Raw genomic sequence first — 70,167 nt, forward strand, 5'->3', positions numbered from 1 at the left:
CTAGCCCCCACTGACCTGGCCCCATGGCAGGAATTCTGATAAAATTCTGAAAATCAGGGGTTAAGGTGCTACTGAGAAGCAGTTTTGACTCAACATGAACAAAGTGATGTAAAAAGAAGGTTTGGTGGAACCCCAGACCTGGTGGGGTTCTCTTAAGAGTCTGAAAAAACTCCCATATGGGACAGAAATGTACCAAACAGGTAATTTAAAACAAGGTAAGTGCTGATCTCTGGATACATCTCATGAGACTGCAGAGGTACTTCTCTGTTATTTCTCTTGTGTACCTGGCATGATGGAGATTTCCTGGTGCAGCAGAGGATCCTGGTGGTTTTGGAAGGTGGTCTGCAGTCCACAGAGGTGCCACAGCAGTCACTCCATTTGCCACACACTCTCCATCTCCTCCAAAGCTCAGGGGAGTGGCAGTGTGGAGATATCTGATCATGGCTGCATGGGCACATCTCCAGAGCCAGCCCTGGGGTAAGGACCTAACACCTGCCCTGAACCTCAACATCCCACACAGGCTCAGATCAGATGCAGAAGGAATTTTTACCTGGGTTTTCCCCTGCTAGCCTTGTACCTGAGCACATTGCTCAGAAAAAGCTCAGACTCTGATTTCCCATCCCCAAATCTTGTATTTTCAGAAAAATCTTCAACAAAGCTTGGAACTTTCTTGGGGGGGTTCTGCCTCTGAAGCCCTAAAGACCATCAAGGTTCATTTCATACCTCTTTGGGCAGGGCCAGCTGGGCAGATTTCTCTGTCAGAGCTGCCTCTCAAACCATCATCAGCATTTTAACCACAGTCACTCTCTGGTGTAAACTTTGCTTTTCAGACTTCAGGCTTGGCCATAGCTTTTTTCCTAGTCTTTCCTTCTCTCTCTTCCCTCTTTCACACCTCCAACTTTTACCCCTTCCTGCACCAGCTGCTTTCCACTTTCCTTAACATCACTTTTCTTGCTTCTCAAGTGTGACTGTCACTCCAGATCATCCTTCAGGAGGGAGAAAGCCCCAGGGACAGTGATAAAGTGCAGTGATATAACCTGGATGAACACAATTTGTTACATATGGGCATGATGGAAGAAATTACCTATAGGCAGAGGAATAAGGAAGAGCATGAGGACTGAGAGGCACAATAAGGAGAATTGATTTGAGAGCTGAAATGCCGGGTAGCTCATCTGGGATGTGGAACAGATTATGGGTTGTGCTGATTTTTTTCTCTTTCATAGAGTCTCAGACACATTCTGTGATGTGCCAGCACTCAGCATGGAGGGAGATGCTTGATTTATTCCTCACAATAGCCTCAGGAAGTGATCAGATCTACATCAGCCTGGCTGAAAGGGTCATGAATAACTCAGCAGGGTGTTAGTTTACTCTTAGGAGTGGTGAAATGACTGAAGATATGTCCTGCAGAGGGAATTCTTGTGAGTTCACTCATCTTCTTAAAAATAAAACACAATTGAAACACAGTCCAGTTTTGAGAGATACTATTATTAATGTGACTGTTGAATTTGGCAAGGCTAACAAAAGACTGTAATTAAGTAATTACTGGTAATGTAATTAATGGTAAGTAAGAATTAGGTCTTCTACAGCATGGGACAATCAAAATACCCTTGTTCCTCCAGCTGCTCTCAGCATCTTCACCAGTGGATAGGAGTCACAGGTATCTGGAAAAAGAATAGAAAGACATGAAGTTACTTGAAATACTGCAGGATAGAAGATATGGGGGGGAAAATATCTGCCTTAAAAACCCTTAAGTTATCCTTGCTCTCCGTAAGGAAACGTTGCAGTAAGACAACAAAGATGTCTGCTTGCCTATGTCTGCCTAAGCAAACAGCATCAGAAAGTCTATTAAAAATTGCTAAAAAACAGAAAGAAACAAAGGTTCATTTGTTTTAACAGCATGCCCACCAAGGAACAAGAAAGCACCACCACAGCAGCAGTGGTGTGTCCTCACTTCCTCCATACTTCATCAGAAACCTCATCAGTAATCATAACCCAGCCAGCTGCCAGAGCAGTAAAATCAAAAGGAAAGGTGGTGCAGCTGTGAGATGAGTGTTTGGGAGTGGATAAGGCCACATGGTGAGGCAGAGATGGACACCAGCCTGGGGGGCTGTCTCAGCCTCCTTCCCTTCAGCAGCTGCTGCTTCTCTGTGCTTTGAGCACAGTGAGAGAGGCTGTGCCTGGGTGTGCATCCCGTGTCACAGCTGCAGGGCTGGCTCTGCTCAGGCTGGTGACACAACACCTCCACCACAGACACAGTGCTGGGGTCGGCACCCAGCACCCCTGAATGCCTGTGGTTGGATTTCTTCACTTGTTGAGCTAAGGAGGAAAAAAAAAGGTACTAAAAAGAGCTGTAAACAAGCCAGAAAGCAAGCAGTGAACAGCTGGCATCACCTTCCCCATCTGATTTGAGAGGGATTTTTCTGAAAGCAAAACCACTTCCATAAAATCCCTGCATTTTAAGGGCAATTCCAAGGAAATGAGTCCATCTCCTTCTTTAGGCTGTGATATCCTCAGAGGGTGACATGGAATAACTGAGCAGGGAAGAGACATGCATCCCAAGAGTTTTCAAAAAATTTCACAGAACTCTGAGTGCTTGAACAGACACAAATGCCAGCAATGCCAGCTGCTGGCCATTCAGAGATGGTCCAAAACACAGACTTTCTATAAATCTGATGGGACCTGATGTTGTTTTGCAGGATACCACTCTACTATCATGGTGTTGATGTCACATCAGCTTCCCAGTTATCCTTCTGAGCATGACAGCATGGAGCAGGGATGGAACTCATGGGTGAAGAAACTCAAATTTGAGCACTAGACACAACACAGGTGAAAAAGGTGCCTTCCCAAGGGGTCCTGAGATCTCTGCCTCCTGAGCAGCACTGACATGAGCTACTGGGCCCAGGGAGCTCTGTGCATGCACAGATGTTGCCCCTGAAGGTGAGCCCAGGTGCTGCCTGAGAGAAACCCACAAGAGCTGAGCCTATTGTGCCCTGAGCTGGACCTGCAGGAAACTGCAGCACCAAAACCTCTACTGGTCTCTCAGAAGCAGGAAAAAGAGCCAGATCTTGCAGCTGAGAAGTCTCACGTTTCAGTGGTCACACACCACTTTGCCCAGGCTGAGTGACTCATTTCTCCAGACAGAAATGCAGTTTCCTGGTGTTGCAGCAGCATGGGGAGTGCAAAGCAAGACAGGGAGCAGTACTGGGGTGAAGCTGAGCAAGGCAGAGTGATTTGTTGTATTTTTTTTTAAGCACAGCAGTTGGCCATGCCCCCAGCACAAAAGGACATGATCTGGTGAACAGATGACCATGAAGATGTTCAGAGCTGGAGCATCTCTGCTATGGAGACCTGGGGATGCTCAGCTTGGCTCCAGGGAGACCTTCTAGCACCTTCCATCACCTAAAGAAGCTACACATATAGACTGATATAATACAGTCCCAAAAGAAACATTTTGAGGGAAAAAGCTAACCTAAATGCAAGAGGAATCACAGCCAATATATTTCTCACACATCATGATATTATTGATAACTGTGGTTCAGTTTGTGGAGCTTGAATTTATAATGCAGATGGTTTGGAAACATCTAGCACTTAGCTTTGGGGAAAACAACTTCATTTCAACTGTTTGTTAGGTCAGTGCTTGGAACACTGCTGGAAACTGTTTCATCCTTAATTCTAAGGAATCCCACTTCACTTTAAAGGTGTCTTTTAGATCTCCCCTCTCCCACACAAACACATTTTCAGTTTTCTCCACAGCTCTCACAGAGAAAAAACCCACAATGTACTACTTCTTTCACAATGCCCCCACTGAGAATCTAGTTTCATTTCAAACTTTCATATCTCAAGAACAGAAACAGCAGGGACCTGAGCAGGAAGGAAGGGTCTGTGACCTGAGGATCTGTGGTTTTGCCAGGTGCTGTTAAGTACCAATTCTGCAATGAAGCCCAAATGTGTGACAAGTGGCACCAGTGCATTGTGCAAGGTGGGCTCCCACAGGTGTTCAGGACTTGTGGATTTGTCAGTCACCTGTGGAAACTTTGATTTAGGATTTATGCCCCCACTCAGTATTCCACCCTGGAGCAGGAGTCACTGACAGCATACTCCTAGGAGCAAATCTGGGCAGGCAGTTTTCTGCAACCCTCTGAAATCAAAGCAGGATTTTCCTAAATTCAATGGGAATCAATGTCTAAACCTTCATTTTGCCAGGAAAAAAAACCCCAAAAACCAACCTAGTTGAAATAGCACTTCATTGCTTTAAACTGTAAATTAAGCTCTGAAAGGGAAATGAAAGACACTTAGTGCTTCTTTTCCAAGTCTGTCCCATAGATCTATGGCACTGCACTTATTAATAGTTTCCTGTTCACTGGGGGTTTTTGTGACTATTTTGTGCCACCTCTTTTAGGGTATAATCAAGAACTGTTAGAGCTGGTCAGGGTTAAAAAGATACCATGCTTGGCTGCTCAACACATTGCTCTGAGAGCAGAAGCAGGAGGGACACCAGCAGATCTGGCAGTGCTCTGACCTCCTCCCTCGGGCCATTTCCACCCCTGGATGTCCAGAACAACCAGCAGCTACAACATGTTGTGGTTAAAAAATGCTGCAGCTGGAAGAGCTCATCTGGCACCTCACTCGTGGCAAGTTGTAAATCACAGGAGAAGCTTGTGGGAAGAGAATACAAATCTGCCAGTCCTCACCTTGGTGCTTTCTCTTGGTAGATAAACACAGCCACCAAGCACTGTCAGCTTCTGTGGTGTGGGATGGCCAGGAGCTCCATGCTGAAAAAAGCCCTTAATTTAATTTAATTAAGCTGTAATAGTTCTCTGACTTGCTCAAACAACTGTTTCACACTGTGATCTGGTTCCACAGATAAATGGCACATTTGAGATGCAGCTCAAGGCATTGTATTGGGGTGATTTGTAGTGATTTTGGTTGAATGCCTCTCAATCTTTAAGGAAACTTGCTTGGAAAAGTTTTCAGGTCAGATGTGACAAGGACAGGGCTCATAAGCCAGCAGTGGGGTTAACTTGGCAGGTGTTGGTGCTCACTGAAACCACAGCCCAGCTCAGGGCACACGAGGTGCTTCAGTGGTTCTCCCTTCCTTTGGTGAGAACCTCCCACCCTGGAAACAACTTTTTGCTCACTGCACTCTGAGCTGTTCTGTTTCAGTTGTGGACTTTTTCAGGCAGACTGTGAACTAGGATCTGACCACAAATTATTCACGTACTGCAGCCAGTCATGAAACCAATGTATAAAAAGCCATAAAGGGGAAAACTATGAAATAGTGGCACTATTGTGCACATTCATGGCACCCTTCACAGGGCAGTGAGTGTGACAGTTGTGTTCAGAGATGAGTATCTGGGCTCCCCTGTGTTCATTGAATGAGCAATTCCTCTGCTTGCAGGCATTTCCTTTTATTCCTGCTCCCTCAGAAGGGTGCTCTTACCTCCCTCTAAATTTGGCTGCCCTTTATGCAGTTTCAGCAGATCTCTTTGCCTGTGGGGGAGAGCAGCAGACACAGGGACACAAGGATGTCCAAGGAATGGTAACCTTCAGGAGAAAGGGAGGGAAGTGGCAGCTGCAATCTGCTTCAGGGGCACAGCATGGACAGGAGAATCTGCCAGAATCCCTTTCTGCACCATTTGTAGCTGAAACAAGAGGCCTTGGAAGAGCTGCTTAATCCAGGTCAACTGGTGAACCAGGGACAGAGCCAAAAGTGAAATGCAAGAGTCTTCCATTTAAGCTCAATTTTAAAAAAGAGCTCTAAACTTAGTTTTGTGCTCTACATGTGCACAGTTTTTTACCTTGTCCTTTCTATACAGAGCAGTTCTTTCACAAAGCCAAGCAGCACACAAGTTCTCCAGACAAGGAACAGATCAAATTTAGTGCTGCTGGGGCTGCAGAGAGGAATGCTCACACCTGCCCTGGACACTGTGCTCTCCAAGGGGTGTCCAGGAAGATCTGAAAGATTTTCTGCTCAGATGTGACAAAGATCTGTGGCTGAATTAGGTTTCATTACTGACATTTGTCTCTAAGAAGTGAAAAAAGATGTATTTAAGTAAAGAATAAATAATATCAATCTCTGTGCTTAGTACTTTAAATGTAAAGAACTACTGGCACAAATGTGAAAGGCCAGGAACAAGGAAATCAGGGAACACATGACCAATAACCATTATTTATGACCTTAGTAAATTGATCATTGCTTACCTAAATTAAAGCTATAAGTCACTTCTGCTAGATGAGAATCTGCTATGTCTCATTTGCATCATTTACATCATAGATGCATCCTTTTTTAATGGAAATGTGACAAGAACACTTAATTTAGGATCTTATCTTTCATGTTTGACACCAAGAAGCTTAGTTTAGAACAGTTTCTGTAACCACTTTCCAGTGAGTGGGCAAGCAGAATACAGAGTTCATGTACACATTTGGGAATGATCACTGAACAAACCAAAACCATTGCCTTGCTCTGCCAAATTATACCTTTTCAATATTTTCAGATATGTTAATCTCCTCCTCCTGACTTCCAAAAGTGCAGCTCTTGTTTCAAAAATGAGTCAATTGGCACTTATTCCCCTTCAGTTAGTGTGTTCATGGTGTACAAGTAGAGTACTACATCATGGCCTTTCCATCTGCTGGGAAGTTTTCTAACTGTTTTTAGACTGAATTCCTAAGTAAAGGAGATCTATGTGAGCATAGGGAGCAGGGGTGCTCTAGTAATAAATCACACTGGCCAAATTTGCACAGCCCTCTGTGAGAGTGGCAGAAATCCAGAGGAAAAGCCAGATATGAGAGAGAAAAGAGAGCCACTGAAGAGAGCAGAGGCATTATCAGTCTCAAAAACTTGAAGAGTTTCAGAAAGGGGGCTGAAACAAGAACCCCACGTGCACTTTGGACTTAAAACTGAATCCTCATGGACCTTGGGTTGAGGTTCCTGGAACTTCTGACCAATGAATTGTTACATGTCCCTGCTCAGCTTTGCTTAGTTATCTGTCAGAGGATGAACTAAACTATGTGACAGCTCAGGTTCTGACTACTCAGATTTATCACTTAGCAGTAGCAGGAAAAACCAGAGCCAATATTGCAATCAACCACAAAATACAAATTCAAAAAGAAACCAGAAAGAAAAAGGAGACAACATTATTTTTCAGGGCTTTCCAACCTTCCTCTTTTACTCACAAAACTAAAACTAAGAGAAATCAGACAGAATTCAAGGTTTTGAGGGCCCTAGTCTCTACTCTATCCCACAGAACAACAGCCCTCAAGAGAAAGCATCAGTTGGGCAGATTTACTGAGCACAGCAGCTCAGCACAGGTGGCTCTTCAAAAGCCTCACCCTGGGGGAAGCACAGAGTGCTGCAAACCAACAGTGTGATGGCTTTCAGTCCCACATCAAGGTTACAGAAGCTTTCCTGTGACCTGAAAACAATGAGACACTCCACAGCGTCTTATGAAATTGGTTTTAAACTATCAGTTTTCAGAACTTCACTGCATTTACTCAGTCCAGCAGCTTTCAGAACAGTGTCACACAGGTCCTCTGCACTAGCCCTGCTCTGAACACCGCAGGCAGACTGTGCAATTCCCCTCCTTCTCTTGCCTCTCTGTGCCTACCCCAGCCCCTGCAGAAGCTGATGTTTCCAATGTCTGGGCTCATTGAAGGTCACACTCATGAGTCCTGGGAGCAGCACAAGAGCTTGAACACATTATGGAATTATAAAATCATAGAATAGTTTGGGTTGGAAGGGGCATTTATAGATCTTCTAGTCCAACCCCCTGCCCTAGATTAGTTTGCTCAAAGCCCAAATCCAGCCTGGTCTTGAGCACTTCCAGGGATGGAACACCCATGGCTTCTTTGGGCATCCTGTGCCAGGACCTCACCATCCAACAGAGAACAATTTCTTCCTGATACCCAATCCAAACTTGCCTTCTTGTTTAAAGCCATTCCCTCTTGTCCTGTCACTCCATGCCCTTGTCCAAAGTCCCTCTCCAGCTCTCTTGTAGCCCCTTGAAGCACTGGAAGGTGCTGGAAGGTCTCCCAGCCTGTCCCCACAGCAGAGGGGCTCCAGCCCTCAGAGCATCTCTGTGGCCTCCTCTGGACTTGCTCCAGCAGATCCATGTGCTTCTTATGCTGGGAAGCACAGAGCTGGATGCAGTATTAGAGGTGGGGTCTCACCAGGACAGAGCAGAGGCAGAATCCCCTCCCTCAGCCTGCCCACCCTGCTGGTGACACAGCCCAGGACAGGTTGTGTTCACCCTCTCATCCACCAGTATCTCCAAGTCTTTCTCAGCAGGACTATTCTCATTCCTTAAAAGTCAAGAATGTGTGAGGAAAATCTCCTAGATGATGTGTACATTACAACAATTTCCAAATTTAATGAACTGATTTTTCACTTAGAACTGGTAACCAAAAAAAGCAAAGCAAACCAAAACCCCAGTAGCAAACAGCATCTGGAATAATTTTGTTAAACTGTAGATAGGCCTATAGCAGTTTTCTACATTCCTGTTTTGGGGGATTCTAATACTGTTCTAAACAAATATTTAAAATCACACCAGTTCTACATCAGTCTTTTGTGGTTTTATTATTATTGTGTCTTCACTTGTAATTTTTTAATGGCCAGACTTGATGATCTTAGAAGTCTTTTCCAACCTTCACAACTTTATAAAATATTTTATCAAAACATTTAATATGAAAGCAATTTTGATATTTAGCCTAGTTCCACAGCACTGTCTAAGAAGTGCATCTGAAATCACCACAAAATCCATTCTGCAGTTAACAGTCAGCAGCCCTCTCCTGGGTAAATGGGAAAGTACAAGAGCTTCCATCCATCCCATAAATATCTTATGCCAAAAGTAAGATGAGTCCTGAGAGCAACATTATTGATGCAGACTTGGCACTTTTCAGGATTAAGATTGCCTTTGCCTTGTCAACTTGAGTTGATTCACACAAGAAAATGCAATGACTAAGTTCTGACCATCAGATGAAAGCCCTTCTTGTACCCAAAGTACATGAATTGCCAGTGTTTGTATCAGAAAAGGCATTTACAGAAGAAAATTGCAGTTTGCTCAAGTGTACTGAACTGTAAAAACAGCTACCCAGAGAAAGGTGGAAAAAACAATATTCTCCATTAAAATATCTCCCACCCAGTTAAAAAAGGCCAATTGAAGCTAGGCACAAATCTATGAAATGTTGCTGTCATGGACAGTATGCACTCTATTTCAATTTGCATAACTTCTCACTGGAAAACATATATTTGTTTCAAAGACTTCTTTATATGAATGAAAGACAGCACATTCTGTATATTTTCCTTGAATTAGCAGTGAGCTGCACAGCCTTCTTGGCAGACATCACCCAACCAAGTGCACACTACAAAAAAGCCCTAAAAACTTTATAATGTAAAATTTAAAATGAGGTTTAGTTCACCTTTTTCTTGCTGACCACTGTAGTGAAAAGATTGGATTGTGGAGACTAAAAGTCTGGTTGGCCCAGTAAAATCTATTGTGCCCCCTGGAGCCATCCTGAACCCTGCTGTGTCCTTGTCCTCAGTATTTTACAGTAGCTGATGAATTGCATGGAAATATATTCTAGGGACAGCTTCAAACACTATTCTTCTTTCTTATTACAAGATCAATTTTCATTCCTTGATGTTGTAAAAAGGCTGAAAGGACTTAAGGTTCTTTCTTCATTGTAAATTCATCACATTGTAGTTCTCTTATCATATTATTGTCTTTTCTCTTGCTTGTTAAGCCAATTTCTCACCTCTTAATGATAGTTCCTCTGTTTAGGCTCAATCTTTGTAAATACAAAATTATGCTGCTACAGCTGAGTCAGCAGTGATGAATGCAGAACTAAAATAACCTCTCACCTCAGTCTAACACTTGTAGTGCTGTTAAACCTAATAATTCATTTTCCCCAAGACAGAAACAACCTCAAAAATAAAGACACAGAATTCAAAACATTTGTTTCCATTTCTGAACCTTAAAGATTCACTCTGCTCAGGTTTTCTGCCTGGTCACAGGATGATGATGAACAGATTTGACATGAAACAGGCAGGGTTCCCAAGCAGTAACTTGGCTGGGGAAGGCAGAGCAGCCTGGCAGTGCCTTTGATGCAGCTCCTGGCACTGCCCTGCTGTTCCATTAGCACACGGCTCAGGAGCTCAGCTCCAGCTTTGCCAGTGTCACACAGCCAAGCACAGCACAGCCCCACCTGCTTCCCCAGCCCAAACAAGGCTGGACACCCTGATCCACAAACAGGGACAGCAGCTGCTGCTGAGCACGGCCGGGAGCACAGCAACTTCAGAAGTGCTGGGTAACCACTTTTAAAAACCCTGAACTGGTTTAATTTCAGCTTCAAACCACATGGGAAAAATGTACAAACATGCATAGCATTTTTCTTTTTATTTTCTGTGTAGTTACCAGATTTTTAGGCAAATATATGTTTGTGTATATATATGTAATGCTGGGCAGTGTTTTATACTGGTGTTCTGACAAACTGCATGAAGACAAGTTCAGGAATAAACTGATGTGTCTCTCACTTAAATCCCAACCAGGCTGTAAATAGCCTTGAGTTTGGTCTGGGACACTTCAGGCTCCTTCCCAAGGCCACCACACACATCCACAGCCACTAAATGACACATCCCTGCTCACCCCCAGAGAGGGGTCAGGAGCAAGTCTGCCCTTTCTCCTTCTAACTCTGCCTCAAGGCCATTTGCTACACACAAAATTGACAGAGCATGGGGAAATCTGTGCTCTCACTGCCTGTGTGCAACCAGTTCTACAGATATTAAGCCTGACTTGAGGATTTTAGCTTTCAGATTCACAAAACATATTTCCTGGTGACTAAGAAAACCTCCTTTAAAAGGTGACTTGACAGTTTGTAACCATGCCATCAGAAAATTTTGAGAGAATGAACCAAAAGCTGGGCCCTGAAGAACTGCCAGACTGACACTGCCATTTATATGCCTCCAAAATATTTAATGGTGCTGGTGGTGTGAATTTAGAGTGGATCAAATTTCTGACATTAAGAAATGATTCACTGCAGACCAGACCAACTACTGACTGTCACAAAGGTGCAGCTCTTCAATAAAAAGATATTGATAAAAATGTTTAAGAAATATAAGATTAGATTTTAGTTGTATTTTTTTAAAGTAAAAGATACAAGCATTTGTAACACATAATTTTCAGAAAATTTTCAGAAATTTTCAGTGTTGTTTTCCCTTTATTTTTAATCTGAACAATTTGTCAACATCCAAACATCAGAGGAAAAACCAGATTTCTGGGCTGGAGACATGAATCCAGCCCATACCTCCTATTTAGCAGGACCCAATGGCAATATTTTCTCATGTGATTCTTAGCAGGTCTTATGGTCTGTCCTTGCCACAGGATCCTCAGCTGTATTTTGGAACTTATGGCACTTGGCAGTGCCACAGACATGCTGCGAGAGTTCATGGCTTGTGAAGTCCACTGACATACCAGAGCTACAGAAAATATTAGCAGCAGTTTAAGTATCTAAAAGGATGCACAAGTGAAGCAGCAAACATAAGGAGTTTCTGGAAAATGAATTATTAATCTGATTATACTGAAATGCTAAGAAGAGCTTGGCAAGTGATTTTAGCACAGAATATTTAGACTCAGGTACTCATAAGATCCCATGAAAAGAATTGCAAAGATCCCTCATAGATTTAATTCCACATTCATGGGAAGTGTGGAGCACTCTAACAATTCCCCCTGGTTTTTGGGGTGAGAAATCCCACTGATCAGATTGGTACCTCTGCAGTTATGACCCTGTTTTCAGTTTCACAACTCACCATCTGCCTCACCTGTACCATTTGCTTTGCCCCATCATCCTTCCCAAGCACTACAGAAATACTTTTCAGAGGGAACTGGGCTGCAAAAAGTACCTGTCAAAGCTGATTAGACAGAATGGGGAATGAGTGTTCAGGCACCATCCAGGCATAAAGGGAAAATCCAGCAATAAAACTGGCAACATCTTCCTGTTCTGTCATACTTTTGTGCCTAGAAAGTAAATGTGAAATACAGCCTAGACTTCCATGAATGTACTATCTAGATATTTGTGCCAAGAGAAACAAAATATTACTGTTGTTGGGCTATCAAGGCCAAAGAAAGCAGACCCTGGAGACTACTGCTGCTCATTGTGACATGATTCTTGTCACTACCAACTCTCAGCAGCCAGACAGTATTTATTGTGGTTACTTTAGCCCTTATTATGAGTCAAAAATTTAAAATCTAGGACACAGAATTGGTGCCCAGAAGATTTTATCTATCAAAATGCCTGCAAAATGCTAAAAAAGCAAAACACATGCAAACAAAAGTCAGTCTGTATTCCTTCTTGGGTGTGTAACACTATTAATTTATAGTAGTCATTAGAGATACTTGGGCATTTTAATAAAGGGCTGCTTTACAATCAGACTTATATTCCAAATGTGCTCCAGAGGCTGTGGAGCCCTAACAGAGAAGAGAGACAGAGGTGGGAGGTGAGAAAGAAAAAGTCTGAAAAGTTAGTTTATGCCTCTGCACAGAGCCAGGGGACAAGACTTGGTCAACACCCTTAAATATACATTCTCACCTGTGGGTACTTTTGTATTTAGGCTTTAAGTTTGAAATCTCATTTTCACTTCTGTGCATCCCTGAATCCTGCAAAGGTAGCACAGGAGAAATGAGTTGCTGCAAAGGGAGGAGTTAAAACTTAATTCTTATGAATGTAACTTTGATGGACCTTTCAGTATAACCCTGAACAGCAAAACTGGGGTAAACAGCATCACTTAAAATGAATGTTTTCAGTTAGGATATGAACAACCTTTGTTTGAATTCACTGGTTTTATCAGAAAACAGGTGTTTCAAACCAAGTGCTTGACTCCTTTGAACAAACACAGAATATTTGCTGCATCACTGCTCCCTCTGAGTCAATGTTCACCTTAAGTTGCACTTGGACTTCTGCCTCACAATTTTACTTTTTACAAAACCATTTTGAGATAGAGGTTTGTAAGGTAATAATTTGACCCAAAAGTAATGTTTTAGTGAGTTGGTCTCAGTCTTACAAGTTCTCCAGCATAAGACAAGCTGTGGATCACTGAAAATTTATTAATTACCAAAAAACACTCAAACTTTACAAAGATTGGTGCATGAAGAATTTCCTAAACACATCCACTTTTGCTCTCATAAAAATGACTTAAAAATGTCATGAATAAATAGAAGGAAACTGTTATTAAAGCAGAATAAATAATGACAATAAACACATGCTTGAAACCCAGCATACTATTTATTGGTGTAATTTTCTGACTTGTGCATTCTGAGAGAAGACACAGCACCCAATACATCAGATGAGGTGAAATTAAAAGCAGTCTAATAGTGAATAACAGCGAAGACAGAGAAGAACTTAATTGTTTCAATATTCAGACAGAAATTATGGAGATTGAGAAGGCAAGGGGATCTTCAGGCTCCCTTAACCAAAAAATCTGAAGCCTTTTAAATAAATTAAAAGAATGTAAATAACTGAGGTGGATTTTGAAAACCTGAAACCAAACAAGTTGCCTAATAATAATGAATCAGATTCTTACTTTGTGAATTGAAAAATAATAATTGCTTACTGTTTCTCTATTATCCATTGTGATCTTAGAATCACATCCATCTTTTTTTAAAGGTTTTTTTTTTCCCCTCATTGTCACAGCAATTCCATGAAGCTACTAAAACCCTGATGTGAGAATGCTTAAGAACATTTTAACATTATTATACTTGCATATTTTACCTCTTGAGAGAAGTTTGAGAATGTCTTTCCAACTTCAAACCTTTGCTTTTTTCTTACTCTTGCTGCATTAATTGTAGAGGAATCTTTGTAGAATCCCATGTAGGAAAGGCAAGGAAAAGTGTTCCCTGGGGGCAATATAAACGTGGTAGGAAAAATAGTAACATAAATTAAAATATCAGAAACCAGGTAATTTAAAAAAATCTGTTCACCCCAGGATTTTCTACCACTTGATTAAAAAGGAAATGCTCCCAGCTTTAGCCTATTATTAACTTTTCTTTCCCAATTCTTCAGGGCAAAGAAGACAGAAAGCAGAATAATGGAGCAAAGAAAATGTCTAGGCTAGACAAACCCCTTAAGGCAAAGGCAAAAAGTTTCAAGTTCAAGGTACTAAACCCACAAAATGACAGGGCCAAATCGTACCTTCAAATGCCAACAGCAAACACAGCATTTTAATGAGAAGTAGGTGGAGATACATGAATTAAATCAGGTACAACAACTGCAGTTCCTCAAGAGCAAATACTGACTCACACCTCTGCTCAGTTCATGAGCCCTTCCCCAGGCACATCCCCACATGCTGTGGGGTTTCACAGCTCACAGGACCACCTGCCAGCCCCTCTGTAACCCTGCATGCTCCAGCAGCACAGAACAGGTTCATCTGCATCACGTGCACCTCATTAACCCACGATAATTGTTCCACTCTGCAAGCAGCAGAGGCAGGAGCTGTCTCAGCTGACTGCTTGCAGCTCTACATGATGCTAAAACTCTGTTGCTTGTGATCAGGACATCACATTCCTGCTCCATAAAGGGAGGAAAGATGAACAAGAACGTGGATGCTGAGAGTGTCAGGAGTCTCAAGCTGCAGGCAAAGAGCAGCACTGGAATCCAATCCCTTTTGGCTCAGGGGGCATGGTCAGTGCACAGGAGGAGTCAGACAGCAAACCTAGAAATGCACTCAGACATCCACAGAAATTCAACTTAGAAAGGGCAGGCAAAGGTAACAAACAGACTTTAAATCCCCCATGAAATACACTGGTGTTACAGCACTATATTCCAAATGAGGCAGAGAGGCTCAACCAGTGAGATTTCCATTTCTGCAGTTAGGTGAAAGACTTTTCTCCATGGAAACAATATTGTAAAATTTTCATTTTCTCAGTGAGTTTACTCACTGAATGTATTTTGAGTGATTTTCATTTTGTTTTCAAAGCTCAAGGAATGTAAAAAAGTGAAACACCAAACTGGTTTCTGCTTGGAAATGAATGCTGTTAATGCTGGCACTGCATGTTTCCATAATCTAGTTTCATCACTCAAACCTAAGAATTTTCCCCCACAGAATACTGTAATGAGTTAACTTACAAGCTTTCATATTCATCTTTGAACACTGAATTAGCATTAATTTGGCTACAACACATGACTAAGCCTGTCCTTGGCTTCCTCCTTCCTATCACACCCATGATGTGCCAGACTGTCAGTGCTGCAGCAGACTGAAATCAGCTATTCTGCTTTTATCAGAAAAAAAAATTTAAAAAGCTGCACGTTTTAAAAGTGCAAATAATTTTTACTGCAACAAACAGCTCAGGATTTCATATTTGATTTTTTGTTTCAGTATCTGTAAGCATGGTTTGATCCAGCTGTGCTTTACTTCTTGAAACACACCATCAAAACTCGACTGAGGTGCAGCAGAAAGCTGATTAAGTCTATGGTGAGTGGTTGATTCCTTCCCAAGAAGAATCCTTAGGATAACAGACTGTTTTCCATTTCCACACTGACATGTTTTAGTCCTCCTTGTGCCTGAAGAGCACAGGAAGAAATGCACCTCCCAATCCTCACTTTGCAGACTCTCTGGGGCAGGTTAAGACAAGGTGCTTGTCCTTCTGCCCAGCTCTTTTCTGACATAAAAGTGCTCCTGTATGATTGCAAGAGAGCAGTTTGACAATGTTATTTCCCAGCTTACTCTCAGTACTATTTAAGATGGGTTTGTGGAATACTGGATGAGAAAGATGATCAGTAAATTGGTACCAAAACTCTTTCTCCTCTCCAGTAAGTGAGTAAGATGTGCTGAAGAAGGGAGAGGGGGAAATTAGTAATTTATAACATATGAGAGCTATTTATTGAGTCTTGGAAAAGGATGAATGGCTTTAACTACAGATTGACTAAATTCCTACAGGTACCAAGGAGTTTTAGCTTGTTACTACTGAGTCAAAAAGAAACTCCTTGCAATAAATCAAAACAAAAAAACCCTAAAGGGAGCATGTGTGAGCTGTGTGATAAAATTATAAAGAATTGTGCCATTGAGTCTTTCCAGCTCTGCACTAAAAATAAGGGTATGAGCTACCTCTAAAACACTGAGGATTTAAAAGCCACGACCCTCAGACTCTTAAAACCCCTTGAAATTTCCAGGAGGTCTAAGTGTATCTGAAGTTGTTAATGTACCAAAGCAGATTTTGGAGTTCAGAAACATGACAATTCAATTTAGGAAATATGTGAGAAAATTGGAATTTAAACCTAAACATAGCAAGACCATATTTCAACTTTCCCCAAATATATTCCTTTGAAGAGCTTGCATTCTTTCCCCCAGAAAGCTGACTGCTTAAAATAGCTGTCAGCTTCCTAAAGGGAGTGATTAATTCCACTGGAGTTATTTCTGCTTACAAGAGTACTATTAAATTTAACTGACAATGGGGGAAGCTGCTGCTAATGGATGTCTCACATATTTTAAATAAAGCCCACATTTATGCATTGCTAAGTGTGTGGTTTTTTAGTTTTTTGACTTGATTTTCATTATACAACCTATCAGTCAATGCTTATAAACCACTGACCAAAGCTATTTAATGACTGCTAGTAATTAAATAGTAATTACCTTGTAATTGCCTCAGAGCTAGTAACACCTGTCTAGTATTTCCCAGTAACTACTAGAGCTAGTAAATGCCTAGTAACTGCTCAGTAACTGCAATAAGTGCCTCTCAGTAACTACTAGGAAGAGTTTAACAACATTGCAATAACTGCTTGGTAACTGCTAGTAACATCTTAGTGCCTAACAACTGCTAATAATGACTTTGTAGCTATCTAATATCTGCCTAACAATCACGAAATTACTAATTACTGCTTTAGAAATGCCTAGTAAATAATAGTTACAGCCCAGTGTCTGCCTAACAGCTCCTAATAGCTACTTAATAGCTGCCTAATAATTACTAGTAACTGCCATGTAACTGCCTAGTTAATACTAGATAATACCTTCCCTTCATGGCCCCACTGAGCCATCCCCCTTCAGGGCTGAATTCCCCTCAGCCCCCATTGTTTCCACCTCAAGGAGAAGGAGCAATTTCCCCCCAGTTTTCCCTGCTGTTGCCCCAAAAAGGGGCTTCATGCAGAGCACCCTGTGAGTGTCACATTGGATGGTTAAAGCTGCAGTGCAGTGGCAGGATGACTCTGGGGAGCTCCTGCTTGGCACAGAGATTTTTTCCTCCTGCTTTTTCCTTTTTTTCTCTCTAATTCATGACTTGTCTGAGCTCAAAGCTGCTCCCATTACATTTGATAAAATCGTGCTTTGGATGATTTTTAGAGGGCAGCAGAGGGTGCTGTTATTTCTCCTGTTGGGAGGATGGGGCCACTCACCCCTCCAGCCCAGAATCCATACAGACCCAAAGCACAGAATAATCTCCTGCTGAGGGCTGCTTTGCTCCATGCTCCAAAATTGGTGTTCTTCTCCAGCTGGCTCTGAAATTCAATGTTTTTTCTAGGAGCTCAAAGTAGGTTCACTGCTCTAAATATGGATTGAAAAAGAAGGAATACCTGAAAAGATAGATTCTTTGTTATAATTATATTATTTGTTATTCTATTCTATTCTATTCTATTCTATTCTATTCTATTCTATTCTATTCTATTCTATTCTATTCTATTCTATTCTATTCTATTCTATTCTATTCTATATTGTTTGTTATCTGGCAACCAGAAACAGTGCTTAGTGTGATTGATGGCTGTGTTCAATATAGCCACACTCCAAGCTGTGAGAGTTTGGGAGGAAAAAAACCAATCAGCACTGATTTTGAGGTGCTAAAGTCCTTCTGGCAGTCTCTAAAAGAAGCCTAGAGCCAAGGGAATAACCTCTGAATTACAGATGAGACCAGAATGTTCTGACATCACCTATCACACATGTAGAGCATTGCAGCTAAAACTGTAATTGCTTGTAGGAGTTAATTGCCTGCAGTGACTTTTCTGGGCTGCACTGGATGAACTGGGAGGTTTGTGCTGATGGCTCTAGGACAGCTCTGGCCCTCCTCAGGAGCAGTGGAGGTGTCTGGTTGTTATGGAATTACTGCTCATAACCACATGAACAGCCAGATCACCCTGAATTTATGGAGCTGTAGATTGATACTGTTTGTGCTTGGCACACACGGGCAGGCCATAAGACAGGGATTTGTTATGATACCAGACTTCATTTGCAGGCAAGGAGAACTGCCAGAGGCTTTCAGCAGAAGGTGCTGAGCAGTTCTGTCTCAAAGAGCCCAGTGATACTTCCCACTGCCTTGGAAATGTAAAGGATTTATTTTACTGCCACAGGATGTACAAGTTTTAGCCTCTTTATTTCTCTGCATCTCACTTTCCCCGCTAACCAGGCAGATTTTTCTGTGCAGCACAGAGAAGTGGGAAGAGGTTTGCAATCATTGTTATCTGCACAGTGCTTAGAGATAGATGGGGAAACAGCAGCAGGTTTCCTGGGGTGGAGGGTGAGATTAGCAGGAACCAGCCCAGGGAAGTGCTATTAAATGATAAGAAAGTGCTGAAGGGCAGTGTGGGCTGGGTTCAGTTTTCACAGAGAGGTTCTCTCTCCCACATGAAGGCCTTTCCTGTGCTCCCTGAGCTTGCACTGGTGCAGAGGGTAAAGCCAGGGCCTCGCTGCTCCTGAGTTTGGTCTCTGTGTTGGACCCTCCTTTGCCACTCAGGTGGCTCAGATTCTCTTCCACAGCTGAGCACTGGAGGTGGGGACAGCTCTCAGCTGCTGGTTCAAGGAGGTTTAGTGCATCCAAGATGGTGAGAGTGTCTGGGATGTCCTGCTTGCTGCCCCAGTCTGTGCTGAGCTGTTGGTGTCCTTCCAGCTCCTTCCACACTGCTCTGCACACACACTGCCACTGGCATTTGGGAAGTGAATTCCTCTTTTCCTGGTGGTGACAGGAGGCTGAGAATGTCAAGACACATGTTTCTCTGTTATCCCCTGCCTTTAAACATGCTGTCCATATCTTTGAGGGTAAAAATAAAGCTGCTTTGTTTGATTTCTAGAAAAAGCCAGAGAGTGCAGGGGTCAGAAATAGGCATCCCAGCCCTCCCCATCCCACTGTCTCAGCTGTTGCTTCCTGAGAGACAGAAGCATGTGGTGGCTAAAAATACCCTGCAAAGAGAATACTTTTCCTCTCCAGTGGGAGAGTATAAATTAAGCCAAGTTGTAATATATACAACTTCTTGTGGTTGGGAGAAACATTTCCCAACGTCACTTTTGGAGAGGGTTTTCCTAATGAAGCAGAAGCCCCAGCCCTGTCCCATCCCTGTGTAGTTTGGGTGATACTGTGAGAGGATCTCCAGTTCCTGCCTCTCCTGCTCCCACCCCCTGTCCCTCCTATGGAAATCCTTGTGGCCAGGGCTGGGGGCAGACTTTTATAAGCCTGGCCTCACAGAACATCCAAGCTGAGAGGAGTGACGGGAGGCTTGGCTTGCTCTGAGATACCTCCCTATCCCTGGGGTCCCTGGGATGACCAAAGGAGGAATGGAGTCAGTGGAAGTGTTCACAGCTGAAGGCAAAGGCAGGGGTTTGAAAGCCCAGAAGGAATTCTTGCCTGGGGATGTCATCTTTGCAGAGCCAGCCTACGCAGCCGTGGTTTTTGACAGGTAAGAGAAAAGCACTTGTAAAACTCAGACCAAAAGTAATCTCACTGCAAAATGTCATTGTGCTGGCTGCATGAAAGTTTGGAGTGTCTGGATGACAGCAGAGAAGGGATTGGAGGGAAATCAGAAGCACTTCTGGAAAGACACATTCACAGCTTGTAGTGCATGTCTATCCAGGGCTCAGATCAGCTTTTTCACTTTCAGTATGGTGCAGCTTGTTTCCAGGATGTGACCTTGCAAGGTGCTTGGTGTTGTAACCTTTCAGAAAAGCAGGGAAAGTTGCATGTATTCAGTGTCTCACAAAGCCAGCCCCATGCTACACTGCAGAGAACCTGACCAGGAGTCAGGGTAATTCAGGTACAGCAACCTCAGGCTGACTTTGCTGAGGTCTCTGATGGGTAATGTGTGATAAAAGTGAGTTCTGTCGTGCTCTGCTCACATGTGCTCTGCTCCCCAGCTGCACCTGCAGCTTCATCACCCGCTGCCCCGAGCGAGGAGCTGGTGGGGATCAGCGAGTGACACTGTTTCTGTTAAAGAGATTTAATATTTACAGCTGGCTGAGCTAACTGGAGACAAACGTCTGCTGTTGCTCTTTCATGAGACTGGTTTTAAATTTATGTTCACGCCGATGTAGCCAGGCTTCTGGTGCAAGGATATTTTTCTTTTCGGCTGCTTGTTTTAATCACAACATTCACTCAACCTGTGCTGCTGGTGTGGCTGGTGGCTGTTCACTTCTGCCCTTTGAATCAGTGGAAAATTCACTTAAAAAAATCTGGAAATGAAAAGAAGCAAAGAATGGATTTCTATGTTGATCTCCATTGGACTAAATCTAAATTAAAGCCTCTGACACAAATGAAATTTCTTCAGCCTTATAACATGATAACTAAGAACACAATGTGGCCCAAATTTTTAAACTGAGGACTTAGATGGCAGCTGAAGGTTTAATTCTGAGTTTAAGAAAGTTGTGAGTGTTCTTCAAGGGCACCATGGAGACTCCTGAGACTGAGTTTTTTGCCCTGAACAGCCAGTTCAGTAAATACCCTGCACCCTAAACAGGGCTGTGATTCTGCTTAGCTGAGTTTTGGCTGATTAAATTGGCTCTGCTAATAAAGTCTGGGGCACAAGTAGAGGTCGTGCTGCTGTGCTAACCCTGGTCATCTCATAGCTGAAGCTGATCAGGGCCCTTGTCTGCTCTGGCAGTAGCAGAGAATTGGATATTAAATGGGCAGAGGAAGAAATAAGTTTTTTGTGTGTCTTTCATTCACCATTTCTTTGTCCTTTAACTGTCAGTTGGTGAATATGATTATGAATCTTGCCATAGCAGGAATGACACCTTTAGTTTTTATTTTAATATGTCATTGCAAGAGCTCATATTAAAAATGTAATTTTTCACTTTAAAATGTTGAGTTCTTCAAGTCTTGACCCTGAGCTCAATTACAGGAGTTGGTGACAAAATCATTTCTCCTTGATGTGTCCTTTTAGCTCTTCAGTTAGCACTTCTGTTTCACTTGTGTCACTAGCTGGAATTTTGTGGTGATTTGCTTCAGAAGTGCCTATGAACAATTATTTTTCTCCTATGCCTTATTAAAAATACTTATTTTTTTAAACCACTGAAAACGTTTTGACTTTCAATGGTGGGTTAAAAATATTTTATCTTCTATGTGAAATGTTGCACCATGCATAGAGCAGAGCTGCCCATGTTCAAAAGTTGTGATTTTGCTGCATTTTTTAACTTGCGTCCTGTGAGATAAGGGCAGGAGCTGTCACTGCATCAGCTCTTAGACTGCAGGCTGTGTCTTGGGCCAACAGAAAACCTCAGAGGGGGAGAGATGTGTTTCCCTGCTGGGTTTGTTCAGCTCCCAGAGGGCAGGTCCAGAGGTTGAGCAGCAAGAAGTCAAGGTAAACACAGCCCTTCTTTGCAATAACATTGTTGTGCAATAACAATGGATTCTTACCCTCCTGTGACACATTTCACCTCAAAGCACTGAGTGTGGGTCAGTGGTGAAAATGAGTTACAAAATTTCTAAAATGCTTGTTGATTAGAGCTTGGCAGGATCTAGCCTGGGTGTGAGATACAATGGAAACACACATTTTTCTTGTGGAAAGTACCCTGATGCTTTCCTTACACACCCAGGACTTTGGTTTTAAAGGTAACTTCTATTGCTGTCCCAGGGTATTCATCTGCATCAAATTCCACTGAACATATTGCTCAAATCAACCCTCAAAGAAGGGTTGCCTGCATCCTCATATTCTTTATTCCTGTAAGAATAAATCCACACCTGGCCATGGTTTTACCCTGTAAGAACTGCTGCTGCCTCTGCACGGATGAAGAGCCCAGTGAAGAGGCAGGTGCTTTTCCTTGCCCACAAACACAGGTGTATAGATCCTAAAATTGCTGTTGAGTCTACACTATTAAAAAAGGGTCTCAGCCTGCACAGGGAAACCCAAAATCCAGAGTCCCTCATCCTAATTCTACTCAGTATCACCCATGCCTTGCTGAAAGAACTGTGTAGGTGTGCTATGGAAAAGGGACTCAAATTTGAATGATTGCTGGGTTTAAGTTTTTGGCTCAGGCCCTACCAAATAAGGGACCAGATTATCCAGAGATCTCAGCTTTCTTTGTGCATAAAGACCACAGAGATGCTCTAGAGTGCAGAGCTGGTCTCTACTCTGTAGTCCTTAGAAGAACCCAGTCCTTTGGGAAGTCTATTCCCAGTCTGTGGGTATTGAGACCTTGAAGTCCTTCCCCTGATTTGGCTGTTGAAAGGTATATGGAAGGCAGCTGTGGTGCAGAGGCCACACAGTGATCTTCTGTATGGCTGCAAAGGATGTGCAGGTGAAGCAAAGGTCTTTTTGAGATTAGTAGGGGCAGCTCTGCAGAGATACAACACAGCTTGAAATGGAAACCAGACTGGGATATCAGCCACAATTTACCTGGCCAATAACCCAATGGTCAAGTTTAAAATCAGTAACAAGTTACTGTGGGAGCTTTGACAAGCTGCCAGGCAAATAAATTCCTGTATTTACCCAGAAAGTCAGGGCTGTTATCTCTGCTGGGTGCCTCCTCCACTGCTGGGAGCTGTTTGGAGGAGCTCTCCCTATGGATCCAACCCAGGACAACTGGATATCATAGCACAGACTCCAGCCTGACTTATATATGTAGATAGAGACAGATACATGTGAAGAGCTGTCACAGTAATTTGGACCTGAGGCTGTCACCCAACTGCACTTTATTGATGTCTGTCTTTCAGTAGGAGGCTGAGTTTGAGGGAGTGTGGAGATTTTATTTTGCTAGGAAAAAGGAGAAATGTTTTCTTTGAGAAAACTCTATCATCAGGTGTCCCTGCAGAGCCTAACACTGGACTTCTGTGTCCAGACAAGTGAATCCAGTGCTAGATGCTGATATAATCAATGGTACTCCATAGATGCAGTGAACACAGACATCTACCTTTGAGCTGAATGGTTTTCCAGACCCCACTGAGGCTAGTGGTGGAATCTCTAGTCAGACACAGAGGGTACAGATGAGCACATCTAGGTGTCTAAATCTACAGGTTGCATCCCACCCTGGAAGCCCCTGAAGGTCACAGGGACCCTGAAATCCCCTAAAGTAATTAAGGTTGGTGAGGGCTTGTTCTCTTCAGCCCAATGATGGTCATCTGAGCAGCAGTTTTTTACACAGTGCCAGAGACTTTAAATCCAGAAGTACGTAAAACTCAAAGAAAAATGAGGTTCCTATAAACACCAGCCAGCTCCTAGTCAGAATTTAAGGCCAGAGTATGACTCACTAGGCTAACCCTGCCCATTGCAGGGGGGTTGGACTAGGACTAGATGACCTTTAAAGGTCCCTTCCAAACCTAAACCATTCTGATTTTATGATTCTGTAACTTAGTTGCTTAACACAGTGTATACTTAGCATTGATTCGTGTATCAAGCCTTTACTTCTACCTGAGTGAGAGCAGGCTGCTTAAAGAAATGGTGAATACTGATGGAAAAGGGGTGCAGAACTCTGTGTGATTCCCAGGATAAAGTGTAGGCACAGCCTGATCTCTGATTCAGCCTTGCTGTTGCCAGCTGAAATATCACTCAGAAAACATCACTCAGGCCTGCTTTGCCTTGATGTAGAAACAGAAAGCTGGAAATGAATCTTCTCAAGGGATTCTTTGCTTTTGCTGGGATAGTTTTTCAATTTTCAAAGGTCCTGAGCCTCTCACTGAAGCTTTCTCTAACCCTTCCTCCCTTTTGCTTTCTCCTGAAAGATTCCAGGTGTCCTTTCCTCCATCACCTCCCTGAGGATGGCATTCCCAGTGCCTGGCCTCAATGTACTGTATGTGACCTTCTCCTCTGACACATCAGCTGGCTCTCAAGCCTGTAAGAGTTTGCATTTCCTATAAGCAAGGGGATGTCTCATATGTCTCTGTCAGCCTTTCCCAAGAGAGGGTTTGCTCTTTAACCAGAAGGATTTGAGGGACAGTAGTCAAGGAAAACAATGTCATGTGGTGGAAAGCCAAGATCACCTGAAGATCTGCTTGATGAGTGATCTGCAAATCGATAAAAAGCTGAGATAATGAAATTTTTGCATGTCTTTTTGATGTATGAAAAAGTACAAAAACATTTTCCAAGGAAATGTGGTGAACTGTGTTATTGTTGTTAGGATGACCTAGAGATTTAAGAAATCCAAAATTTTCCATAACAGCGTGACTGAAAAGATTATGGGAACAAATTCTTGAGCTGATAACAATATAAACTGAGAGCTAATGTGATTGTATTCACATTTTTTAAAATGTTCTGAGGTTTGATTTTTTTTTTGTTACTATCTCATGTGTTTAAAAGCTTAATTAAAACCTGGGAGAAAACCTAGCTTTTTAAAGAAAACCTCACCCACACCTCTAAGAAGAGGCTGGGAAATCTTGTAATGAAAGACTAAAAATAAAATAGTCAAAAATTCATCTAAAATAAATCCTCCTCTCAAATCAGAAAAACTAGGGTATATCATCCCTGACATTTTAAAGATTAAACTACTAAGCTCTACCTCCTTTTAAGAGGAGCAAACCCATTCTTATGCTAATAATTCATCTTTAGGTAGCAGGTGCATTTTCTTAGGCTGTTGTCTTTAATGAAGAGTTACAGCCTCTGCTTTGAAAACCAAGGAGACTTTGACTACATCTTAAGCTGTTCTTATGCTGTTCTCTGGAGCAGACTGAGGAGAGAGGTGCCCTGCCAAACAATAATAAACACGATTTAGGTGTAAGTTGGGTCATCTCTGTGTGTGTCATCTGTGATGTACAGAATAGCATGGAGCCATGTTAAACAGTTTGTGAGCTACTCACTGTGTCTATCAGCTACTCAATAAAATCCTCCTCTGTTCTTTGCACTATTGCCATCTCACCTGGCTTTTCCAGGCCATTGAATGAGATATTTTATGTGCTGGATGGCAGATGTTTGGGCTGTGCATGTCTCGGAGATGAGGTTAATACATTTCCTGTGACAGTGCTCAGCCCTGGCAGGTCCAACAGACCTTAATCTGTCTGGATCCAATCCAAGCAGTCACAAGAGTTATTTGTTTCTTGTGCTTTCACTGGAAGCTGTGCTTGCAGGAGCCATGGTTTAGTTGTCAGTGCTGTGTTACCTCTTGCATTTGTTGGCTGGCACGTTGAATCACTGATTTGTCACTGTAGCTGTCACATTCAGGATTAGTTTAGTTGTGTGTCTCACCTAAGAACACCAGAGCACGTGAGCTCAGCTTGGTTGGTGCTGGGGTGGGAGGCCAAGGAAACATGAGGCTCCCCAGAAAGCCATTCAGTGAGTCAGTCAGTGGCATCTGCCCTCTAAGCCAGTCCTAAATCCCTGATCTGGCAAGCTTGTGATGGGCTGGAGGCACCACTGCACTAAAGAGGATGCTGCTTTTGGGCAGGGTGAGAACCAGTTGTCACTATGTGTGGAAGAGGGCAGTGATCACCTCAGAGGCTGTGCTGTGCACAGACAGGGCAGAAATCAGGTGTGGTGTCCCTGTGAGCAAGCAGGGGAAGATGGGCAGCAAGACCCAGAGGGTTCAAACCTCCAGGGCTCCTTGGTGGGTGCCCCAGCAGAAATCACCTCCCCAGGGTTCTCTCCAGGAATTTCAGTGCTGCCTGCCCATGCAGCACAGACTGCATTTGGGCTGCTCCCTGTACTGGAGGGGAGATCTGGGATACCTGGAACCATTTTGGGTTGTGCTAAACACTCTAGACCAGACAGAGGAGGTTTTATAGACCATTTCCACGGGCTGAGAGACCTGAATTTAGTCTCAGGCTGCTCCACTTGGAGAACCTTCCCATTGCAGAGGGGCTGAGAGAGGAGCTGTGAACCACTGCAAGCCTTTGGTGTCCTGGGTGCTGTGTGTCTCCAGGACAGCTGCTCCAGATCCCAAGGGACAGCCCCACTTTGTCATTCCCTGTTGGGACATCCAGCTCTGAGCTCCCCTGGCACAGCAGGAATTTGCACAACTGCCAAGGGGCACCTGGGGGATTTGGGTGCTTGCAGATGCTTAAGCAATGTTAGTTGAGGTTTTATGGAGTAGATCTCAAATACTTGTGTCTCCTGAATTTTTTTTTACTGTGTCAAGATTTGAGCACAGGCCTCTGGAGTCCTGATAACACAGAATATCAATAAATCTTCTAAAATAAGTCTTCTTTGAAACCATTTTGGGGCACAGAGGATCCCATGATGGTTTTGTAAGAGCTGCAGTATTTCTTACACTTGCCAGTCAGATTACCTGGGAGTAACTACCTCTGCAGTTTCAATGCCATATGAGCTGTTCCTTTCCTTTCTCAGAAAGTCTTGCATAACATTTTTGGTGCATTTCTGCATCTCCTCAGAAACAAGGGATTTCCAGAGCTGGTGGTAAGTTCTGCCAGCCAGGTTTGCTTTGGAAAATCTGCACTCCCCATGCAATAAACAACAAAATACAAAGTCAGCATTTCAGTTTTGGTTTTTTTTTTGTTCTCAGGGGGAAAACTGAGGGGAGAGAAGGAGAAGCACCTGTTGGAGGACTTTTTTTTCTTTTTCTTTTTCTTTTTCTTTTTCTTTTTCTTTTTCTTTTTCTTTTTCTTTTTCTTTTTCTTTTTCTTTTTCTTTTTCTTTTTCTTTTTCATTTTTGACTGCCCTTAAAACACCCAGGTGGCAGAAGGGACCCCCATTCCCCACGTGAGACACCTCCCTGTGCTTCCTGGCACGATGTAACCATGTGGGTTTTATCAGCCCTCTGTCTCTGCTCTGCCTTACAAGGAGAGCAATCTCTCTTGCACCTCTCTGCCCCCCTGACCTGACAGCTGACAGAGCACAGCCTCACATTTCCCATCAGCTCTTCCATTTGACACAGTGGAGCTGCCTGCACCACCCCTCCCAGACACATTTCCCCTGCCCCATCCCAGGTGCTTGCCTTGCATTGGGCTCCCTCCAGCACTGCTCACTTTCCTAAACCTCATTTTCCAAACTTCATTTTTGCACGTGGTTTTGTCTGATATGGGTCATCCTGCTTTTAAATCTGTGGCCCTTTTTAGCCAAGGAACAGGGTAGATTATATCAGCAGCTCACATAATATTTTCAGAGAAAAGAAAATGCATATTAAATGTACTGTGATATAGATATAAATATGCATATGTATGTGTGTACCTATATATAGCTATAGGTATAGTAGAGAGGAAGGACAATCTTTGGGCTGGATTCTCTGGGGCTGTGAGTCTGATTCCTGCCTGTGGCACATCCTCCTTAAAGGATCACCAATAATTTTTTTATTTCCCTGTGCCTCAGTTTCCCCACTCTGGGCTGTGCACAATTATAAATGCTCCTTTGATCATGAAGCCTCTGTGATCCCTGAGCTTTTTGCAGTGAGCAGATCCTCCCTTCTGGCACCAGCAGTGGCTGAGTGATGGGAATTTAAATTCTCCTGTACTGTCAAGCCTGGCTGGAGGCCCAGATAAAGTGGGCGGTTGCCTGGAGAGGCAGACAGCTGGAGACACCAAATCAGGCAGTGAAAAGCCTTCTCTAGCAGCAAGGGGAAAGTCCCAAAATTTTTTAGACAGGAGACCAAAGTGTCTCCCCCTGCTTCTCAGTGAATCAAGTTCTAGGAGCAAAAGCAGGACATATGAAAGGGCATATGGCTGAGGTCAGGCTTCTTCATCAGTATCCTCCCCCAGCCTTGGTTATAGTTACATGCATACAATTGTAGGATACTGCTTGGAAATCCTGTTTTGAATCCCCCAAAGATGAAATACCCCTTTTGAAGGGGTTCCAGTTATTCCATCACCATTTAACTTCCAGCAGCAGCACCAGGCAAGAACACAAGGATTAAGCTGGGTGAGATGTTTCTCCATCCTCCCCAAAAACCTTGAGGGGTTCATTTTTGAGGTGCAAAACTTTCAGGATCTTCACTGGGCAGAGCTGGCCCTCGCTGACCCAGGGTGTCCTTCTGTCCCTCCAGCCTGACCCACGTCATCTGTCACACGTGCTTCAAGAGGCAGGAGCGGCTGCACCGCTGCGGGCAGTGCAAGTTTGCCTATTACTGCGACAGGACCTGCCAGAGAGCAGCCTGGCTCAACCACAAAAATGAGTGCTCTGCCATCAAGAGGCATGGCAAGGCACCCACCGAGAACATCAGGTGAGAGCTGTGACCTGGGAGAGGACAGAGCATCCCGTGGCAAGGAAGAGCTGGGTGCTCTGATTTGGGCAAGGTGCTGTTGGGAGAAGGTTAGGGATAGGCCAGGAGCATCCCTGAGATAGGGAAGGTAGTGGTGCAAGAGATGTGCTCCTATTTTGTTTTTTTTTTTTTTTTTTTTTTTGGTGCTGGGTCCCAAAAACTCTGAATGTGGTGAGGTAAACTCACCCTGAATGGTTTAGGAGTGGGAAACTGGGGAGTAGGTGGAAAAGTGAAAGAGAAGATGGATTCTTCCCCAATCTGCCTATAGGATACATTAATTTGTCTTCACATTCTGGCTCCACCATAAAAAAAATGAGAGGAATCCTCAAGTAAGGGAGTAGCTGTGGAGGGCTGGGGGTGTGTAGCACTTCTGCAGATGAGAACACAGGACAAAACCCTGCGTGTCCCTTTCCTTCAAGGGCTGGGGACAGTGACCACCCCTCTGAGCCTGTCTCAGAGGGTCTGCCTGCACACATTCCCAGGAGATGAATTCTGTGCTGTTCTCTCTCCCGTGCCCCGGCTGTGTGCTGGCCAGGCTGGCTGCCCGCATCCTGTGGAAGATGGAGAGGGAGGGCAGCGGGCTGTCCGAGGGCTGCCTGGTGCCCATCGACGAGCTGCAGAACCACGTCGACAGCTTTGGGGACGAGGAGAGGAAGGAGCTGCGGGCTGATGTGGAGAGTTTCCTGGAGTTCTGGCCGCCCCACTGCCAGCAGTTCGGCATGCAGTTCATCTCCCACATATTCGGAGTGGTATGGAGGGTTAGAGGGGCGAGGGTTTGTAATGCCAGCTCTGGGGAGAAACTCTCCAGCTGGCCCGATGAGAGGATGGCTGACTTCATCCTGCACTGACACTGGGAAATCGTGGCATGGCAAAGGCAAGGGCTGAAACCTTTTGTCTGCCCAGATGTGCAGACAAGTGGTTTGCTCAATCACAGGTGCTGCATTTTCATCACAAGTCCCACTGGGCATCTCTCTGCACCTGGGAGAGCTGAGAAAATATATTTTTAGTAAATACACCTAGAATATATTTGAATATAGCAGATCTGTTTTAGTAGATACATTTATGTCTATTAATATTGTGTGCATTAGACTTTTTTACATTAACTTAATATATATAATAAAATCAATTAAAAATTGGAACTATAACAATATCCATTACTAAGTTGTTAGCTACAAATTTTTCTTCTCAGTGTAGCAGAGAGGGAAATTCCAGTTCAGGCTGAGCTGCTCTGCTTCCAGCCCTGGGTATCTCTGCAGTATCCCTCAGCTCCCAACACTGCCAAGAGGAGACACAGGCTCTGCTCACCCCTTTGCCAGTGGCTGCTGTGCAACTCAAGCTGGTCTTTGCCACTCCCAGTACAGGGAGAGGACACAGCATGCTTTGGTACCCACACCAGAAAGAAAATCCAGTCCACTGGACACAGGGAGACCCTATGTGCTAGTGACCAGCACAGCTTGTCTGTGGAGAAGCAAGAAAAACTACAGAATCAGGTCACAAAGGAAATAAAACTATTAACAGGGTAAAATAATCAGCAGCTGGGGTAATTATTTTATTTGGTTTATCTTATCTCATTTTCTCTTTGCAGATATTTCCATCATTTATGTTTGTGACTAAATACTGTTCTATTCATATGTGATAATAGTGTATCATATAGAAAAGTGGAAAAATTCATTCTTGGAATATATGTCATGCAAAAGTAGCCATTCTGAAAATTCACTGCAAAGAGTAGTAGCTGGTTTTTATGAGCTTTGAGGGCAGCCCAGCAAACATGACCAGGCTGAATGCAGCAGTCAGGGTTAATTTCTAACTGCTACCTGTTTTCATGAGTGTGAACTTTGCTTTCTGCTTGAATTGCCTCAAAATCATTTTCCTGTGACCTTTTGCTGAATTATTTTCAGGAACCAAATACAAGGAAATCAATGCATGGGCAAACCAAGTTTATCTTAGGCATCCCAAGTGAACACTGACAGCAAATACTCTGTAACATTGACTCAGCTCTGCCCTGGTCCCTCTGCACGAGTCCTGCATTGCTTCTCTTCTGATGTTTTATCCTGACTGGAGTGTTTCAGCTTTTTCTCCTTTGATGTTTCTTCCTGCCTGTGTTTTGGACAGATCAGCTGCAATGGCTTTACCCTCAGTGACCAAAGAGGACTGCAGGCTGTTGGTGTGGGAATCTTCCCCAACCTCTGCCAGGCCAACCATGACTGCTGGCCCAACTGCACTGTTGTCTTCAACAATGGCAAGTGAGTGGATTTCTGTCCTTTGGTGCAGCAGGGATGCATCCTGACAGCCAACTCAGCAGGCTCTGCCCCCCCCAGTGTCAGGTCCCTGCCCCAGAAAATCTATTCATTCTTATTTCATTCTCTAGCCCAGAAAAAAACCAAACAAACAGTGTTTTCTTGCTAAAGACAAACTGGTTTCTCTCACTGTTATTTAAAATATTCTCCTCTGATGCACTAACAAATACATAAGATTTGACCTCAAATCCAGCAACCAGGGAAGAATTTTTCCCTAGTTTCTTATGAGTTTGTAAACTAGACTCAAAATAGGTAGCTAAAATAGTTAGTAGCTGTTTAACTCAGCCCTTATATTGAAGCCTCATTTTAAAATAGTTAAGGAGTAATTCCATTCAGCAAATTATGAAGGATATGCTGAGTCCACAGCCCAAGAGTTTCTCCTAACCAAAGCTTGCAATCAGTTGTGAATCACTGTCTGCTGGTGTGTTTATAACCATTTCTAACACAACCCCCATCTGGTGAGGGTGTACCATCTCAATTAATCACTGATTCATCTTTAGCAAGGGGACCCCAGTGGCAGTTGTGATTGTTATCTGCAAGCAGAGTCACCTGAGAGTGCAGGATGCTCTCAGTCTCTGGGCATTCCCTATTCCCACTCAAGTCCTGTAAGAAAACCTCTGCAGGACGAGTGAGATGGAAAAAGATTCACTGGGAAATGTGGGAATGTTTCACCAGAGCTGGGAGTGGAGGCAGCCCACAGGAGGGATGCTCTGCCCTTCCCATTTTCCAAGCCATGACAGGTATAAAGTGCTGTTGACTCAGAAAGTTGCAGTGTGTGCAAAACATTAACTGGGAAATTGCTTGCCAAAAACTGCACAGCCACAGGATTTCCTCTGATCTTTCTGCTACTATTTTATAGCTACCTGTCTTCACTAAACTTTAGTGCTATAACTTAACCACCCCTCTTCCCCCCAGCCTCTCCTTTTTTTTAACTAACACATTGATTCTGCACTCCAGTTATCATTGCTGGTTTTCCCTGATAAAACTACACCAGCATGTATCAAGCAGCTGGTAAACGAGCCAAGAGAAAACAAAACTGGATTAGGATGATTACCTTGGTGGGAAATAGAGTCTGATCCAAACTCAGGTTAGAGTCTGTGCTATGATATCCAGTTGTCCTGGGCTGGATCCATAGTGGGGTGGTGGGAAAGCCCCTCCAAACAGCTCCCAGCAACCAGCAGTGATAACAGCCCTGACTTTCTGGGTAAGTACAGGACTGGCATTTATTTGCCTGGCAGCTTGTCAAAGCTCCCACATGTATCTGGTTACTGACTTTAAACTTGACCGTTGGGTTATTGGCCAGGTAAATTGTGGCTGAAATCCCACTCTGATTTCCTTTTCAAGCTGTGCTCCAGAGAGCACCACTGCTGATGTCAGTGGAGACCTTTCTGTGCAGGAGATCTGGTCCCCTCATTCCTGTCAAATGTCAGGAGCAGGTTTTGCACATTCCCTGACCTAGACCACTTCTAAAATCACAGTGCCAGGGCAGTTTTCCACCAAATCCTCTATGGCCCAGTGATGGGCAGTTTGGTCCTGCACATCCAAAGGGAAGCTCCCATGCAGGGCTCATGAGCCAGGCACAGGGAGCCCCCTTGTCTCCTGCTAGTACAATGTCCAGTGCTATGCATTGTACCCATTTTTTTTATGTTGTACTTGTACATGTGTAAACTGCAGATGTTTGTTTTGTCTTTCAGTCATGAGGCTGTAAGATCAATGTTCCACACACAGATGAGGTGGGTCAGTCTTGAAAGCATCATTCTCCTCCATTACCCTGTACCCCTCATGCCCTGTGTTTAATGGAAAAGATGCAAAGACCCCAAGGGGCTCCCTCTGTTTACACCAAATTCCACTTTTCCTGTTTTCTAAACTTCTCTTCCCCTGTGTAAAGCCCCACTAAACCCAAACCTCACTTAACTTTGCATTTTGTAGTAAATTAAAATGATAGTGATAATACTGTGACTGTCCTTCCCAGGGTGAATTCCCTCTCTGCCTTCCCACCCTGCCCTTTCGCTTCCTCCCTGTCAGTATTTCCCCTCTCCACTTCTCATTTCTCCTCCCCTGATCATAGCAAGAGCATGAAAGTCAGAACAAGGTCTTGCTAATCTTGTACAGCCCAAAATAAAACCTTGCATATTAGGAGATGAGAAATGACTGTGTTACTGACATACTAAATACTCCACGTTTCTCCTGCAACAAACTGTGCCCGAGGAATGTGTTGCCTACAGTAGCAGTACCATGAGATGTAGGTTTCAATTCCTTTTTATCATAATCCATGATTAATGTTCCACCTTTTAATGATGCCACTGTTACCTGATCCAAACGAAATAAATCACAAAAATATGTGCAAAAAAAAAAATCTTTGCTTAACTCACGGCATTTGGTATATTACAGTCAGTGTTCTTCAGGGGACACTGTTGTCTTTAAAATTTAATTTCAAGCAGGCATGAATTTTCCCCAAAGAAAACATGAAATACATTTGAAGTGCTCTTCTTCACCACTGAATCTCATTCAGTACATTATAGATAGGACCATAAAAAAGGGGGGGAAGAGTTTCACTTCTGATTAGAGTTGCTATTTGGGGCAATTTGAGTTCTGAGCTATCAGGCACTCTCTGTGCCTGTGCATGCAGCTATCCAAGTCCCTGCTGCTCGTGGCAGACACTGGGTGAAGAGCCCTTGACAAGCTCAGTTGTGTGCTCCTGGCTGCCAGTGTCTCTTTAACTGCAGTATTTAAAATATGCCATGTGTTTCCTGGCTTACCCCAAAGCCTATCAATCCCCTCCACACAAGGAATGCTGCTTAAAATACCCCTATGGTGCTTGGGCTATCAGGGGCATCATGAAAGTCAGAGGCTTGATTTTGCTTCTCTGGTTGCATGGCTCACTGTAACGAGCATCCTGTGAAGTGTGAACAGGAATGTTTATATGTGTAAATTTTTCAGATGGGAATTGCTCTTTTTTGTGCACTTCCTCCTGAAACAGCTGATTGCACCTTTCTCTGCCTGGCATTTTCCTGTGGTTGTGACATAACTAATACCTGCCCTTCGTGACAATGGAATGTTTGGTGATAAATTTTGTGTGAAATATGTTGCTGATATGGCAACACCCAGAGAAGATCAAGACCAGCCTTGGAGAAGAATTTTGACAGCAGCTTTAGCAGAGCTGGAAGACTCAGAGCTACGTCCTTGGTACTGAGAGCCTGTAACAGGAATTCCAGGGGAATTAGAAGGGAATTACAGGAGAATTACAATTTTTACAATTACAAATTTTACAATTACAATCCCTTTGCAAAGACATGATCACACAGAATAAGTCATGTCCTCCCCAAAAGGCTCACTTTTAAAGCACCTGGTGATACCTGTGAGTCCTCTGCCACCTCTGCCTTTAAGTTTGTTGGGTTCCACCTAGAGCACTTCATGTTCAGGTGGGAGCCAGCAGGTCCCCCCAGGCCCGTCTCAGGGGAGATGAGTACATTAAACACACTGTTGAGCTCACTAGTAGTTGAAAAACAAGGTGGATGCAAAAGAACCACCTCACAGTTGGTATTTGATGGATTTTTTTCCCCATTCTGACCAAACTGTCTAGCCAGTTGTGCCTGTTTAGCCCCTACAGCTGAGAGGTGGCCCAGAGTAACTGGGAGATTCAGTAGAGTGAAACAGCAAGGGAATAGCTCTGAATTTCCACATTATTTAAGTCCTTCTGCAGGGAATGACATGAGAGAAAGGCAGGCACAAAGGTCTGGCTTTCCAAATCCCATCATCAGGGGCTTGCCACAGATTTCAGTAACAGAGACTGGCAATTGAACTGGTAATAGGTCAAACGATCTATTTAAAAATAGACTCTCCAGATAATTATTTCTAAGCTTTTATGTGGAATGCATGAACAGGGTGAGGGCATCTCTTATGCAGCACCCAGAGGGAATTTGTCTTAACTTTTCAAAGCAAAAACGATACCAGAGGCAGCAGAGCTCAGGATCTGGGAGGGTAGCCAGGGATGTGTGGGTAGCATGCAAAGCAGCACTTAAAAAAAGACCCAAAATCCAAACCCAGCATTTTGGTGTGTATTTCTGATCTCAACGTGTTTTTCTTCTGGTGAGATCTCCTGCAACAAACTAAAAGTTGCTGTCTGGATTCAGCCCCCATATGGATGAAGTAATGGAGCCATAACCTCTTTATAGCTCAGACCTTCACATGTCCCTGCCAGGGAGTTGCAGAGGGGCAGGGAAAGCTGGTGGGACTGTGTTCTTGTGTGCATTCAGTTAACCAGAGTGCTGTTCAGCTCTGCCCTGCCTCCCTGAAGACCAAGCAGTGCCTTGGGGCGAGGGCTCACTCTGCAAGGCAGGGCAGGGGCCCTGTGGCTGCACTTCTGCTGCTTCTCCCAAAGCACAGCCCACTCCTCTGCCCCCAGGATCGAGCTGCGGGCCCTGAGCAAGATTTCTGCGGGGGATGAGCTGACTGTTTCCTACGTGGATTTCCTCAGCCTGAGCGAGGAGCGGCACAAGCAGCTGAAGAAGCAATATTACTTCGACTGCACGTGTGAGCACTGCAAGAAACAGCTCAAGGATGACCTGATGCTGGCAGTGAAAACAGGGGAAAGCAAGGTATGGTTTGTCCTGTGTAAATGTGGTAACTGCACCACTTAATTCATGGCTTGTCTTCATTTTCTTCTGTTTTTACTCAGAGTTAGGAGTAAAAACACAAAGGAGATGAATTTTCTGGTGTTTGGACTTGGTAGTTTATTCAATTTTATGTAAAGTACAGAGAGTTCTGCAGCACTTCTAGCTACCAGCTAAAAGTGAGCAAAATGGAGGCCTCAGTTTAGCTAGTTACAAGGTTCTTCAAAGCCAAACAGTCCAATAAAGAACCAACACCTACATCACCCATACCTTTGATTCAATAAACAAACTTTAATGACCTGCAGTTCAGCACCAACCATTCAACCAGAAACCACTACCTGAAACTATGAAGAAGAAGACAGAAAAAGACAACACCTAAACCCCTCCATTCTGTCCCATACCCACCACCACACTTCAAAACCTTCAAATTCAAAACCCTTCACCATGTGACATCACACGCTTCCATTCCAGCTACACACCCATGACTCTAACTCCATCATCAAATTTGGGAGCCTTCTCCAAGACCCTAAGTCAAAAGCAGTGTTCTCCAGGGGTTAGGGTCAGAAAGCACAGAAAGCCCAAAACTCCCAGGCTTCTGGGCTCCAGCAGTCCTGCAGTGTCCAAACCCAGTGGTGGCTGCATCTCCTCTACCAAGGCATCTGTGGGTCTCTAGGACTGTGGTTTCTCAGCACAGGGACACTCTCAGTAGGAACAGTCAGATTTTGGCAAAAGCATGACTAATGCCAATGCAGAAAAATGAGAACAGAACTGAACCTTGAACCTTGATTTGGCACACCAATTCAAGCTCACCATTCAAGGCCAGTTTAATCCTTACTATGCAAGATAAGTACAGCTTTTAATTTAAAAATGCCCCCAGAAGTTGCCTTTAACCTAAAAGTCCATCAATAGACAGAATGCAAAAATATTGGAAAATTAGGTCTAGAGCTGAGAAAAATGCTGGCATTTAGATTGTGGTGGGTTTGTTTTGGTTTGGGTTGGGTTTTTTTGTGTTTTTTGGTGGTTTGTTTGTTTGTTTGTTGGTGGGGGTTTTTTTGTTTGTTTGTTTTGGTTTGGTTTTTTTTTGTTGGCTTTTTGTTTTATTTTGTTTTTTTTTGTTTCCTGAGAAACTGGAATCTCCATTTTGAGTGCAGAAAAAGAAATGTGTTGCAGGTGATCCATGGTGGCAGGATTAATGAGTGCTGCTGAAACTCTATGGTTGGTACCATCACACGATCTCCAGGAATGTGGGAAGCCTGAACTTCCAGTCCCTTTTTGCAAAGACCTGTCAGAAGGAGTTTACACCATCACTTGACATTTTTACTTTGGGCAGACTGTGAGGAATTAGCATGTTTAACTGCTCATTTTTCAGTAATCTTTCTTTTCCTTGGAGGTCTCACAAGTCAAGCAGGAGGGTACAAAGCTGTGTCTTGCTGTTGGCAGTGGGATGTGCTGCTTGGTCAGCAGCTCCAGTTTATGAGTGTGCTGGCAGCTCTAAGAGTTTTTTTTTCAGTTCCTCTGCCCAAGGATATAATTGTTCATATTACTGCTCTCTGGCAGTGTTATCTTGGGGATTTCTACTCCTGCAAGCCTTGTAAAGTGCATAAGGGAAGGCAAAGCAAGGCAGAGCAATAAGTGTATCATCAAGTCATTGATCTGCACTGTTGAGCAGTCACACCATGAATCAAAAAGTACAGCTCAGGGGATGTTGTGAAGCAGGTGGGAGATGAAACAGAAAAGCTGGAGTGAGGAAATGTGACTCACAGAAGCAGTGCCACCAGGAGAGGCCCAGTGAGATGCCTGGGAAGGAGCACAGAACTCTCAGCCTCCCTCTCAGGAGGTGCCAGAAGCCAAGCTCAGTCCTGTAACTCTTATTTCAGAGAGATGGCTGCCAGGAAAGGCTGGATATTGCAGTGTAAATCTCTCCTTGAGAAAGGTTTAGAGAAATAATATTGAGCTGATATAGGGGAGCTCCCTTATGGGAGACAGGAGATGGGACTAGAGGAGACCCTTTCCTTGCTGGGTCAAGGTCCCCCTGGTGCAAAAGACCCTGCTATATAACCCTTCATCTTACACCTAATCCTGAAAGCAGTACTTCTTTGCTTATAATATAAAGTTGTCCCAGAGCCCAATTCTCTGATGCAGAAGGATTTTTATCTGCAGGAGAATTTTTGAACACATTCTCCAGTAGACATAAAAAAATCTCATCCCTCATTCAACACCTGCTATCAAGCCTTGAATGGACAGTGAGACCATGAATCACAGGATGATTTGGCTTGGAAAGGACCTTACAGATCATCTCATTCCACCTGCCCTACCATAAGCAGGGACACCCTTCCACTAGACATGCACCATCCCCCTTTTTGTGAGCATTAGAGGTGCTCACACAGCAGGAAAACATTCACTTCTGGAGGAATGTCCTCCACAATCTGAAATGCTTGTGCAGAAAAAGCCTGTGAGCAAGCAAGGTACATGACTTCAGCTATTAAAAATACACCCCACCCACAGACAATAAGTGTCCAGGTGACCTCACCCGCAGAGCACGTTGGCTGTGTGGTATTTCCTGAGGTCAGGCACACTTGCCTGGGAGCAGCAGCACTCACAGCTGTGTGGAAAAACTGTTAGGAATACATGGGAGATGGACAGCTTCCATCCTCAACAGCTGCTCTGACCTCCAGTCCTTCACCCTTCCAAAGAGCAGCAAAGCTCCCATTGTTTAGAGTGACAACTGACTTAGGAGTCTAGCAAAGGCAAGGGAGAATTTTATTAGACAAAGCCACCATGGAAATGATGTTTAAGGTCCCTATTCTGGGAGCCTTGACTCAGACATCACAGCAATGTGATTTGCACGGACATTAACACTGCCTTTGGATGTGCCCCATGCCCCAGCTCTGGGGCTGCCCAAATCTGACTGGCTTCAATGTACAATAGCTACAATAGCTTCAGTATAAGACTACAGAACAATAAATCATAGCACAAATGCATCTGTAAACAGATAGGGGTAAATGGATCTGAAAACTATGAGTTTTCCTTCAATACTTAACTTTGAAGAAGATTTCTCAACTAGATGAATTTCAGATTCCTCAAAAGTCTGATTGACCAGGTGTGGAAAAAAGACAATAGGACAGTCCTACAGTCCTGACTCCCAATCTTTGCATCCTTCATTGCAATGTTGGGACTCTGCTTTTGATCTACACCCAAAGGTCTTTCCTGGCTGCTGGCTCTGCTGTGTGTCTCTAGACCAGGCTCTTCCCAAAAATTCCCACAGTCATTGTGGGCATGGGCTGATTTCAGATTTCCTCATTTATGAAAAGGAAGGTCATGATAGCTAGAATAGCTGGGAAATGCAAGTTTGAAGGGCTCAGAGAAGCAGAAGATGAATGGTTGTTCTGGATATCACCTTATATTTCAGTATCAAAGGAAGAAAGAGGAGGCAGCAAATTATGATCTCATTAGTGTTTTGCCATGTGCTCCTAGATGTGCTTCATGACTCTAAATGTGTGGTGAAACACAAACTTCTTTGAGGTGTATGGGAAAACACATTGCCCAATCTGGGTGCAGCTGAAATCTGAGCTCAGCCATCTTAGGATATTTGGAACTAATGGCAGAATTTCTCAGGGCAGGTAAAATTCAGGGATCTTTCCTATTCCACCAATCTCTCATTCAAGAGCCTCATTTCTCTCTAGCAGCTGCACTAAGAGCACCTGATACTCACCATCTCTGGGCTTTCACAGCCTCTTTGGTATCTCATGTGACCTCTTAGTTGCAGGGTGAGTTCTGTCCCTTTTCCAGAAGGGAAGAGTGGTGGGGAGAGTTGAGGAACGTGGTCATGCATGTCAGAGGCACATGGCCACTACCCTGGTGGGCAACACTCTCACAGAAGTCAGCAGGACCTTTTGACCTGCAACTGGGACCATTGCAGCCCATTTCAGCCTTGGGCAGGTCTGAGGGGCACACTGGTGTTTACAAACAGCAGTAGGAAGTGGTGATGTGGGAAGCATCCCACTAAGCTGATTTGCACCAAGCATCCTTTCAACCCATATACTTTGGCATGTGTGAGGCAGTGCATTTTCCTCACTGGTTTTCCTGCTGCTGTGCCCAGCCCTCTGCAGACACGGTGAAGGAGGTGATCCAGCTCTCCAAGGACACTCTGGAGAAGATCAACAAGGCCCGCATGGAGGGAAATTACCACGAGGTGAGTCCTGGTACTTGTGCTCTCTTGGTGCACACACACTGCCCAGGAAAGGAGGCCTTGTCCCCCCTCTGCATTCCTGATTTATGGATGGAACAACTGCAAAGCACAGCCATGTCTGAGGCATCCCAGACTAACTTCTTTTGCAGTGATGACACAAGGAGGTTCAGGTGACTTCCTGCACCTCTGGCTGACACAGGTGTTGAACCCAGGGCTCCTGGGTGAAACTCATGAGTTACAGAGCAGCTGTAACAAGTCAGCTCTGCCAGATAGCCTCACAAAAAGAAGGACAGCAGGTTTGGGAGTGGAATAAGACACCAGGAGTCTTTGTGTTGATCTCTTCAGTGCTTTGTGTTGCTCATTTGTTGGGTGCTGTGGATAGGCATGTGGTTTGTGGGAACCATGTTGCACTTTGGAGCCCAAGCTACAAGGGCAATGGGTGAGAGAGCTCAAGTAATTTCTTTTTTCCCCCCTATTTTTCTCACTCAGAAAATATTTAATTATTTTTCCCAGACACCACTACAGGTTGAGTAATGACCTCTGGATTTTAACTGTCTTTGGGAAAAGGTGAAGCCCCCTAGAAATCTGGACTCATGGCTAAGTCAGGCATGGAACAGTGCACCTCTGTGTCTCCAGCCCCAAGGGGTCATTAAGGGTATTCCTTGCATTGAATACTTTCAGGAGGCTGGATGGATGGCCTTGGGCCATGTGTCCTACAGGCACTTGGTATCTGACAATACCCAGCCTCCCAGAGTCTTTCTTCTCCTGAGCAGTAGACATCCCTTTTTCCTCACCAGTTTTATGAGTGTAACCCTGGGAGAGAAAGCTGTGCATGCCAATCATTTTCCTAGGCTGATGTTTCTCAACAAATCAAAGCACATCCTCTCTTCCCCAACCTTCACAGAGGCTGGCACTGGTATGGACTGTGCAACCCACAGGGTTTTGGTGAGGCAGCTTCAGGCCCAAAGGTGCTTGGACTCACCTTCCTCTCCTGCTTCCTCCACGCTCAGGTTGTGAAGCTGTGCCGTGAGTGCCTGAAGAAACAGGAGCCTGTGCTGGGGGACACCAACATCTACCTGCTGAGGATCCTCAGCATTGCCTCCGAGGTGCTCTCCTACCTGCAGATGTTTGAGGAAGCAGCTGACTATGCCAAGAGGATGGTGGATGGCTACCTGTGCGTCTGTGCCCTACTTCTGTGCTCATGCCATGTGGAGCAGTGTGTGACAGGAATCATTTTCTTAGTCTGCTCCCATCAGGCCAGTGGTGGTGAAATTAATATGGGGACCTTTTTGTACCACCAGACAGAGAGGGTTCCCAAACACCCTGGCTCACTAAACTGGAATTGGCAAATGGTTTAGGAACATCTTCCACTGGCCTTTTTGTTTTGTCTCTGAAGCACCTCAGGGCTGCCCTGACAGCAAGACAAAAAGCCTGGATGCAGGAAAAGAGGCTGTGACTGCAGGACATGGCCTGTTCCCTGCACCCTGCAGGAAGAGAGGTCAGAGAGAAGCCATGCCAAATGGCTGTCACACAAGTTATCCCCTCACTCCTGAATAGTACATGGATTTTGTCTTGGCTAAGTATATGGTTCTGTGGAAAAAGCTTAGTGAGAATAAAGAAATTCAGGTTTAGTTCACATATATCCAGGGTAAACCTCACATTAAAAATTATGTGATTTATTATTACTGAGGTTTTATGATGGGACTGATGAGTATTCAACAGAAGAAAAAGGAAAGAAAACTATAGAGAAGAGAGAAAAGCCTAATTCATCATCTCATTCACTCTCCTGCTGAGGACATCTCACACTCATTACTTGTCTTTTTGGTCAGTTCTACCCCAAAAGGCCTGTTATATTTTATTCTTTTGCAGAGGGGTGACAGAGTCACCTCCCTGGCTTGCAGGCCTGACAAGCAACTTCATGTTCCAGCTCTGGCACTGAGCTAATTGACTGAGAGAAAATTCCTTCCCCTTTGTGTTCCTCAGTTTTTCAGACCATGATGAGGACCTCAGTAGTTTCCTTTCTTGCTTTAAGTGTCAATTCAAAATTCCAAAGAAGCCCTTGAGGGCAGGTTTTCAGCTAAGCCCAAGCAGCTTCTAACTCTGCTTCAGCTTTTAAAGTTGGATGTAGAGGAGAGGTTTCTTTTTTCCCAACTTAGGCACTGAAAATTCCCAGAGGAAGGGATGTATTTGCAGAGGGTGAGATGAACATTTCTGGAGTTTCTGGTACCACCTGTTTCTCTTTCTGCTTTGAGGAAATGGTGATTGTTGCACTGTTACCTCACTAAGTGTGTCAAGTTAAGCTGGTGCCAGCTGAGCTGTAGGGTCAGATCCATGTTCTGTTTCTGCCAAAATACTGGCAGAGCACGGTGTTGTCTTGGCATGAGATGACAGAGCTTGGTTTTCTCTGAGCCAGGTGCTGAACTTTTCACACCCCACCTTTCACAACTCATGTCCCTGTACAGCTCTGTCCTTGAGTGATGTGTCCTCGCCCCTTTCTAAGAAGGACACATTTCAGGGGCACTGACTGCAACAGACTCTTCACCTGAGTAAACAATCTGCTCTTTGGAAAAAAATACCATGTCAGTGACACTTTTGGGAACCCAGATTTCTCCTGAACTAAAATTACCCAATGTTTTTCCAGGAAAATTTACCATCCCAACAACGCGCAGCTGGGGATGGCCGTGATGCGGGCAGGAGTGACTCACTGGCACGCTGGCCTCATTGAAGCTGGCCATGGCTTGATCTGTAAAGCCTATGCCATTCTCCTGATAACCCATGGACCTTCCCACCCAATCACCAAAGACCTGGAGGTAGGTTTCATCTCCTGTCTTGTCTCTGCTCTCTGGGCAAGGTTACAGCCAAGCCATAGAAACAACAGCCCGTAAGAGCTGAGAGATGTATTAAGTGCTGACTGCTTCTTTCTGGGGCTTTATCTAGATTATGATACATTCTGCTGGGAAATGCATGTCTTTTCTTACTGGAAATTTTCATCCCTGAAAAACAGCTTTTATTCTGCACCAGAACATACATGAGAAATGGCAGCTGAGCCCCTGAATCCTCTTTGAAATTGCTGTTCCAAAAGACAGAGCCCCCCATACCTCCAACAGGCTGATTTCACTGCTCTCAGATGGATGTCACTGCAATTTGAGTATATCAAATTACATGTGGTGGATGTGCCCAGTTTACCACCTGATTTTCTTTATTCGTGTCCATTCTTCTTTATTTACCACTCCCCACTCCTCAGCAGCAGTGTACTTTTTTCTCAGATGACTGATAGGTGGATTTCTTAGCTTAGAGTCAAGAGTGGAGATCCCATGGAATTACATCTGCTCAGATGTGAGGAATTATTTCCAATTCCAGCTGGGGATTTATCATTTCTTTAGCCCCTAATTCACTTCATATGACCTGTTTGCTTTATGGCATTCTCCTTTGTTATCCCCCCAAAATTACAGGATACCAGATAAAATCCTTTATTGATGTCTTAGTCCCCATATAGCAGAGCTATAACCTTTGCTGGTGCAATTTTATATCTTCAGAAAAATGAATATCTACTACCTAAAGCCAACTTGTTGGCTGTTTCCATATGTGTAGCAAAGCATGAGACACAGTGCCTCCATTTCTGTCTCCCTTCACATTTTAGGAAGAAAATAGTGGACATGTGGCACATCTCTGTGCTCCTAAACAAAGGCTTGAATATACACATAGACAGGTGTAAAAATAGAGTATTTTGGTGTATTCTAGAATCCCTTCTGATCCTCAGCTAGAATGCAGCACTAGGAATGACTCTGATGATGAATCCTGGGGTGTAAAGGGTGAAACTGTGGGACTGAGCAACCCTCTTCTCCCACTTGAGGTAACCCCCACCCCGGTGATGGGCCACACCCAGAGCCAGGCCCAGGGTGTGGATGGGAAGTGCAGTCATTTCCTGGCTCTGCACAGCATCATCTCTAGATCATGTATCAATTTTGGGAGCATGAGGCTTCCCAGTAGCCTGTGGAAAAGCTGGATGCAGGAAAGACTGATGCCTTCTTCAGTACTCAGGCAAATGAGAGTGAGAAAGGAGCAGAACATCTGAGTCCAGTCAGCTTTGGTGGGACACCGAGGGCAAGGTGCCTCAGTCACTGCATGCCTAGGACATCCCTTGGGGGCAGTCCTGATACTGGCAGAGTTTGATTCCCTTGCTTTGAGGTCCCCTCTGCCACAGGGTTTGTGACCTGCTGTGTCCCCCAGGTGATGCGTGTCCAGACGGAGATGGAGCTGCGCATGTTCCAGCAGAACGAGTTCATGTATTACAAGATGAGGGAAGCTGCCCTCAAGAACCAGAAGATCCAAGTCATGCCTGAGCCCAGCAATGAGAGTGCACCAAGCCTCTTCCACAAAAAGGAATAAACCTGGAGCTTGACACCAATTCATGCCTGTGGCACTTCCAAACAGCAATGATACAGCAATGTGATAAATCCACAAGGATTGTTTCCAGTGGCACAGGTCTGACAGCATGGACCTGCTGGGGGAGCATCCTGAAAACTCTTCTGAGGGCTTAAAGCAGAAGGGGTCCTGGCAGAAACAACATCCCTTTTTCTATCACTAAGGCATTAAATAATCAAAGCAAATAACCCTGTTATAAAATTATTTACATTTTTATTGGAAGCCTGTTTCTCTCTACACGTGTCCTGACTCTGAATTCCTTTGTTAAATTTTGATTTGTTTTTCCTAAGGGCTTCTACCACCTCCTTGGGATGACATAATTTCTTTCCAGTGGTGCCCAAGGGATGAAAGAATGGGAAGTCAGTTCCAAGAAGTGTCATGTATACCTGTGGGCAATGAATGCAAACTAAACTAGACCCACAGATGGTGTTTTGTGTTAAATTATATTTTTCTGGTGAAAAACTGCTGGGAAATGACTTTGCAGCTGGCACACGTACAACATCAAACTGGGTCATTTGTAAGTGAGACTAACTGGAATCCCTACATCAAGATAAGTTAATTGAGATAAATTATATTGAAATTATTGAGATAAGTGATATAAATTATTCTCCTTAGTTACAAATCAGAAAATATCTGTAGTGATGGACATGGGGCCATGCCAGAAGCCAATTGCTATAGTTTGGTGCACTGGCTGTGTGGATTGTTCTAACTGGACAAGCAGTTTCTAGGGAGGGGAATCCACACTTACTGATTTTTAGGGTGACTTGGAAGCTTTGATGCCTTAAAACACCTGCCTTTTAACTTAGGTGTTTAATCAATTTTGCACGCAGGAAAAAAGGGATCCACAGATCAGCTGCCAGTGGACTGCCAACAGAACTAAGGAGAAGTCTAATGGCTAAAGTTGGATTTCTAGATTAAAAAAATGTATTTGTTCTGTGCCCATGTCTTAAAATTCAAACTGATTACCTGCACTTTCAGTGGCAGCCAGGAGAGGAAAAGGTTTATTCCAGAATCCCTTACCTGCTTCTCAGCATAATAGAAGAAAACAAAACCAGGTCTTTTACTCTTTGACATTTCTCAGTGATTTTGCTGGTATTTCTCCAAATCTGAGTTCAGTAAAGCCCAACATCTGCTTTTTAGGCACTGTTTAGCTAAGCCCTTCCATTTGTCTGTGAGGTGCCTCTGCTGCCCTGTGTGACAATCCATAATTGGTTCAGTTCTTGGCATGAGGATCAATGTTGATCTGTAATATGAGAGCCTTTCCTGGGCAGAGAGGAGTCCTGGCACTAGCCTTGGAAAAGGCAGATAAGAGGGAAGAGTTTCCTTTCCTGTGTGCAGCAGAAAACCCCATTTGGCTTAAAGTGCCAAGCAAGATGACATTGATGTTCCCTCTGTCTACACTGAGAACAACCAGCCCATCTCCTGCCAGGAGAGAAAAAACCTGTATTTCACCCTGGAAGAAGTGTTTGTTTCCAGTTCAACCCAATTTATCAGGTGCAGCTTGGGGTGAAACACACACTGGACACCTGAAGGCAGTTGTGACCCTCCTGCTGGTGGGGAGGAGATGGGGATGGGGTGAACAGAGTCTACAGGGCTGGATCCTATTGCAGAGGTGTGAGGATGAAGACAGCAGCTGGTAGCCTGTGCTGGTTTCTTTCCCAAGGCAGCTTTCCAAACAGGATAATTGGCACTTCCTTGACTCCACCTAAACCACCCCAAATTCTTTGGCCCAGCTGGTGACTCTGATCACTTTGGCCACGTCTGTAAGGAAAGAGCCCTTTTCCTTCCCAGTGCTCCCCAGCCCAGATCAGCCATGGGTGCAGGACCCACTGGGGCATCCCCAGCAGGGTGCTGGCACCTGTTCCCAGGAAAGGGCTGGAAGGACACTCATCAGCATATGTCACTCAGTGGCTCTGAGCCTGTGCCCTGCCTCAGCTCCATTCCCCAGCCTCAGCTCAGTTTGTTGCCCAGTTTCTGCCATTGCTTCCACGAGCTTTGAAGGCTTGTGTCTATTTATAGTAGCAGTGAAGATGTTGATGACAATGAAAAGGCTTCAATAAAAATTTTATTTTAATGGGCACATTTTACACGGTAAAGTGGCATGTTCAAGATTTCTAGATTCTCTTGCTGACTCTCTTCAAGGTAAGGTCACCCATGGTCATTGTCTGAAAAAGAAATTAAGAAGTGTTAGCTTTTTATGAATTTGTAGACTTGTTGAATATCTCAAGTTGAAAGGCACACATAAGGATCATCATGGTATTTAGCTCCACACCGTATTTAGGATCTGGTCTTGCAACTCAAAACAGGGCTGATACCCAGTCTATCTCTTATAAACTGAATTTTTAAAGCTTTGGATTTCTTCATGAATACCCCAAAGTAGGTAGGGATAAGCTGGCATCCCTCAGCTGGAATCAGTTTGCCTCACCTTTCTTTTCTAAGAGAGCCAAGCCCTGGCACATACCTGTTGCTCTGGGTGGGTGAGACCATGCCCTCATTACCTGAAACTTTGATCAGCTGTGCCTGAACTGAAAAAGTGTCTGAAAAAGGGTCTGAAAAAGTGCTTTCTGGATCATAGTCTAATGAACTGAAACTGCCTTCAGTTCCTGGCTGCAGAGCCTGTGTTGCAAGCACGTGCTCTGCCACAGCTCCTCCCAGTGCCTCTGTAGCTTCCTAGGGCCAGGCAGCTCTGTTATTCCAGCCATTGCCCCTCCACACTTACGTAGGTGATGATGTCTCCGTTGACCTCTGTGACAGATTTCATCCCTTTCACCTGTGTGACCAGTTTGTTGTTACCCTCCATCTGCACAACAACCTGGTGGAAGACAGAAGCATTCATGTTATTGCTGGAGACCACCTCAACCCCTGCATTTTGTCCTTCCCCTGCCATAGCAGGAGGGGACTGCACATCTAAAAAGGTTACAGACAGCAACAGCACCCCCAGGGCAACTGCAACTGATCAATTAAATTAATCAAATAAATAAGACAGCAAAACCTATTTTTGTTTATCTGTCTTGTCCAGCTATGAGATGTGTTCATTTGCCCTTGAGCTGCTGATGTACAGAGGCTAAAACTCTTCCAATAACTGTTTCCCCATGGTTTCTGCCAAAGGGAGTGCAGCGATGCTGGAAATCATGACACAGCTGGGACAGCTCTCAGAGCCCCATTCACAGGGCATTTCTTTGGGGATCATCCCTCCTGCTTTCAGAAGTCCCTGCAATTCCATCTTCTCGTGAGACAGAGATGAGAGGCAGTATTCACCAGCAGTGTTGCTTGACATTCTATGAACCATTGGAAACTAATGTCCAGGAATGGGAACTGACCCAAGTTCAAGGGTGGTAACTCCTCTCCTTGCCAAATCATCTCACCCAGGGTAACCTGAAGCAGTGGGAAAGGCTAGCAGAGAAGCTAACAGCTACTGGGACTTAAGAGGAGAGATTTATTGGTTTATGATTCATTATCTGATTCTCCTGCACTACCTTTGAGTCAACAAAATTAAGGCGGAGATGTGTTTTGTGTTGCAACATGACAAAAAGTCTATCCTTTTCCACCTCAAATCTTTCAGAACTCTTCCTGTCAAAAACTTTTACTAATGCATCTTTATCCCCCTTATCCAAGTGGGATATTAAAACACCGGCTTCTAGTGTTTTCCAAAGCGACTATTAAAATAGATTCAGAAATGCAAGGCTTCTTCTGCAGGAGGTGCAGTACATTAATTAATACCTGTAGTATGGTCAGTCCCTTTGCTCATATGCAGAGGGAATGGCTGGAAAGGAAATTTAATGTCCCTGAGCCCCCACAGCCCTGGCAGAGGAGGGGCTGCTCACTCACCTTCGCTTTCTCTCCATTCAGCAGCTCTATCTCGCTCTCCTCCCCAATGGTGAACTCGTTTTTCACCACTTTGGAGCCAGTAGTCACAGTAACCTTGAACTTTTTCCCATCCTGCACAATTTCTGAGACGCTCTTGAGGTCCTTGCCCTTCTGGATCTCCTCCTCAGAGAGCCCTGCCCAGGAACAAGAGACATTGAGTGAACGGTGGAGCCATCTGTGGGCAGAATGCTGCCGCTGAACAAATCAATGTAGCAGGATTTGGAGACTTACAGTTGGGAAAATTTCTATTGCAGTGTGGAAAAACCTTACAATGATGATACTTCCCAAAGAGCCATATGTCCCTGAGTCTGCTGGGGCGAAAGATTATACTGTCATCCTGAATTTTTTGTGGGAACTAGATATGTCCCATGTCTTGCTGACCTGACTGGGAGCACAGACATCACCTCCCTGTCTAAGAAAAAATCCTGTTTTCCTTCTTTCACTGACAGGCAAGGAAAAATGGATTAAATCAAGACAGAATAAAGGAACAAAGTGTTTTTTAAATTCAGGGATTTAGATTCAGTGTTCCTCAGAACCATCTTATTAAGTCTTCTCCCAAAGCCTGAAGGTGATCTGACAGGTAGAGCCCTTCTGGCACATAACTGTGCAGAAACAGTGCAAAGCCCTTGGATCCCTGCAGGACCACATTCCCTGTCACAGACACAAGTGGAAATCTATCAGACACATTCATCATTTAGCATTTAAAAAGCACCAACTCTTTTTCTGGTGAATGGTGGGATGTGAGGCTTTGAGCATCACAGCATAGTAGCTGAGCAATGTCCTGCTTGCCCTCAAATTTCACAGCCTGATGGAGCAGATCTGCAGTGCCCCCAAGCCACCAAGGTCCTGCTGGTTTATCACAAATGTGCAGCACTCAGCCACACTGGCCAGTGGCTGCAGAACCTGCCAGGACTGACTTCCTGTGAGCCACAAAAGTTCACCCATCATCTCTTGACCCCCAGCCCCAGAGAGAGAGAGATGCTTTCTCTTCTGAGATCACATGTTCACACAAATGCATTTAAAACCCCAATAATTACAAGGTGACAGACAAAACCAGGAAATCTCAGAGATGTCTCAATCTGCATCATCAGCACATCAGTACAGTTGGCTCCCAAAAATCAGTGGGATCTGAGGATACAAAGCAGCACATAGCACATGCAGGCACTTACCAAGGGCTCTCATAAAGGGCTCAAAGTTTTCCTGGGACTGGAGCTCGTATTTTCCAGCGAAGCTCATGGTGGAAATGTTCTCTGTGCTCCTAACACAAGAGAAGGTGCCTTGCTGGTAAGCAGAGCTTGGTTTTATATCATCCTTCTGCCTTAAAAGTTGGCCAGAGGTAAGATGATGTAATTGGTTTATGGGCATGTTCAAACATTAACATAAAACTGGGCAATGGTCAGTGATAAATTGCTCTACATTTTACAGAACACAATTTACAACGTGGGGGCAGGGAAAACCCCATAAAATGCATTTTATGGAAGTCACAATGTGGCATCCATAAACAAATTATTTTAAAAAAAGTAATTGTGCAAAGAGGGTCATTACCAGAGGAACAAGCCGAATCATTTAATGAGTTTGCTGTCTGGAAGCACGTAACTGGAGGAGGAGAATGTGGTGACTGTGTGTCCCCTGGACCTGACACTGGGGGGTTTCTGCTCACTGGTGGGTCTTCAGCACTAGCAGAATAGTGGCTGCACACTGGCAGGGACTGACTCACTCCTGGACCTGTGATGGTGAGCTTTGGTGTAACCCAGAAGTAGCAGCAGCACAAACACATTGCTGTCCTCTAAGAAAATTGCTCCAAATCAATTCCTGGCCTTGCACTGGCCCACCTGAAGACTGCACTTTGAATCAGGCTCTACCTCTATGGTCCTGTGTGGATGGAGAGCTGCTGCCATTAGTGATCTACCAAGCTGCTTTCATCTCCTTTTCCTGTAGGAGCCACAGTCACTCGTGTACTGAAGAAGCATTTCCAGCTCTTGGAGCTGCAATTCTCCCAAGTGCCACATCAGAAGGGCCAGCAGCAGCCTCCAAGCTGAGCCTGATTCCTCCCTCCAAAGCAGGACTCAGAGCTGGGCTCCTCTTCCAGCCCTGTCCCAGATTGCTTCATGGCATCTGAACATCCATCCTCTGGGTCTGGATTCTTAGGCTTGGCTTCTTGTCTCAATGAATCCCTCCTCACTCACAAAGTCAGCTTGCATCTTTGTCCTTGGCTGGGATGGGGGAAAATCCGCAGGGACATCATCCATGGAGGCACCATGGAGGGAACCAGGCAGGTTCAGAGAGCATGCATGGACGGGTGGATTGACTCAGCAATTTCTCCAAACAGCTTTTGGGGTTGTTTTTTCCATTTCATCCCCCCAGGAATGATGCCACATTAGGAACTTCATTCATTTTTATCCCTGCCACAGGTGAATAGTCCAGTGTCACGTGGGGCTGTGCTGACATGTCCCTTTTCAGTGTCCTCTTCACAGGGACAGCGGTGACTGACCTCTTCTGCTGTGTCCTGGAAGCAGCCTGAGCTGGTAGATCCCTGCCTCCTGTCAGCCAAGTTCTCTGGCCATGGACCACTTGGAAGCACATGTGTGCCTCCCACATTTTTGTGCCCTGGACCTCTGGATGTTCCTTCAGGCAATTCAGGTCCCCTCTCTTTGCATGATGGGAAGAGAGATTAGGCTTGAAAAAACTGCAGTTTCCAGGCCCACAGTGTCCATAGAGATGAAGCTCCTAAGGGCTGGATGTCACTCATCAAATGTTAAAAGGGGAATATAATTGTCCAGGACTCTCTTGGTAACTGGGCAGAAATTTTTCCATTCACAGAAATAGACAGCTCATGAGAGACTTCACCCCCTTTGGAAGTCCAAATTCTTTTCAAACAGTTGTTTTCTGTAGATATCTTCTCCTCCTCTGCTTACTCTGAATAGCTATAACATATTTGTGCTCCTGATTTACTGCTGTTGAAGTGGGGATTATGGATCACTGCTAGAAAATATGGAAATGTGGCCAACTGATTTTTGATCAATGAACAAAAATAGAACTCTTTGTGTTCTGTTGGGCTCAACACTCTTTTATTTTCTTTAGCAAAGAAATGCAGTTTGTATTAGAGAAAGGAGAAACACTTATTGAATGAAATTTGGCCAAGGTAATTATTATCGAGCCAGGCCTGCTGAGCAAATGGCAGGTGAGATAAACTTAATCTCAATAGCAAAGTTCAGACTAGTTGTACATCTCCCCAACAGAATATGGCATCTTTTAAAATATGATATCATTTTAACTTTCCAGGGCCAAGAAAATGCACCTGATTTGCCATGACAATTGGTAATTTTTTTAAAGTAAATCCATACCCTAAAACCTGAATCTGGTTTGTATAAAGAGAAAAGTCATGGATCATTTTCAAAAATAGTTGAGGAAGCTACATCTTGAGGGAAGCCAGCAGGTACCTCTGTCTTTAAAGCAGAGGGTCTTAGAAGTTTGTCAGAAAAAAAGACTGAAGTATCTTATTTCTGCTTTTTGCACCTGAATCAGACATAGGGACATGCAGAACTTCTCAGGCAAGAATATCACCAGTGAATCAGCCTTGGTTTTGGCAAAATTTTAAACTACACCTCCTCTGTCTCCCTGGGCACTCACCCTGGGTCTCCAAGACCCACGTCTTGAAGGAGAGGTGCTCAGCCCAAACCTCCCAAATTGCAATTTGTGGCTGGTGCCTCACATTATAACATCTCCCATAATCAATAAGCTTGGCTCTGTCACCTCTGTAGCTGCAGTGGAGCACTTGCATCCTTTTATGACATCTCCTCAACCCTTCCCTGGGATTCCCAAGCTAACTCTCACTTTCAATCAATATCTGGGAAGCACCTTCCTACATGTACTCCTTGTTGAGTTGGACACTATATCCACATTTTGAGGTTTAAGGCTACTACAGAAAAAAAATATATATCTCTACCTCGTCCAGGTCAAACTGAAACTCTTAATTGAGTTCTGCACTACAAAAATGACTTTACAGCCAAAGCAGTGTATGGGGAGAGGCACTTTCCTGTAGCCCAGGGGAGGGTCCCTGGCAGACTCGTGGAGGTCTGGGAATGTCTTCATGCATCTGTCCTCTATCACCTCACTTGCTTCTCTTATGTCTCCCACCAGTGACTCCCCAGACTTCAGTGAGCCCAGCACCTCAGTGCTTTGGGAAGCCAGGGCTGGGCTCCACACCACGATTTTCTTGGCCCAAATATGGAAGGCTACAAGCCAGGACCTTTGATGATTCAGTACTGGATTTTTCTAGTGCAATTCCAGTTGAACACCCCAAAACCCCTTGCCACTTTCTTTAAAAGCTTGGTCACAAGCTTGCCAGTCACAGATCCCCAGGTGGGCTCCCCTCTGTCTCAACCTAGAGAATTGTTGGGTAATTCTATTTCTGCTGCCCTTGAACCTGGGAACTTGGTCTGCTGCCAGATTTTCACATCTCTGGTATGATTATTTTGAACCTTGAGGAACAAAGGTTTCCTCATCAGGACGCATAGCTGCATTGCTTCGAAAGGTTGGATGGGATGGAGAAGATGCTACTGCTGCTGTGAGCTCTCCATCCCTCTTGTGCTGTGTTACCATCCCTCTCTTTTCTTTGTGCTGTGTTACCAAGACAGCACCGAGATTAAAAACAGCACCTCTCCAGATTTTTCTCTTTTTAAAATGGCCTTGGCAGTCTACTGAGATTCCTGCCTCCAAGCTGTAACTTCCAAGCTGCAGACATGCAAGCGCCATTTCCTATAGGTTTAGATTAGATATGTCATTATCAGAGCCCTGATAAGAATGCCAAAAGAAGTAGCTTGTGCAGAGAGCTGCTGCTTGATAAAGCTTTCCAACGATGCTGATATTCAGAGAAGGGCAGCCCTCAGCCCTTGTCATCTTATTGCAAAGTTACCAAAGGGAGCAAAGGGCTGGTATTGCTTCCTCAAGGTTGAGGCAGCTCTATCACTAATAGCAAAGAGCCTTAACTCTGTTTATCAGTGATCACCTGGGGACCAGAACTTACAGAAGAATTGGACTTTGCTGCTGGGATCTTGCTTTAGAGAGGAATAAAGCTGCTGGCTCAGCCACCCACTTCTCATTCTCTTGCCTCCAACATCTGTAGTGTAGCACTGTGGCCTCTCTCCAGGCATGAGGACCCTCTGTTTATGCACTCAAGAGGATGCATATTGTCCTTGCAGCTTGGCCTTTGATGGGATGAGGCTGTCCTCCATCTGACAGCCCAGCTCGAGGAGACAGGGTAAAGGACTGAAAACAGTACTCATTGCTTATGGAACTAGTGTGTGCCAGAACAAGGAAAGAAAATGTTGGGAAAGAAATGGAGACATTAGCAGCCAACGTTCTTGAGTGAGGAAAGTCTGGAAGAAGCCCCTAAAGCAGAGCCAGTGAAGATTTAACCAGTGATGCATCCAACCCCATCACACACTCAGTGCAAATGTCTCCCTCTGATCTAGGCACATGAAGAGCCTCTGAGACACAGTGGGGTAAGGAAACCTTCATCTGAGCAAGTGCAGGAGACTGGTGTGTTGGCATGGAAAGGGCAGCAGCCTCCAAGAGCCCACAGGTGGTCAGATAACTCCAGTCCTGGAGGGACACCTGGCTGTCACTGTAGGCCAGTACTCACCTGTCCAGCTGTTCTCCCCTTCGTCCTGATTTATCAAGCACAGTGGCTCACTCAGCACTCTTCACAGAGAGTTGCAGGTGATTAGTCAAGGAGAGCATCTCAGGGCCAGACAAGCATGGGGAGGGAGCCTGTTCCTATCTCTCCTTGAGGCAAATAATCACAATCTATATATAAAATGAAGGAAAGTCCAAGCAATAATCCCCAAGACTTTCCCTAGGAGAAAGTGCTCTTTGGCTGGGGAAAGCAATGAGCCAAGAGTGATGCACCAGCCAGAGGGTCAATGCTGAGGCAGCACATACAAGGGAGGCAGAGAACTGCATGGAGTCTGACAACAACTGAGTTTTCACCAGGTTCAGGGCCACAGAGGCGCTCCGTGGGGAACAGCTATGGTGCCAGCAAGACCAGAGCTGTGGACAAAGCCCAGTATTGCCACTGTCCATGTCCCACTTGATCCTATCATGTTTTTATAGTCAAAGTGCTTCCTTGAGCACAGGTATCCCCATTCTGCCCATCATGGAGCCTGACTTTCCCAAAATCACCAGATAAAGCACATTCCTTGTCCAGTCCCTAATTGGGGGTCATAGAGCCCATATGCTATGGGATTGCAGATTTTGATAAAAAATGTGGCTATGGGGTATAATGTAAACTTCAGCATAGAAGAACCAGATTGCACAACCTTCTCCAGATAACAGTTTCTCCAATATCCCACCAGTGATGCCAGGACTGCACAGTTCCTTGAGCTGCCTTTCTGCTCTGCCTTTATGAGTGGGTCCTGCACTCTGGTTTACAAGAACAAAACCACAACACAGATGTCCTTGATTTGGCTGTGAAACACCTTGCTCTGAGGAATGAGCTTTGTACCCAGCTGGGGGGAAAGAGCAGACATGCTGGCAGCTCCTTGTCCTGCAAAATCACCAGAGGTGGAAAAGTCTGTATGTGCACATTTGCAGGCGAGAAGAGATGATCCATATGGAAGTTCTGCCTCACATCAGCTGAGATACTGGCAATTTAGATCAGATTTAGAAAGTGGGGGAAAGAGCCACCCTTGCTGTAACAAAGCACAAAGATGTAGCTGTGTACAGTTTAATTTATTTACAGTCATATAATTCTGTCATATATCTCTTTGACATGAGGTTCAAATAAATAATTCTGGGTGCATATTTGTCTGCACAGCTGCAGGCATTCTGCAAGCTTCCTTAGCCCCCTTGGTGTAGATTCTGAGCCTGACTAAGGTGTGGGTCTGCCTCTGAGAAGGCAGAACTGAAATACTTTGATTTCTGGCCAGAATCTTGCAGTTTTTACCTAGAATCTCCCTGTTTTCTCTGTGAATGTTGACACTTCCATACATGAGAGGGCAAGGGACATATAATTTCAACAGCACCCAGTGATAAGCTCCTCTAATTTTTCTCAGCCAATGTAGCACACTTCCCACTGGAAGGTACTCTGTACAGGGTAGTAAATGGCATTGCAAAATCCCAAATATCCTGGTCACTGCCTTTCTGGAGCTGCCTGGTGTTGTCTGGGTCACTTATACGTCTGAGAGCTTTTGTTTGTGTGCAGTTTTCAGATCCCATACAGTTTGTGGGCAGAGGCAGGACTGGGAGATATGGGGACATTTCTGTGCTGCTCAGGGTTACATGATGCTTTTTTATTAAACTTGGTGCTTTTTGGACCTGGATGAAAGCTGGGGTCCTTTCTGTGTGCCCTTTTCTGACTGTCTCACCAGGGACAGGAGAGATCTTGCCGAAAAGAAGGTAATAAAATCCCAGGATGGGATTCTTTGGGGAGAAGATGGGTGAACATGAAGAGCCTCCTTCCCACCCCATGAGCTCTTGGATCCGCTTTGTATCCAACCCTCCTGCTGCAGGACACGCCCGTGCTTCCTTTTCCTCAGCTCCAAAACTTCAGAGAGGTGTTCCCCGGCTTTTGTTGGGATAGAGTCCGTAACCCCGAGCGTGGAGGGACCTCTGGGAGGCTGGGAAAGGCTGGATGGATCAGGGAAAGGGATGTGCATCTCTCCAGGATGCAGGACACAAGGCACTGCCGCCATCTAGTGACTTGGGGTTCGCCGGTGGCTCCGGCAGAGCCGCTGGCCCACGGCGCTCCTGGGGATGCTCTGCGGGGCAAATGGGCCAGGGACCCTGACCCAGCGTGCTGCTTGTGCTTGGGACACGAAGAGGGGCTCACTTTGCTGGAGAGGGTGGAAAAACTGCTCAGCAAACACGAAGCTGAGAGTTTTGCTGTGCTTGTCTTTGAGTGCTGTAGCGCTCGAGGGTGAGACATGATATTTTAGGGGGATTTGTGCAGGAAAAAATTGAATTTTTCTGTTATACATGTCTTTCTGCTTCCTCAGTCCTCATCACGCTTTGGGATGCCTTTGAAAGGTGGAGAGGCTGAGGAAATTCCCCTGGAGGGATGAAAAATAATACATGGAAAAAAAAAAAAAAAAGTGTTTGCAAATACAGCAGGTGATTCGAGTTCAGAGACCACGAACTACCATGAACTGTTCAGGAATGGGCAAGGTCCAAAGTAGAACTGTAAATCCCAGCAGGAATATGGAGTAACACCAGGTTAATTAGAGGCTATTACATTTTCCAGTTTTTCATCTGTTGCTGCAGTGGATGAGTCCTGACAGGCAGCATGTGCACACTCCTCCCCTCCTTTTCTTAAAAATTCAAAATAATATTAAAGAATCGTAGAATGAATCATGGAATCATGGAATGGTTTGGGTTGGAAGGGACCTTAAAGATCATCTGGTTCCAACTCCCCTGCCATGGGCAGGGACACCTTCCACTAGACCAGGCTGCTCAGAGCTCCACCCAAAATGAAATGCCACTCTAAATTTTAGTGCATGGAACTCATAGGGCTGAGCACAGGAAAATCTCTCCAAGTAAATGGCACTGCCATCCTGGTTTGTGTCCCAGGCTGTGTTCTGTGCTCACCTGTGACTGCCACATCAGCACTCCCTGCACCCCAGCATTAACCACTGACCTTGTTAATGAGAGTTATCGCTGCTGATAGACCCAGGGCAGAGCTGTGGCAACAACTTCTTTGCAGATGCAGAGCAGCAGGTATCCTGGAGTAATCCTTTTTTTTTTTTTTTTGCAAGGCTCCTTCATCGCAGATAGGTGTGATGCTGAAGGAATCATCAATCTCATTGTAAGGTCTTCACTTGGAAAAAAAAAAAGGATGCATTAATGAAGACATTTCACTCAGTTAAATACACATAAAAAGAACTATAGATATGGTAAGTGAATGCCCAGAGGCATAAGGTCCCATGCTGGTGGCAATAGGTGAAGTCTCATTGAATGTTGCTGGGTAACTCTTGCAAAGATGTACATCGATGATATTAAATACTTGCATTGGTAATAAAAAACATCAGCTTGTGCAGTTCTTCCTTTGGATTTGATCCTGTTCTTGTTCTAGTCTGAATTTGAGATGAGCTTTAAGTGTGCTCTGCCTCTGCATGGGCAATGAAGGAAAATCCTGAATTCACCTTGGCACATCATCATGGGAAAGGGAAGAATAGAGGAGAAAATCACATATCCTGCAGTTTTTCCTATTTCCTTTATTTCTAATATTTCACAGTTTTGTCCAGAGATACTACTTGCAGTTTTTTTGTGTCAGCTACCACTGGAGCATGTTGAGGAGCTGAGACTCTGTTTTGGAGATATCAGCCACTCCACTCAGCATCCAAGTAAACCTGGGAGCTTCCAGTGACTTCAGGGGAGGTGATGGGGAGGTTTCACCATCGATTTAAGCCTCACCAACCCCTGAAGAACAAGGTCCAGCCTTGCTGTTTTATCTAGAACTGTCTGAAAAGACCTAGATCCACATCTGGAATGGGGACAGATCTCCATTACAGGATGTGCACCCCACTGCACACCAGTGTGCCAGGAGGATCTGGTGACTACAGGTACAGGGGGGACTGTGGGGCCACAGCAGGTTTGGGTGGCTCAGGATTCACCTTTGCAATGTCATGAGGCATACGGAGCACAGAGATGGTGGGGAGAAGAAGGCTGGTTGGTGATATGATTTATATAATTATAGATAAGTAGCTACCTTCCTACCTGATTTCCTAGAGGTAGGCTCTGCTCTGGCCCACAGTTTGAGCTCAGATATATTATTAAAATGCTTCTGTTTGCTTCCTACTCTGCTACAGCTGCCCTGTTCTACCTTGAGCAATACCATCACAGGCAGCTCTGTCCAGAGCCTGAAATCTACCTGCCTCTACCTGAAGACCCTGCAGAAAGATTCCTGTAGGACTCTGGGTGAAGAAAAGTCATTTTCCACACCAGTGCCCAGGCCAGTGACTAGACCACTCTCTACCAGAGATTTTTCTCATTGCTCCAGTTAGAACCATAAGAATAAAGAGAGAGAAGCAATGTATTTAGGGTCAGACTCCAGTGCTTTGGCAGGTGGTATGTCTCTTGCAGCAGATGTGGCTCATAGCAGGCTTTTTTCAGCCACTCTTTGTACCTCTGCTCCTGGCTGCCTGGACTGAAGTCTTTTGCTTTCTCTAGCACTGAGCTGTGGCCTGAGTTTGTGCAGCCACTGTTCCTGTGCTGACCTTGCCCTTCAAAATACACTGTTTATATTAAAATAAAAAGCAGCAAAGGGATGCACAGCCCTTCCCTGTGAGGAGATGGATTGTTTTGCACAACCCCTCCCATGTCTCCTCTCTCTCCTGTGCCTCAGTTTCCCTATTGATGTGACAGGGCTGTTGGCAGGCTGAGCAGAGCTGGGTTCCAGACTGATTGTGCTTGCAAGAGGCTTCTGGGATTTCCTGACCCAAACCCTTCTTTAAGCAGCTTCAATCTCAAATTTAAATGCAAACTCATGGTTTAATCAGGTGTCTCCATGTTTCCCCAGTTGAAACTGGAATATCTCCAGGGTTAAAGAAGAGACCACAAGATCTCCATGTCCTGTGCCTGATCACTGAGAGTTAAAGCTCTCTCCTAATATTTAACCAGATCTCCCCCTAGCTGCAGCTCAGACCTGCTGCTCTTTGTCCTGACTCCTGGCACCAGCAGAAGCAGCTGAGCTTCATCTCTCCCCATACTCCCAGGCCTGCTGCAGCTGCTGCCGTGGCCCTGGGAATATCGGCGGCTGCCACTGGGGATGAGTTTTCTGTGAGCACAAGTGCAAAGGGTGGCAGGGCTGGAAGCAGTGACCTCAGTTTAATTTATTTACAGTCACTTGTTTGGCCACTTCCCTGCAGCATTGCAAGGAATGCTGTGCTGAGGAGCGGCAGCGCTGACACAAGCCCTGAGGTGGGCATGGCTGAGGGGCTCAGGCCCAGGGGAATGAGGGGCTGCAGTGCTGGCTCGAGGGCTGGGGTGGGCATGGCCGAGGGGCTCAGGGGAATGAGGGGCTGCAGTGCTGGATAAAGCCCTGTGCTGGGCACAGCTGAGTGGCTCAGGCCCAGGGGAATGAGGGGCTGCAGTGCTTGCCCAGTCCCTGAGGTGGGCATGGCCGAGGGGCTCAGAGGGATGAGGGGCTGCAGTGCTGGCTCAAGGGCTGGGGTGGGCATGGCTGAGTGGCTCAGGCTCAGGGGGATGAGGGGCTGCAGTGCTGGATCAAGCCCTGAGGTGGGCATGGCTGAGGGGCTCAGGCTCAGGGGGATGAGGGGCTGCAGTGCTGGATCAAGCCCTGAGGTGGGCATGGCTGAGGGGCTCAGGCTCAAGGGAATGAGGGGCTGCAGCACTGACCCAAGTCCTGAGCTGGGCATGGCCGAGGGGCTCAGGCTCAGGGGGACACGAGACCTCTCCCCACAGCATCGGCGGGATTTGTGCCAATCCGGAAGATTTAGCTCAGCCCTTCCTACGTTGAGTCAAATCCTGTCCTCAGTTTAACCCCTTTGAACAAAAGCAGCCTGCCCTAAAACCATAGCGATTTCTTTCTTTTTTTAATTTAAAGCTCCAGCTTTTGCAGACAGCCCGCAAAGGGACATGACGTGTTTGTGCAGCGACTTGTGCGCCGTCAGGCTTTTCCTCAGGCAGGAAGTGTCTCCCTGGGCAGGGCGGAGGGAAAGCGGGACAAGGAGCCTCCAGCCTTGCTCAAATCCCAGGCAGCCCTCCCGTGTGCCCTGCACTGACCCTGGCTGCTCCAGCTTCCTGTGGGAGGAGGTGGTTTGTTCCCTGGGGAGCTCTGTCTGCCCGCAGGGGAAGCTTTAGAGGGAGCTGTTTTGGGATGAGAGCCTGCTCCTGGTGTGGGGGCGCTTTGGGGTGCTGGCAGTGATTGTGGTGCCTCCCCAGCAGCCATGGAGTATGTCAGCACACGGGGAGGCACGGGGGCCGTGGACTTCGAGGGAGCCCTTTTCTCTGGCTATGCACCCGATGGGGGTCTCTTCATGCCCCAGCGCATCCCCTCGCTGGGCAGGGACACCCTGCAAAGGTGGAGCAGCCTCTCCTACCCTGAGCTGGTGAAGGAGCTGTGCTCCCTCTTCATCCCGGCCACACTGGTCCCACGGAACGCACTCGATGGTGAGCTGAGCGAGGAGCTGCTCGCAGGGGTGTGCACAAGGATGTAGGGGTTCAGATGCACCTGCCTACCTTTTCCCATCCTCCTCACAGCTCCCAAGAGGGGGGGAGCCTGCTGCACCATTGCCTGATCCTTTCTGCAATCTGTTCTGCTGTGTCACCTTGCTGGCACTAGTATATATGTATATGTATAAATAGGGGTGAGAACAACAAGCTGATGTTGTGGTCCTGCTCACCGCTTCCTCCAGGGCTTTCTGCTGCATCACACTTGCCTTGATACCTTTTTTAAAATGTTCTTAACACTTATGAGCTATCTTTTCCACCAGAGGGCAGCTGCAACCTCTGCCTCAAGAGCACATTGATATAAAACTGAGGTTTCCTGTATCTTACATTTTAATACAGTTTTCTGATTGTGTGGCATGTTCCCTGGGATTACTTAGTACAGAGTTATCAAACACCATGAAGCTGGGCTGGTTCATTCCTAATAACCACAAATAACTTGTTGGATATCTGTCACTGTACCAGCAACTGAGAGCCTTTGGTGCAGAAAGGTACCCAGCAGTATAAAGAGCACAGATAAAGGAAACCATGGGTCAGAAAAACACTCCTCTAATTTAACAGGCCATTTAACCATTTTCCCTCTAGAGCTCATCGACAGGGCCTTCAGCAGATTCAGACACAAGAATGTTGTGCATCTATCCAGGCTGAAAAATGGGCTGAACATTTTGGAGCTCTGGCATGGTGTTACATATGCATTTAAGGACCTGTCCTTGTCCTGCACAGGACAGTTTTTACAGTATTTCTTGGAGAAAAAGCAGAAGCATGTCAATATTCTGGTGGGTGAGTATGACTCCTTGGAGGTAAGGTTCTTGGGCAGGCCTCTACCTTGGGAGCCATCATCCTACAGCCCTCCCAAAGATGCTCCAGGATGGTATTGCCTCATAACCTCCAGGCAATGCTAAGGTGGCTGCTCTGGCCAAAATCTCATGGAGCATCACTGCATCTTTTTCTTAAAGTGCGGTGATGCAGATTTGATTAACGCAGCGATCTTTTCTTTTCTTGGTGCTTCCTCACTTTGAAACAGGGACTTCAGGGGACACGGGGAGCTCGGCCATCGAGAGTGTGAGAGGGCAGAAGAACGTGGACATCTTTGTTCTGCTGCCCAAGGGGCTCTGCACCCAGATACAGGAGCTTCAGATGACCACTGTCATTGAAGACAACGTCCACGTCTTTGCTGGTTGGCACTGCTGTTTGGACTGTCTGCTTTATGGCCCTGCTGTGTCAAAACTTTGACCCTAAAAGTCTGAGGGGGCTGCTCAGTGGGATTTGCAGCTTTAGCAGCTGCAGCCACCTGGGTCTTTGCTATCACCATGCCCAGACATCTGGCTAACAGGAGACAACATCCCCAGTTTGACAACCAAGCAATTTAAGGTTTCCTTTTCTCCTGGCTGTAGATCAGAGTTGCCTTCATGCAGGTGGTTGGTGTTTGTCTGAACTAAATTCAGCACCATTTTTTGTCACTAAAGGGATTTGGAGTCACCCCTTCCCTCTGCCCTCTCACCTTCTTGGGTGATCCATACCCTGCCACCGTGCTGTCCCCACAGATTGGCATCAGCACTGAATGCTTAGTTCCCATGGGCTCCTCTGCTCAGCCAGGTCTCACCTTGGCATCTCACAAGGGGATGCAGCATTTGCCTTCCTGGCAAGTTTATATTTGGTAGAAGCAAGAGTGCAGAGTGCTGTGTCTGCAGGAACCTCCTGACATCCACAGGGTGCCACTCAGGCCGTGGTTCACACAGCTGCCAGGGCAGACGGGCAACTCGGGACACTCCTGGCCACAGCAAACCCCAGGCTTGAGACCAACCCTATTTCTGAGCAGAAATACCTCGTGCCTGATGCACTGCTGCTGGCAGATCTAATCTTTCCTTTCTCCTTTTGACAGCTCATGGGAACAGCGATGAAATCGATGAGCCCATCAAGGAACTGTTTGCTGATGTTGATTTTGCTGGAAAATACAACCTGATGAGCTTGAATTCCGTCAATTGGTCCAGGATTATGGTGCAGATTGCTCACTACTTCTATGCTTACTTTCAGTGTGCCCCATCCCTGGATACCAGCCCACTGCCAATGGTGGAAATTGTTGTGCCAACAGGAGGAGGAGGAAATATCACGGGTAAAGGGAAAAAAAGATGGGTTAGATAAGAGAGAGAGAATGCTGTGATCTATGGACCAAAAGCACTTTGCAGATACTGGGTATTGCTATTTATTAAAACACCCACTCTCTGGTAGGATTTCTTCAGAACCACTTATATTTTATTACTCATGTATGGTTATTACTCAATTTAGGTGTCACTGATGATTTGCAAGGTGCAGAAAAACCCAAACCACCCTTTGATGATGACTATAACTATCTTGAGGATGGGCACATTAGGAGAGGACAGAATGTGTTTGATGCAGAAAAGAGGGAAAATGCTGTGGCTCTGATTTCTTAAGTGAGACATTAACAGAGATGTGGAGTCCTGCCTGGTCCTCTCTGGTTTGCATAGTAATGCATGGTCAGGAGAACCACTCTTAATTGCATAATCTGGCCTTCTAAATGAGAGTCCTTGATTGCCTTAGTCCCAAAATAGGTGTAGAACTGTCTTATGAAAGCAATAAAGGATTTTACATATTCACTGCTGTTCCAGGCTTCCCATCAGAGAGGCAAAAGCCCCCAGTCTTCATCTCTCCTGCTTGTCTGAACTCTGGGTCCCCTGCCTATCCACCAGCAAAAGTGGAAATGAGCAAGGGGTTGTTTCCAATGGCAGGTGGAGCATTGCATCCCTGGATTTTATAATCTGTGCTCTACCAAACCACTGAAGTCAGGTATCTCAGAGTCCACTAGGGAGTATCATTTGTATCTGCTTCTGAACTAGATGCTCAATCAATTTGTACCATGACTTCTTTTCTAATCTCCTTCAAATGTTTCTTTATCAACTACTCATGCATTTTTTTCACTTTTTTTCTCTAGCTGGCTGTATTGCCCAAAAAATGGGTCTCCCAATTCGACTTGTTACAGTGGTGAACAGCAATGACATCATTCATAGGACTGTTCAAAATGGAGATTTCTCACTTGCAGAGAGTGTGAAGGCTACATTAGCATCAGCCATGGATATCCAGGTATGTAGTGAACTTGTTAAAATGCAAAAATAGTAAATATTGCTTTTTTTTTTTTTTTTTTTTCTTTTTTTCTTTTTTTTTTTTTTTTATCTTATACTTTGTTCTACCTGTAAAATTCTGCCACTCGATGATGCATTAGGAGATGTGACTCATACTGACCACTTCTGCTACAGACTGCTGAGCTGAGGTAGATCAAACACCTCCTCCCTCACTTTTCAGGGTTTGACTTTCTGACCTTCATTTTTGAGTGCTGAATTTCCGGGATTTGCTCTTTGCAACTTAGCAAGACAGGGACATTTCCACAACACGTGACAACTAGAGAACTAAAAATGCCATCACATCTCAAGGATTTTGTTGATGCTTCTGAAAAGCTCCACAAATAGCAAGAGAAGAGACTAGGAAATAGGTACAGAAGTCCAGAATAAATGCCTTGTTCATGGCCGCCTGCAGCTTGCTCAGAGCAAAACAAGTCCCAGCAGGCAGGGAAAGGCCTCAGAAAGAAAAGGCATGGAGGTGCAGAAATCAAACACCTGGAAGCACATACCTCCCCTTTCATTCCCACCCTGGGATCCCCAGGGACTGGATCTGCTTCCAAACAAGTGATCAAAGGGGAAACCCTTGGTATCTCTGTGGCCCTAAGCTACCTGGATTTTCCAAAAGCTGTTCGAACACACTGGGAGGATCTGGGAGTCTGGAGGGACTGCCATGCTTTGTAGTCACTAAGTCTCTATGCCTCTATCTCCAGGCTGTGCTCTGCAGCTTGGCTTTCCTTCTGAGCCAGGAACCTGTGGAGCTTCTCAGAGCTCCAAGGGTAACAGGGCTCCTCTCTCAGCCCATCTCCCTTCAGTAGCACTGGTCAGCAAGTGCCAGACTTCGGGATCTTGGGGGCAGAGAATCAGGTGAGGAGATTCCCTGAGATTCCTGAGGAACTAGATGAGTGAATTCCTCTGCACATCCCTCCCCACGGTTGCACAGGACATCATTGTTCAACTCACATCTGAAGCATCCACACAAATAATTCTGTAGCTAAAGAGAACATTTGTTCTAGAGGGGAATTCAGGAGGTCTCTAGCTGGGACTTGTTTAAAGCAGGTTGAGCTGTGAGGTCATGTGAGATTGCTCAGGACTTTGTCCATTTGGGTGTTGGAGACATTCAAAGATGGAGAATGCACAGCCTCTTTAGGTTACTGCTTCTGCAAACTGAGGTAGAACAGAGAAAAGTTTCCTGGTAGATGCTGCCTGAAGAGTTGAAGGTGAAGCAGAAAGCCTTGTGTGGATGAGCCTTCTAAGGAGCAATCCCAGGACTTGGTCTTTGCAGCCAAGCAGGGGCCATTCTCTGTCCCTGAGGTCAGGAAGAACCACACAGTTCATATCCACGCTCCAAAACCTTGTCCCCAGCATGATGTGGCCTCCAAACTGGGCCCCAGCAGTGTCCTGGAGAGCTCTGGTGGTGTGGGACAGAAGCAAAAGACTTAGATGTTAAGGCTGGTATTTGCACCAGTGCCCTGGCCCAGTTCAACTTCCTGGTGTCAACATAGTGTTCTGCAATGGAAACCAGAAGGCTGGTGGGAATGGAGGCTGAAGGGGAAATGTGGGAAGGATGTGGGAGCAGCAGAAAGAAGGACAGGAGAAAGGGTGTCAGGAGTACAGTGTTGGAGGCAGCTCCAGGAGCAGGTCATGGAAGTCCAGATATGCTGACCTGTATCTTTTTAGAATAGAGGACACCCTAGAGCAAAGGGCAGGCTACACCCAGACTAGACTGGATTAGAGGCTGGGACGCTCTGGGAGATGATGGTGGGAAGATGAAGAACAGAACTGGGGCCATAAGACACCTAGATAAGGACACAAGAGGCTGAGTAAGTCCTGATGACTTGACAAGGTAGGACTGGATGGAGTGACAAAAGGTCACAGGTGCTGTCACCTGCTAAAAGTTATGATGAGTTTATCCAAACCCAGCACTTGAACCCAGGAGATGAGGACTCTGTAAATTGATGCCCCTTGTCTTGTCTGTCCCTACAAGGTATCTCAGCCAAACCACCTGGAAGAATATTTCTTAGTGCTTGTAAATGTGCAGGAATGAGGCAGGGCAGAAAAATTGGTTTGGGACCCTCCTGTATGGTCTTGCACAGAGTTCTACTACAGTGTTGCAATGCTGATTGCTACACAACCATATAGGCCAGTCAGGTCCTATATGTGCCCTGTAAATTCATGGAGATTATCTGCCAGCCCTGCAGCGAGCTGGGTGTCTCATTAAGTCACGCAGGAGCTGGATGACTCACAGCAGCATCTGCAACACTGAGTAAACAGCTGGATATTTCTGGTTCTCCAATACACAGTGTGTTATTAGCCTGGGCTCCTCACAGTGATGGTACAGATGTGGTCATGCTCTTGATTCATCAGTCATCCCTTCATTTTCTGTTTTAATCTGATGGTCACTGTCAGACTGCTCTGACAGGTCAGAGTTCAAAAGACATTGTGTTCCTAAAGATTGTCTTGGAATGTAGGTGAGCAAAGGGAAGACAAAAAGCCCACCCTGGCTTCCACCAAGAAAAACCCAAAGGCAGGATCTCAGCCCTAATGAGACATCAGAGAATCCACAGGGATGCTGTTTTAATTTCTTCACCTATTGCCTTTTATGCCAGGAGCCTTACAATGTGGAGAGGATCCTCTGGCTGCTCTCGGGCTCTGACAGCCACCTGATAAAAACTCTGATGGAGCAATTCAACATCTCAAAAAGGCTGAAGCTGCCAGAGGATTTGCACAGAAAGGTCAGTTCCTCACCCACACAACACTGTGCCTGTGTGTGTGTGTGTGTGTGTGTGTGTGTGTGTGTGTGTGTATAAAGAGATTATTGCTACCAGAGATTTCCGAATCATTTTCAGAATAAAAAAATCATAGAGAGAATATGCAGCCAAAAATATAAGTGTGAGGCCATAACAGAAGTTTTATGTCAATGTGTGTGCATGGAGATACTAAAAACCCCTTTTATTTTTTTTTTAAGAAAGTTCTTTCTTTTTCACAAAACTAACTTAAAAATTGCCTGCAGTTATTTAGGTTGCAGTATGAAATTGACCCATCCTTGGCCCTGCACTGAGGCATTGTACAGTGGATGCTGGCACAAATTGGGTGTTTTGGAGTGGGTCTATTGAGTTTGGTACAATTCAGTCTTGCTGTTACAGCAAAGGGAAGCACAAACACAAAGCAAGAGTGATATACAAGAGAAAATCAAAGATTCAAGTGCAAAATCCCACCTTTTCCTCTCCGATTTCTGATGTGCTCTCCCTCACAGAGCAGCCTTTGCCCAGTGCCCACTCCTGCTTGTGCTGTAGAAAGATAAATACTAAACAATTTTATTATTAAAAACAAAAAGAGCTGTTACACTGAGGTGGATTTTACAAGTCCTCAGAAACTCCCTTTGAGCATGGAATTAGCAGTGCAGAGGTGAGGAGCTTAGTCCTGGCTCTTGCCCACTCACACTCACAGCAGCTGTGGGTGGAAATCCCTTGCCCACACTCCATCCCTGTGTTTTGTTCCAGCAGTGCCTCATCCCTTAGCTGCAGCAGCAGCTGCTTTTCCTTCAGTCTCTGGGAGAACCCATCCTCCAGCCTCCTGATTTCCACCTGCTTTGCTGAGTGCCTGTGACACAAGCCCAGCTGGGAACACGTTGGATGGTGGTGCCCTGTCCAAAGCTCCCTGTTTCCCCACAGCTCTCTGAGACCCTGGGATCGTGCTCAGCCTCTGACCAGGACATTGTGGGAGCCATGTGGCGCTGCTGGGAGGAGAACCAGTACCTGCTGTGCCCCCACTCTGCCGTGGCTGCTCACTACCACTACTCACAGCCACACAGGTAGGGAGAGCCATGGTCAGGAGCATTTGGGGCTGGAGCACCACTACCCCCTTGATCCTGCAGCATCTCCAGCTCCCAGCTTGCTTACAACATAAGTTCTTTGCTTGTCCTTCCAGCATCCCCCGGTGTTGCTTGGCTCCAGCCTCTGCAGCCAAATTTCAGGATGCCCTTCTCCGAGCTGGCCTGGTTCCCCAGATCCCCCCTGAAATCACTGCCCTGACAGCAATGGAGACCAGGTCCAGTCCCCTGGAGCGGGGACAGGACTGGGCACAGGTGCTCCAGAGCCAGATTGAAGCTGTGACACAGCAGTGGGAGGCACAGGTGGGTCAGGCTGCACGCCAGGGCAGGGGGGGATCATTGAGCAGGTAGTCACACAGACCTGACAACTGGCCACAGCTGGACAATGCCTCCCAGAGCTCATTCTCCACTCCCAGAAAAGCCCTGTCTTATGCTGGGAGTGTCCATACAATCATTTATTAGCAAGAATGCACTTCCTTGTTGAATTGCTTGGACTATATCATAACATTTTCAGTAAAGAGCACTTTAATTGTATCCCCTTTTTCCTAATAAATCATAAAAACTGATTGAAACTGAGTAAACCTGGTTGTTTCATCATTACTGGCTGTTCCAGAAAGCTGCTTTAGCACTACCCACAGCTGCCTATTCCTTGAGCATTATCCAGTGATTCTGGCTCTGTGCTGGGATGTTCAGTCCAGCAATCCCAAATAGCACTCAAGGTGCTCAATAGAAAACACATGCAAGAGTGGAGAGGATCCACTTTACCCATCCCTGTAATTTAAGCAGTGCCAGGGATTGTTCCCAGGCATTGAAACTTGCTCTGTGATGGTGTTAAAGAGCAGGTGTTTTCCCTGGACAAGCTTATCTTAAAGAGCTACTTTCCAGTGCTGTATCTCACAGCTTTTGGTCCTAGTCCTGCTTCAGACTCTTCCCAGGCAACTTCCACTGTAACAAGTAGGAAATGGGAAATTCCCTTTATCTTCTGCCTGAAACTTCAGGTCTTTCAATACCACATTCTCATCATATACATATAAATATATAAATACCTTGTGTGGGAGCTGCCTCCACAAGTCATGCATCTGGCAGGAATCTCTTGTACCTAAAAAAGAGGGAAGAAAAATGGGAATAATTATACCAGGGGGGAAAATTCCCCCTTTGCCATCAAAAAAATTCCCCCTTTGACATCAAAGGAAGTCCTGTAATGGGAAGATTAATTGGAAGGTTTAGTGGCATTTAACAGGGTAAAAGTAAATTCTGTGAAGTGATTCAGCTTGGGATGTTGCAGAAGGTGTGGGTAGAGTGGGAAGCTTGGCCTGGGCTGCAAGCTGCCTTGACTCCCTCCAGCACAGCTGGCCCCAAGCCACCTCCTTCCATCCCACCGAAACCCCGCAGGAGAGGAGGGACCTGTGCCTCCTCCAGGGTGGGGGCTGAGGCTGCCCATCCCAATTAACGGAGATGAGGGAAACAGCTTAGCTGAGAATGATGTAAAAACCACAGCACTTGGATGTTTTTGATGCAAACAGCTCTACTTGCATGGATTGAGCAGCTGGGAGTAGGGTCCAGGAATGATGTTTTGTGAGGCCATCATTCACCCTTCTTTAAGAGCCAAACCAGCAAAATACTTCTTATTTAAGCATCAGCTTCATCCTCACAAATAACCCTTCCCTGAAGGATGGCTTTGCACTGGGGGTGGTGCAGGACATCACTGGGGGTGGCAATAAGAAACTTCCTGATCCCATTTGACCCCCATGATCAGCTTCCCCTTTCACTGATGCAAATGTTTTGCTCATTGGACCCCACTACCCTTAACAGCTGCCTCCCCAAATCTTGTGGTTCTCAGCCAAGGATGGCTGCCCAGCTGCAATTTAGCCCTTAATCATAGCTTAAGGCACCCTGTGAGAGGGGAGAGGCCCAAAATTGCACCCAGTTCTGCACCCAAGTGAGAGGTTGCAAACCTGGCTGGCAAGACCCCATCCCCTCACTGGGGAGCACTGTGAAGGATGGGGTGAGTGGGGCTGGACTTGCAGCCCACCAAAATTCTGGTGTCTTTGGCAAGCTGAAAGCATGACAAACACATTCCATGCTCCCATCCCTGTGCCCTCAAGCAGTAGGATGGGTAAAGGGTCCAGCCTCATTGCAGGGTGAAAAGGAGTTTAATTCTCAACCATCCCTGAGGATACCCTTGTGGGGTGAGGATGCTAGGTCTCCCCCAGCCCAAATCAGACATTTTTTTGGGGCAGGACACTATGAAACTCTCTCTGTGATCTCTGGAGCAGAGGAACAGCAGGAAAATCTTGTTCCATGCCTGGAGCCAAGGCAGAAAGAGTACAGACAGGCTCCCACAGAGGGCAATGCACAGCCATGTGTGCCAGCCTGGTGCCTGGGATGTGGGAATGAACCTTTCCCCATGGGTGTGCTGTGTCCCACCACCTGCTTGGGGACCATGGCATCCGTGGCCACTCTCACACCAGGAGCTCCCACTCTGTCCCAGAACTGGTGCTTGGGGCTCTACTTGCTTAATCTTGAGAGGGAAGGTCAGCCTGGTTTGATGGAATGATGGAAAACGGAGGGAGGAAAGTCACACAAAAAGTGACACATCCTCACCCAACACTGATGGGTGGCTGCAGCTTCTGGCAGCTTCACATGTTCCTGGGGTTAATGATATTTCGGCTCTGCACCTTCCAGATCACAAACCCAGGACAGGCTTGTCAACTAATTAATCTTGTATATCAATTGCTCTTGTTTTTCTCCAGCAAAAATTCCAGTTTCAGGTCCCTGACTCCAAACATGTCTGACATGGGATCCAGGAGATAGTGATGGCCACAAACTGGTGACCGTACTCTATGGGGACACTGTATTCCCCCACTGAGGGACATGGCTGGGACGTGTTCCCAACTCCTACCTAAAGGAGAAAGTAATGTCTTGGGATGGAGGTTCAATGTGTTTAGATAGAGGAATAGGATCAATGGCTCCGCTGGAATTTCTACTCAATAACTCACAACTTGCAATCCTGAGCCAAACTCACTTGTAGTTGATGTATCCAAGAAGGGATTGGGGTTCCTGGTGTGGTTTGGGATCTGTTGGACTACGTGTGGGATCAACCCTCTAAGCCATCTGTCTCTGTGCCCCACGAGGACTTCATCCACCAGCAGAGCCATGCTGTGCTTCAACACTGCAATCATTAATGTGCCAGTAAGAGATCTATTCTTCAAAGGGGAACATGGGATGACTGACTGGCTGAGATAGAATTGTGAGTAATATAAAATCCCAAAGGAGCTGTGGGTAAGGATGCTCTTTCCCATGAGTAGAGCAATCCAGCTT

At 45.4% G+C, this 70,167-nt stretch overlaps 3 protein-coding genes across 10 annotated transcripts; 2 read left to right on the plus strand and 1 right to left on the minus strand.

Moving 5' to 3' along the window:
- The first annotated feature begins 19,206 nt into the window (after positions 1–19,206).
- SMYD1 (SET and MYND domain containing 1) lies at positions 19,207–44,057 on the plus strand. Of its 2 annotated transcripts, XM_056489164.1 has the most exons (10): positions 19,207–19,635; positions 28,091–28,267; positions 28,842–29,055; positions 30,419–30,549; positions 32,298–32,336; positions 35,009–35,201; positions 39,316–39,408; positions 40,416–40,579; positions 42,047–42,215; positions 43,636–44,057. In XM_056489164.1, exons 1-10 carry the CDS (start codon positions 19,499–19,501, stop codon positions 43,792–43,794), a joined length of 1,476 nt encoding a protein of 491 aa, XP_056345139.1. In that variant the 5' UTR covers positions 19,207–19,498; the 3' UTR covers positions 43,795–44,057. The 2 variants fall into 2 exon arrangements, with proteins under 2 accessions (XP_056345139.1, XP_056345140.1); XM_056489165.1 differs by lacking the exon at positions 32,298–32,336.
- Positions 44,058–45,877: 1,820 nt separating this feature from the next.
- Positions 45,878–49,012, minus strand: FABP1 (fatty acid binding protein 1). The gene is made up of 4 exons (XM_056489168.1): positions 48,867–49,012; positions 47,659–47,831; positions 46,550–46,642; positions 45,878–45,995 (listed from the first exon to the last, which is right to left on the minus strand). Exons 1-4 carry the CDS (start codon positions 48,931–48,933, stop codon positions 45,945–45,947), a joined length of 384 nt encoding a protein of 127 aa, XP_056345143.1. The 5' UTR covers positions 48,934–49,012; the 3' UTR covers positions 45,878–45,944.
- A 9,389-nt stretch (positions 49,013–58,401) lies between these two features.
- THNSL2 (threonine synthase like 2) lies at positions 58,402–67,427 on the plus strand. Of its 7 annotated transcripts, none has more exons than XM_056489161.1 (9): positions 58,402–58,614; positions 59,599–59,826; positions 60,469–60,663; positions 60,908–61,060; positions 61,766–61,996; positions 62,834–62,982; positions 65,624–65,749; positions 66,689–66,828; positions 66,945–67,427. In XM_056489161.1, exons 2-9 carry the CDS (start codon positions 59,604–59,606, stop codon positions 67,195–67,197), a joined length of 1,470 nt encoding a protein of 489 aa, XP_056345136.1. In that variant the 5' UTR covers positions 58,402–58,614; positions 59,599–59,603; the 3' UTR covers positions 67,198–67,427. The 7 variants fall into 7 exon arrangements, with proteins under 7 accessions (XP_056345136.1, XP_056345135.1, XP_056345134.1 ...); XM_056489160.1 differs by having other exon boundaries at positions 59,602–59,826; XM_056489159.1 differs by having other exon boundaries at positions 58,402–58,473.
- Positions 67,428–70,167: the final 2,740 nt, after the last annotated feature.

Source organism: Oenanthe melanoleuca, chromosome 4, assembly GCF_029582105.1.
Source record: "Oenanthe melanoleuca isolate GR-GAL-2019-014 chromosome 4, OMel1.0, whole genome shotgun sequence".
NCBI lineage: Eukaryota > Metazoa > Chordata > Aves > Passeriformes > Muscicapidae > Oenanthe > Oenanthe melanoleuca.

What these genes read in the sequence shown, in the direction of transcription:
- SMYD1 (XM_056489164.1), top strand. Translation starts at nt 19,499, where the DNA reads ATGACCAAAGGAGGAATGGAGTCAGTGGAAGTGTTCACAGCTGAAGGC. An exon ending in GCACCCACCGAGAACATCAG is followed by an intron (nt 28,268 to 28,841) that starts GTGAGAGCTGTG and finishes TGTGCTGGCCAG; the next exon opens with GCTGGCTGCCCGCATCCTGT. An exon ending in TCTCCCACATATTCGGAGTG is followed by an intron (nt 29,056 to 30,418) that starts GTATGGAGGGTT and finishes TGTTTTGGACAG; the next exon opens with ATCAGCTGCAATGGCTTTAC.
- FABP1 (XM_056489168.1), bottom strand. Translation starts at nt 48,933, where the DNA reads ATGAGCTTCGCTGGAAAATACGAGCTCCAGTCCCAGGAAAACTTTGAG. An exon ending in TGAATGGAGAGAAAGCGAAG is followed by an intron (nt 46,643 to 47,658) that starts GTGAGTGAGCAG and finishes GTCTTCCACCAG; the next exon opens with GTTGTTGTGCAGATGGAGGG. An exon ending in ACGGAGACATCATCACCTAC is followed by an intron (nt 45,996 to 46,549) that starts GTAAGTGTGGAG and finishes TTTCTTTTTCAG; the next exon opens with ACAATGACCATGGGTGACCT.
- THNSL2 (XM_056489161.1), top strand. Translation starts at nt 59,604, where the DNA reads ATGGAGTATGTCAGCACACGGGGAGGCACGGGGGCCGTGGACTTCGAG. An exon ending in AGGAGGAGGAAATATCACGG is followed by an intron (nt 61,997 to 62,833) that starts GTAAAGGGAAAA and finishes TTTTTTCTCTAG; the next exon opens with CTGGCTGTATTGCCCAAAAA. An exon ending in CATCAGCCATGGATATCCAG is followed by an intron (nt 62,983 to 65,623) that starts GTATGTAGTGAA and finishes CTTTTATGCCAG; the next exon opens with GAGCCTTACAATGTGGAGAG.